A 72089-nucleotide genomic window follows, 5' to 3' on the forward strand; every position below is an offset into this window, starting at 1 on the left:
AAAAAAAATATCCAAACAAAGATTTTGTCAATCATTGTTAAAGTACTAATAATGATTAACAGAAGACATTGCAAGGAAAATACACGTTATGCTCAATATATTAATCATAGGGAAGGCGCATTCCAATCTTGGTTTCGAAGGTTTTATGTGGGCGCATTCAAGTGATCTGAAAAAAAATAGTGAAAATTATTAAGAAACATATTATGGCGTATAAACATTTAGATATTATTTTGGCTGCAAAAGTGATGACCAGGATATTATGGATCACTATAAGTCAACGTTTATTTGCCTTGCATATAGTACGGCGTATGCTTTAACTTAACAGTAGATTATATATTTCGAATCTAGAATCTACCGGAACGATTCCCTACGAATGACAAAGATAAAGATGTTATCCCTTGCCTCTTTGATGACAGCAGGGGTTTCAAAACGATTTTAGTGTGTGCATGTTTGTGTGTGTTCGGGTTTTTTTTTTTGTGTGTGTGTGTGTACCCCATGGTGCCAGATCGTTGCTAAATCAAAACATCGTTGTTGGTAAGTAATCGTTTTAATGGTAGTATAGCTAGTACAGTCATAGTAGTCAACTGGTAGTATATAGGCTATATGCTTATTGAAATTGTCTTGCCTACCTGTTAAAGCTACTGTAATTATTATGAAAGTATGGATAGGGGATAGGAGTTAAGAATGATCGTTGATAAAGGAAGTTGTGTTACCGTGAACATCTTATTTACAATCAAAAGAATTTTTTCATGATCACATGATCCTTCGCGTTTTTGCTGACTTTTTTTTTCATGTATGCATAACTTCATCACAGCATCATTCCTTTTTCATTCAATGACTGCTCGTCAATACTTAAACGGAATAATATAAGTTGTGAAAATACTGATATTTTGATTGCGTGTTATCACATTTTACTTCGGAGACACGTGTAGGCCTACTATATAGTGTGATTGAACGTCTGATTATTACGCTTTTAGATATATCTTATCATTAAATTCATTTGTTTGTTTTCTCTTTAATTATTATCCTGCATGGGTGACTTATTACTCAGTTGAATGGTATAATTTCCAAAGACTCTCTGCAGATTTACATGGATTCGCATCATGAAAATATACATGGAACATTGTTATGTACATGAACTATACATATATCACGTTATTATGCCTCACTATAAACTAGAGAGTTAATCAAACAATACACGTATCATGCAGATAAAAAGTCAGAATAGCGAATCAAGTCAAATTTTAAAGATTTGCATTGTTTGTTGAAAGTATAATGGGACACGAAATTCTGAGCATTCATACAAGTGAGTGCAGTGTACAAGATAACAGCAACGTCGTCGATGATTTTCTTTTATACTCCGTCCTCGATGTGGAGGACACTTTGTTGAATATTGCGCGTTCTGTAGGTTATAGGACCCCCTGATAGATTTGTTTATCAGTCGTTCTAAATAGGTTGGTAATAAGTTCTGTTGAATTTTACCGTTCATCGTTGATTATCTAACACGCTCTTCCATTGCACTGATTGCCATTTTAGTGTGCGTAACAAGTTATAGTCTTCCTGGGACGCTCGAGTATCCTTATTCAGATTCATTCGTATCTTTCTAAAGCTTTTGTATCTGAAAAATCCTTGCTTTGTTTGTGTAATATTGTTCGTTTGTTTTGCACAGCTTCCCCAAGATGACCTGTATGCCTATAAACACTGCATTAATCAATGTAAAATAAAATCATGGCAAGCTATGAATTCTTCATTGTTTATATAACATAAATATCGTTTGATTCTCCCAGTGTAACCTAATTGTTCGAGATAATTATTTAGTAATGATACTTGATACATGTTCTCCCCATGTCATACCAGATTATATAGTCGAGCATAAATATTTTACTTTCTTTACATTTTCTACTAAATAAGTTTTGGTATTTTATCATCAAAATATTGTTTCCCCATATTTTTTTCTCATGAAGAAAGCCTGCGACCTTTGTCTTTTGTTGGTGTAAGTGCAAACTATTAGGTCTATTAAGGTCATCTTGCAAGTTCTTCTGTACCTCCTTGATTATTCACCGTGACTGAACACCGTCAGGATAGAACGACATTGAACTGGAATGTTTTAAAATCAATTAAAAGTTAAGTTAAATATTAGGCTATGTCATTAGTTATTTATCGAAAAAAAAATGCCATAGGGCTTAATGTTTATCCTTGTGGGACTCTTGATCTAATTTTCACGTTATGGCACTTTCGCAGACACAATAATTTTTCTACAATACCTGTTATTCATTCTGATAGCAAGAGTAGAGTACTCGAATTATAGGCAATCTGCGGGAAATGCGAAAAGGATTTGCGCCCTCTAAAGGGGGATCGCTTGAATGTTCCAAAATCTAACTGTATCGACTACATAATATCAGCTGTGTAGGGGATAGATTATTCTTTTTACCATTCATTATACACCTAACCAAGGAGCTACAGCAGGGAGGCTATTATACAGCTCCATGATATAATCAACAGTCACTCACACTCACTTTGTGTCTGCTAAAAAAAAAAAAATGTATTGTGTTATACAAAAGAACTCTTCGAGGTTTTACTTTTCTATTGTAATGATTAAAGTTTGCGTGTTGATTCTACAAGAGTCTGAATGCAGAAATAGATAAATGCCATTTCCGAGTGATAGTAAGCTCCTCTTCAAATAGAGAGAGAGAGAGAGAGAGAGAGAGAGAGAGAGAAAAAAAAAATCCTTTCAATGATACTGCACTCATTACATGACAAGAAATATTTTGAAGATATCACTAAAATTATCACAATATCAAATTTTGTCAGTAGCTTCAATCTCAATTTGTCTTAAGTTGATTTTATTGACAAAGTGTTTTTTTACATTTCATATAATTGTTCCTATTTGGTTGTTACTGTGTTGTGAGTAGTGTGACAAGACCCTTCTCCCTGGTGTGAGTGAGTGTGTGTGTGTGTGTGTGTGTGTGTGTGTGTGCGTTTGTGTGTGTGTGTATTGAATCCTGAAATATCTCTTTCCTATTTCCAGTTTACTTTCAGTGCAACTGAACAGAGGAATAGTTCGCTGATAAAAAAAAAATGCGATCAATGACGCAAATACAATGATTTTGCCCTTTCTTGACCCTATTATTTATTCTCTTATATACCACATACAGGCCTACAAAATACAGTAAAGATCTATGAATCGTAAAGTGGAACTACTTCCTTCTCCTTTGTCAATGTAATCTTCATCAACTTTGAGCTGAAATGTAGACATTGGCCAGTGTTTCATATTCATTTACATCATTACGATTTATCATTCATTTTTCTTTCTTCTTGGTACGTACTCTAGACCCATAACTTTTTGCATGAAACTTTCACAAATTTCACGAGGAGCCAAGATTAGCGAAAGTTAAATGCACGTGAAAGTTTGTTTGTTTGTTTGTTGTTGTTGTTTTTAGGGTTTTTTTTTTTTTTGGTCTCCACGATGCATACAATAATACTGGTGACTATTCGCAAAAGTTTCACGGGGTCATGTTTCTAGTTTTACAGTACAGTCAAATCGTCTCTAGGCTATAACAGCCATCCAAGGGAGATGCAGTGGCCGCTATACCCTGGAGCCGTTACAGAAAGGTTGCAGTTCAGTAGACAGGTTCTCCGACATTTCGTGTGCGTCATAATTTGTAATGATAATAATAATAATTATGTGCATATCAGTATGCGTGTGTTTCATGGCGTTATTGCCTACGAGTGTGTATTTTATAATAGCAAGCAAGCTAGCTTTTTACGAGTGCATTATACCTCGGCCTGAATTTCGTTTAGTTTGTTTTATGTTAAATATGTCATTTCTATTTTCATTTTGAATGTAATTTGAAAATATACCTTCGTGTTAAAGAGGAAATCCAGTCCAAATATAAGGTGGTCTGATATAAAAGAGTAAAATTTTATGAGTTCAGTGGTAGAAATTTGACTGAATTCAAATGAAAAATAAGAAAGTTATGAAATTTTGTAGTTTTGATAATTTCTCCTGAACAGTTCTTGTACAGTGCAAATGCATTAATGAGAGAGCTGTCCATGTCATATCCTCACAATTTTGCATTGATCGTGTACATACACACAAAAAAAATGACGAAAATTCAATGTTTCTGTCATTGAAGTCTGAAACATGACGTTTATAAATTCCTGGTTGAATAACTTCAGAATAGCGATCAGTAAGATATATGAGGATTTGAGCCTTGGGCATATTGCGTTTTCAATGAAAACAGGAAATTTCAAAATTTTATGTACAAACTATATAGTAAGTTGTGAGGGACTGACATGCTCACTTTTCTATTTGCATATTCATATCGACTATTCAAGAACTGTTTCCCACCAAAATAGCGAAACTTCAAAATGTCATAATTTCCTTGTTTCTCGATCATCAGATTTCGATCAAAATCATAGCGTTGAACTCGTAATATTTCACTCTTTCTTATCAGACTAACTTTTATTTGGACTGGATTTTCCCCTTTAATAATGTGTGCGTAAAATGTATAAGAGTTATTGTAAAGCCCACTGGGAATATTGATTTGTTGTATGTGCCACAGAAACTCGATTATGATAATTATTGATTTATTTGATTATCACTACTTACCGACGCGGCTGCAAAGAAAACTGCTGAATTATCGACTCAGCTGCGTATGGTTATGTGACCGCTATATAGGCCTACAGGTTAAAATCTTTCACGGTATATTGGCGTCTGCTGGCCGTGTTAGACAGGTGGCCGCTGTGGACAAAGGGCACTGGCGTAGCCAGGGGGGGGGGGGCGATGGGGGCGGTCGCCCCCCCCCTAAGATTTGGACCGGGGATTTGGGAGGCGGAAAAAAAAAATGCGTGTATACTGTATGCACATGAAGCGGGTCTCCTTTGCAACCCTTCATCAAATAAGATATTTTTTTTTAAATATTTCACTCAAAGTGTGCACCAGATCGTTGAATTTCAATTCAAAATATGCAAAATCTCTCGTGCTTGGGAGGGGTGTCCCCCTCCCAAACCCTCCCCCTCTGTACCTCTTTCCCTAGCTAAGTACACTTTTTAGATTTACAAAATATTATGAATAATTCTGAGTGCACAAGACTTATCACTTATATTCCGAAAACTCAAGGTTCCCTCATGTATAAGGGTAATTTCCCCTTTTAATCGACCCTTTCCTCCCTCAGCCCCCCCCCATTCTTTTTTTTTTTTTTTTTGGTGATTTCCCAAAGGTTGATTCCATCAAATATGCGTATACGATAGATATCTCAATTTCAACCTTACAAAGGCAAAAGCTCCATCGGAAGGGAAGGGTGGAGATAACACTCGCCAACGCCTTCTCCCTGCTTGCCCGTCCCCCCCCCCCCCCCCCCCCGCCATGCATAGAAGTAGACTGTGGCTATATACCGATCGCTTTATTTCAATTCTAAAAACGCAAAAGCTCCGCGTGCGGGAGGGGAATCCCCCTTCCCCTAAGCTCTACCTCACTAGACTTTATACATACACACAGATGGTGCACTTTCGGAATAAGAGCTAAATTCCGTGATTTTAACACTTCGATGAAAAAGTATTCCACCAAAACTTTGCACCAGATCGCTGAATTTCAGGTCTGAAAACGCAAAATCACCTTCGTGTGGCAGGGTATATGCCCCTATCTACACCCTCGTGTGTATGCTTTTTCTGCTTGATTGCTGAACAGACAGCGTTCATGATATTCAGTGTAAGAATTAATACAAGAAGACTAGTGTATTTAAATTATACCATTTTATAGGCAAATTGTTCAATAATAATCTACACTAAAATATACTGCAACCATAAACAAGTGGGACTGTTTCAACTCGTTAAAACACGCAAAAACATGCATCAAATTGCACCATTTACAACATCAAAATGCAAAAAGTTCTTACCGTGGGAGGGGGGACACCCCCCTCCCACACCCTCCCCCCCTCGCTCGCTCCGCTCGCTCGGGCTCAGTCGCTTCGCTCCACCGCAGACTAACCGCCCCCCCCCCCCCCCCCCTAAGATGAAATCCTGGCTACGCCGTTGACAAAGGGTCCTTAGCATTGCTAAGGACCCTAACAATAGTAACATGGATCCTAACATGAACCTCGAAACTCTCGGGGGACTTTTCAGTGGCCGTTTACGACAGGTGCCCGCTACAGAGAGGTGGTCGCTAAGGCAGGTTGAAAGGGTTTGTTTTGTGTCTATCAGTCAAACAGTGTAGGCCCTAAAAGCAAACAGATCCTTATCTGAGCTACTTAGTATACTATGGCTTTTGCTCATTACATTACAATACGCACGCACGTACACGTTGTGCTCGTTCCTGGGATAATACAATAAGTGATCCTTGCACTACTTGTATCTTGGTCGGGATGATGGGCACGTGGTAGAGCTGCTGTCCACCATCTTCTTCTTACGGCCCGTGATCTGCCGCCTCGCCTGCCGCCGCTGCCGCCAGGCTAGCCGCAGTAGCTGCGGCCGCCGCATATCGCAACGTCGGATTCCGCAATAACGCCGCTGTCCACGTACACTAGCATGCTACACTACACCAGTTTTAATAGTGTGTACTCTTGAGTAGGGTCGGTACATTGTACTGTAAGCTGTGGTGAGTGGTTGCGGTACACGTGGTGTTTTGATCCGACCCATCCCCCGTAGGCCGTATCGACGAAGGTGACAATCTACTGTACTATCTTGGGGTTGATTGGCTTTGATCTGATGAACTGGCTGAGCCCTGTACCTGAGTCGTCATTGAGTGAACTAACGACAGTCGTGAGCGTCAGATCACAAGGGAAAACCACCGCTGTATCACATTTCCCATGTAGACTCTAATGTCACCACTCACCAGTCAGTAATCATTGCGGGGATGTTTCAGTTTTCATTCCAACACGTCTCGACGTAGCATATGGACACTGGAGTGGAGCATTTCGAGCATTTATTTACGCGTACGTGGACGAAGCTTGACCTGAAGCTCCGGGGATCGGAGACGTGTCTCCCCTCTGCTTCATACAAGGCCGTGAACTTTTCAACCCCAAAGCGAGTAGGAGCCGACAGCTACAGGGAGATGGGTGAAAACGTCGACACCGGTGACCCTGAACTTGACAAGACCATCAAGCAATGGCTGGAATGGGATAGGGTATGTGTAGGTAGTAGAAACCAGTGGCGGATCCAGGGAAGACCGCAACCAGCGCACGCCCCCCCTTTATTTTTTGTTGAAACAAAATAAATAAAAAGAAAAAAAAAATGGGGGAGGGGTGCGTGCGCCCCCCTTTAATTTTGTAAACGCGCCCCCTCTTTACGGAATTCCTGGATCCGCCCCTGGAAACCCTGGCCCTGGGGCACTCCTTCACACGAATGCTTTGCGTTCGGCTGGTTGCAGTTTGATAGTAAAATAAACCAAAAAAGATCCTACCTCTTAATGGGTCCTACGATCTTTAGGTTTCCAATACTATTACTAACTCATGAACTCAACTGCGACCAGCAGTAGCGGTATAGAACTGTGTGATCTGGATCTGGATCTGGTGAGATACTACACAAACTCCACATCAGGGATATAAACGTGCAGGCGTGGTCGAGTGAGCGGAGCGTTTATATTTTGTAATGTGCTTTTTGGATAATTTTCCCCAAGTCAAATGAATATAACTTCCGTTTGAATGAGTTAAGACTGGGAGCTTCTCTAATATCCGGTGGAAGGAGATTCCATTCAGCACAGGTTCTCGGGAATAAAGAATACTTATAACAATCTTTTGATGTTTTTAACTTTCTGAAGAAAATAGACTGTTGTTGCCTTGTCGTCCTGCTGTTTTCCAGTGGACTTGATTGTAGACGAGACGTATCCAGAGCATTTAAATTGTAGATCGATTTATAGAGTAATGTCAGTCTAAGGGCAGCCCTACGATGTTCAAGTGGTTTCCATTCAAGGCGTTCAAGCATGTCAGTGACACTGGAGGTTTTTTGGTGGATGTTGAGGACAAATCTGGCAGATCGTCGTTGAATGGCTTCCAGTTGAGTTATATATTCTTTCTGGTATGGGTCCCAAACTGATGCGCAGTACTCTAGTCTGGGTCGTACGAGGGTTTTGTAGGCGATGGATTTGACTTTTGACGAGCAACTGAAGAGATTTCTTCTCAGGAGGCCAAGGATTTGGTTTCCTTTTGAAGATACACCTCGAATGTGATTTGCCCAGTTCAATTTATTGTTTAATTGGATCCCTAAGTAAGTGTGATCTGTAACAGCCTCCAAGATGGTTTCTCCAATATAATAAGTTGCCTTCATTAGGTTCTTTTTATGTGAAATGTGCATAGCGAAGCATTTTGTTTTGTTGAATCTCATCTGCCATTGTTGTTCCCACGTTCTCGGACCGTGGGAAGGAGCGCCCTGGCACGCCCGGGGTTGAGGTTAACAATTTATTTAACGTTATGTACAAGAAATTGAAGAATCGGAATCTAGTACGTAGTAGAACCTATATGATGTTCTAGATTCTGCCCACCTGAACTCCTAATGCCTGAGTTACTATTAACTAAATTTATACAAACATAGCCTTGACCGACAAGTATGTCTATTAAATTCTGCGAAAAACTTCTCATTTACAGTAAATTTAATATTAAATGACATTTGCTGGGTCAGTTTTTCGCTTCTTAGACACTATTGATACATACGCTATTGTGACGGTTTCAACCGTTCTGGTTAAAGGCAACTTCGACCCAGTTCCCCCTGCATAAAAATGGTTATTATTTTTTCCAGCTTGGTTTTCAAACCAATCTGGAAAAAATATATACAGGATTGATCAGTAAACATTTTGACTCACCTCTTCCACTGTTTCCTCCTGTTTTCTGGTTGTTTCCTCCACTTCTATGCAGCGCTCACCAATTCATCGCCGCCTTCATTTGAAAAATGACCGCATTAAAGGACAAGTTCACCTTCATAAACATAAGGATTGAGAGAATGCAACAATATTAGTAGACCACATCAGTGAAAGTTTGAGGAAAATTGGACAATCGATGCAAAAGTTATGAATTTTTAAAATTTTTGTTTTGGAACCGCTGGATAAGGAGACTACTACAGCTTGTGAGTCATATGCGTACAACAGTATAAAGAAAATAAAAAGAAAATTCAACATATTTTCATTTTTTTCGCATAATAAAAGAGCACATGACTTGCCTCTTTCTAAAGGCAGGGGGAATAATATTACCCATAACATTTGTCGGTAACGAGTCGGGGGAATGTGTGCTTCTTTCATAAGATTAAAATTTGTGAAATTCTCTTTATATTTTCCTTATATTGTTGTACGCATGTTTTTCACACACTGCAGTAGTCTTCTCATCCAGCGGTTACTGCACAAAAACTTCAAAAATTCATAGCTTTTGAACGGATTGTCCGATTTTCCTCAAACTTTCAATGATGTGTTCTACTAATATTGCTACATTCTCTCAATCCTTATGTTTATGAAGGTGAACTTGTCCTTTAACGTCTATGGCAAGCCAAATGCTCATTCACAATATTACAAAGTTAAATTTAGCGCTCGAACGACTTACTAGTACAGTACTTTAGTCAATAAACGGAAGTGTACCGATATAGTGATTGTATGTATGGAGCATTTGGCTGTTGTCATTATAAATGAGAAGTTTTTCACGGAATTAGACATGTATACTTGTCAGTCAATACACAGCCCTGTCGCTGCAACACACAAATGTTGTGACATGCTTTGCACAGCGTGTGGTCAGGCTACTACTATTTCTAGTTCTGAGGATGTACATGTAGCAGGCGGTTGAATTTTGGACGGTGTTGTGGTCGAATTATGAGCAGCTTGTGTTACATTTAGACCTACACGTAGACGGGGTCTACCTGGCGTAGAATGAGATGCAACATTCAGGATTTAGCTGCAGAGTGAGGCGTACCCTTGACCGAAAGATTGGTCTGTATCTGGTCGTCGGGGATATGTTCTGCGAAGACTGCGTCTGGCTTCAGAGCGATAACGTAAAAAAAAAATAAAAGACTCCTCCGGACAGACAGATCTTTCTGTCTAATGTTAGGCGTACTTGTACCTTTGTTTATGTAGGTCTATTTTTACTATTGTACTAAATAAAACTAGAAGAGCACTCTGAGAGCGCAGACCTCCTCCAAGCATGCAGCTCATTTACATAACCTCCTCCCTTGGCAGAGGTAACAAGACCGTTAACTGTACTAACTCGCTAGACATCTAGATCATGATGTCAATCTCAGTCTGGGAAACCCGCTTGATTGTTGGGGAGAAAAAAAAAAAAACATACAGAATTTTTTCTTCTTTTCATCACGGATAGTGGACGTGTGTGTAACAAAAAATCATCATGCAAAGTTGCGACAATGTATATGTCAGATGTGAGATGAATAAAAAGTGAACAAGGAGCTTCATGATTCTCTCTCTACGGGGGGCGTCATGAGGCTCTCCGGAGGCTTCGTGAGGCGGAGGAGTGCTCGTACGGTGTAGCAGGCCTCATGAGCGGGTTTCCCGGACTGATCTGTAATGGATGTCTGACCACCTCCCCCCCCCCCCCCCCCCCCCCCCCCCCCCGATGGGCATTTGATACCTACAATGTAAATCAAGTAAATGCCTAGCACAAGATGTATAGTCAGGTATCCTATTACCGAACGGTATCCTATTACCGAACACATACTTTTTCAATGGAGCGCGTACAACAACTCGAATACGCATTTATTGCACTACGCGCTGTTATCTCACAGGGGAAGTCAGTGCCGAAAATTGCTAAACTGCAGCAAAAAACAAAACAAAACGTAATTTACCTCAAATTTACGTAATAATTGCTAAAATTTCGATGTTCGTTGTCCTGCGTTAATAAACATTGACCGAAAATACAATGTACAAATTTCCCCATACAGAGGGCGCACGTTCGATAATACAATACGATTTGCGTCGGTAAAAAGAGACAACTTTTGTGGAAGGGTTATTTGAAATACGGATTTTTTCTAGAAGTTGGCTTATTTATCAAGTAATTTCGTTACAGCTAAAGTCATCAGCATTTCAATTATCTGTAAAGACATTTTTGGCGGAATTATTGCATAATGTTGCCCGTTTGGAGCAATAAAACAAAAATCGTTCGGTAATAGGATACACCTCCATACAGTGTACTCACAACCTTACCCTCTTTGTGGAAGTGAACGCATAATTTTGACATTTTGAAAGGTCAAGGCCTCTTTGGATGAGCCGTGGCCTCTTGTGTAGAAATTCCATGTTAGACATGCAACAATTACTTACAGTACTGTACATGTTGTACATCCACACATGTGACTGAGCTGTGCACAGTGTGGCAGTTGTGTGATTGTTTATGCCCCTGAGTAATCAAGCTGCAGGTAGTGTGTTTCTTACCCCACACTCTATGACAAGACTACCAAAGCATCAGGCCATGTATGACATTTCAAGCATGTGAGGATAATGTGCCATCCAGACATGAATCCTCATCAGACACAGCCTCTGACTCTGACTCTGAGTGTGCCATCCTGAATGTATGTCACACTCCCTTTATTTACAGCATGGAGGAGACAATGTTGCAATGTGACCTGAAATGACCTTTCTGCACTGCACCAACCCAGCAGTATGCCCCAGGGGGCTTGTCCCATATATTTGCAGACACGATTTCAGGGCTGCCAACACTGGAAACTAGTTGAGAGTGAAACTCCCATAAGGCCAATGCTATAATTCAGGAGTCAAAATGAGTGAGATCCATAGAAATGCATGCAAATGAAATAAAGTTTTAGAGTGAGAAAGGACCAAAATGCATGAGTCTCACGCTCAATGCGTGAGAGTTGGCAGCCCTGCGATTTCAAATTTGGGCCTTCAGTGCTTACTGTGCATTGTCAATACAGGTTGCATACCCTGGTACTGTGGATCTACAAACTACAAATTGTACAATGTACGTACTTCTGACTACTATGTATAATCTACTGTAAGTGTAATTGCAACAAACTGACAATATAGCAGGAAATGGGTTTATGATTTTCTCTATGAAGCTTCATGTGTAACAACTTTTTGGTTCTTTTAGGGCATACACAACACTACAGTGTTGATGATGTACAGATACATACTTCCAAGTGTGAATTTCAATACTGTCAATTTTTACTGTTTGACTAAATTTTGCATTTGTTTCAGTATACTTTTTTCAAAGTAATGTTTACAACAAAGCTAGTTTCCCCCTTCAATTTGATACAGCTTAAATATTTATTTTCATTTTACGGTTACAACAATTTTGACATAAAACTGCAGCATTGACCTTTTCCTCAAACTTTCACTGATCGGATGTGTTCTACTAGTGTTGCTGCTTTCACTCAATCCACATTTCTCTTTGGGTTTGGGTTTCCTGTAAAAAGTGGGTCACAGTCAGTGAATTATAGGCTTTTGCTGCACGACAAGTCTTAAGGGGACTGTATAGTACTGGTTGAGGTGAGGATGAACGTTTTGCGAAATATTGAGAAACCACTCTATGAGATGTCAAAGAGCGTACACTTCTAAGGGATATTGAAAGCTTAGTTGATGAAAATCGGTTTTGAAGTGACTGAGATATCCAAAAACAACGTGAAACAAAGAGATCCTAATAAAAGTTGTGGCCTGTCGCATTTTATTATTATGGCTTTTTTGGAGATAATCTCAACCATTTGAAAACCAATTTTCATCAAATAAACATTGAATCCTTCTTGAAATTATATGCTCTTTCATTTCAAGAGGTTTCTCTTCATCTCACCGAAAAATGTTATAAAACTGAATCCTCACCTCAACCAGTACTGTATATTCCTTTAACTAGAAGGCATTGTACAGCTGTAAACAGCATGTGTGTGTGCACTTTAGAAACTCAGCCAGTTCATTTTTATAATACATAGATCCTTTCTTTGCAGCTCCCAGAAAGCCCTTGGGAGTTGTCGTGAGTCTGCATGAGCAATCATGTACAGTGCATGTATGGCATTGTATACAGGTACTGGCAGAATACATGTATAATGCTAGTATTTGGAGAGGGGACTGTAGAACTCTCAGTCTACACATCATACTGTACACCTTGCAAAGCATACTTCTGCAAGTGGGTGTACATGTACATTGTAGGCCCTATGCCTTAAAGTTGAGATTTCGCAGAGTTCTGAACCTAATATCAGTCCTCCATACCCATACTACATAAAAAATGTTTGAGTCATTATCCTGCTTTTATTCTTGAGTCAGGTGAACAGCCTTGTACATCATAAGAAAAAGGAGCATATTTAGTTAGTTAATCAGTCTTTGATCATCCTTTCGCCACCAAATTTTTATTTGATTATTTCTATTTCAATTCAGGCTGTAAAACATTAATAATTTACATGTACTGGTACTGTCACAGTGTACATAAAGGGTATTACACTGTACAGTAAGGGTACCGGTTTTCGACACTTTAGCACATTTCCTTGTTTACCATCAATACTGCACCATTTTACCTCGGAATTTCAATATGAAGTTGAGCTACAAAGGCCAATGATAATATGACTTGAACGAATTCCAATTTGAATGCACTCGTGTTCAATTTTAGCGATTTCCGTCACGCCGTCGCTGGCATCAGATTTCGACACCCAGCATCATTTTTCGACACAATCACAGCGCGCATCACGCATAAATCACATGGCGCGTACAGTATGCGTACACTGCATTGTGGACGCAAACCAGCAAAGTACCGGCGCAAGAACTTGTTGTTTCCTCTATAACGTGTCTTATAATGGGAATGTCGAAATCTGGTGCCACATTCTCAAAGCCAACTCTTTCTACAAGTTTGCTCATTTATCACGAATTCAGCCATGAAATTACTATAAAGTCGATTATGAAATCAAACATCAGGATTTGGCAAACAAACTGATACTAAAGTAAGATAACCGGCATGGGTGAATTTCATTTTACGGCGATGTTTACAAAATGCATCATATTGTTTGAACACCTAAAAATGGCCGACATCAAAATTTCTGCTGACACTGTGTTGCTTTTCTTTTAAATATTCTACCGTCGGATTATAATGACAAGTAACAAACGGTGTTTATATAAGACTAGAAATGTGATTGATAACTTGGTTGATTGTTGAAGTCAGACGTTTGTATTGAGTATAAGATTTAATAAGAATTATCTGCTGGGTGTCGAAATCTGGGTCCTGTCGAAAACTAGTGCACTAACGGTACTTTTTGTCTCGCCCACGGGAGGTGAAAGCGAGACTAAGGGATCCAAATGGCGTCCGTCCGTCGTCCGTCACAAATGTTAAAGTTTACCTGCAAGACTCTCTTATGATGCATAACTTGGCAACTGTTACAGCAATGGCAGCCACACTTGGGTGATAGAAGCACTAGGGGTATCTTCATGTTATGGTGTTGTCAGAGGTCATGTGATGATGTCAAAGGTCATTTGAGGTCATATATTAAAGAGTATGTGCAAGACTCTCTTTTCTATGTTAAAGTTGGTCTGCAAGACTCTCTTTTGACAAATAACTTCACATAAGTTGCTTCGATTACAACCTAACTTGGGTCATAGATGCACTGGGGGTACCTTCATGTTATGGTGCCGTTGGAGCTCACAGGATAAGGTCAAAGGTCATTTGAGGTCATACGTTAAAGTTTACTTGCAAGACTCTCTTATCACACGTAACTCGACACATGTTGCTACAATGGCAATCAAACTTGGATGATGGATGCACTGGGGGTACCTTCATGTTATGGTGCCGTAAGAGGTCACATGATAAGGTCAAAGGTCATTTGAGGTCATACGTTAAAGTTTACTTGCAAGACTCTTATCACACGTAACTCAGCACATGTTGCTACAATGGCAATCAAACTTGGGTGATGGTAGATGTCACTTGGGAAGTTGAAAGTAACCACAAGGTCAAAGGTTACAGATGGGGGTCAACAAACTTTTAGGGCCCGATGTTACGTTTTTCGGGCGCATTTCGTTTATGGCTCGTAACTTTTGATCCCTTTGTCCGTTTGTGACCAAACTTGGATGGAAGATGTCCCTTGGGGAGGTGAAGGTCGTCACAAGGTCAAAGGTCACAGACAGGGGTCAACAAACTTTTAGGGCCCAATGTTATGTTTTTAGGGCGCGTTTTGATTGTGGCTCATAACTTTTGATCCCTATGTCCGTTTGTGACAAAACTTGGACGGTAGATGTCCCTTGGGAAGTTAAAGGTCATCACTAGGTCAAAGGTCTCAGAAAGGGGTCAACAAATTTTTAGGGCCCAATGTTAAGTTTTTATGGCGCGTTTCGATTATGGCTCATTACTTTTGATCCCTTTGTCCGTTTGTGTCCAAACTTGGATGGTAAATGTCCCTTACGGTGTTGAAGGTCACCACAAGGTCAAAGGTCATAAGCAGGTCAATTAACTTCTGGGAGTTGTAAAAAATATTAATTCCTTGTACGCGAATGGGCGAGACACAATTTGGCGATTGCATTGTTTGTTCAGGGGCTAAAATGTCATCATTTCAGAAAAATTTGAGGAATTAAATGCAAGTGATTAGAATTTTCTGCTCATAACATTGCAAGTATCTTGTCTAGTGCATCCCATCTAGTGCGTACACTCTCCATTTACGATATTCATTACCTCCAAAGTGCTGTCTTTATGTATAGATTCAATTCCCAAGAACTCCCCGCCAACCTACATGTATTTCAATCTATTTCAATATTAATATTAGCATATACACTAGCATACAATGCGTGCGTGGACAAAAACTTTCACATGCATTTTACTTTCGCAAATCTTGATGTACTGTACACATGTAACTTACAGAATTGCCTGTAATATCTCTTTTTCATTTTACTTGTACACTGAATGTTGACAATTTATGTGTATGTACAGATATTATGTATAAGTGTCAGTTGTTGGTCTTTGCTTTATTGGATGTGTTCTATAAAAGTTGCAGAAGAGCCCCATAACTTACTGCCAGTACGGTACAATTTAATGTTCAAACATACAGTGTACCATACAATGTAGGTAGACCTACTTTTGTACATGTACCCTGTACACTGCACAATAGAAGAGATGAAGGGTTCAACAAGAGGCAATTTCATCTCACTCGATAATTATACATGTAAAACTAGAGAGGGGCCGTCAAAGGCGGCAGACCCACGCCTAAGTACAAAGTCGGGGTAAACATAATGTGCATTCGGTGACATCTACCAGAATTCGGCCACTTAATTGCCAGTGTGCTTTATCACCAGCCAGTGAGTTCTACCAAAGATCGTACACTGAAGTGTACGATCTTTGGTTCTACAGTCACATCACACGCAAATCACATCATTACACATACGGTATTAACACTCATTCACGTACAGGAAAGTCCTCAAGTCTCCTCCAAAAATCCATCGAAAATCCCAAATTCCACAGTCAAAAGTGCAGAATCGGAACTTTTCCAAGCGCGCGCGAATTAAGTCCAGTTTTAAGAGTATTGTCTACGCGACGGGTCGCGGAAAAAGCGCTAAAAATCGAGAAATACGCCGTTTTCTTGCGGGATATTTTGATTATAGCAAGCCGAGAGTGTGATGATATCAAAGGTCGTATGAGTGTACGATCTTTGATGGTACGATTGTATCCACAAAAGCGCAAAAGAAAAACAAAATTTACGTACCCCCTAGGCAATTACCCCTATGATTAGTGTCTACGGGAATTATTCAATGCAAGGGTTGAATGCAAATGTCTACTGCACCAGTATTCGGCCACCAACGAGCGCCGCAACGTCCCCGATGCAATTTTGCACCAACAGTGTAGAGCGCGATGCATTTTCAGCGGCCTTGCACACGCATTGACATTGAGCACGCATATCGTGCAGTGTGACTGCGACCGAGCAAATGCTCCTCCAACGAAAAAAACAATCAATGTTAATTTGAAAAATCATCAAAATACGGGCCAGTTTGTGATGACGGAGAATGAACTTTCATAAATCTAGAAGGACATAGTCCCTCAAATAGGCCTAAACGTAAATTTCGGAATTCTTACGAACATTTGAGCAGCGAAGTCGGATCGTTTGGGAGTTTATGTTTTCGTATGGTAGCGGAAAATCGCAAAGTGAGAAACGGGAAATTTTCGGAGTGGTCACTATACCATGGGGTCAAAACTTCAAGGTCACACAGAATTTGCAAGGGTCAACCGATTATCACCAAAATCTAATCGATTCTTTCCTGCCATTATCCAAACATCCCCATAACATTTCGTGCAAATCCGTTTACCCGTTCTCTTGTTATCTTGTACACAAACAAACAAACAAACAAACAAAAAAACAAAAAACAAACCAAAAAACAAACAAACAAACATACGGAACCCTTTACATAACCTCCTGCCGATTTTCATCGGCGTGGGTAAAAAGAAAAACAAAATTTACATACCCCCTGGGCAATTACCCCCCTACGGCAATTATTCAATGTAAGGGTTGAATGCAAATATCTACTGCACCAGTATTCGGTCACCAACGAGCGCCGCAACGTCCGCGATGCAATTTTGCGCCAACAGGGTAGAGCGCGATGCATTTTCACCGGCCTTGAACACGCATTGACAATGAGTGCGCATATCGTGCAGTGTGACTGGGACCGAGCAAAATTATTTCATGATTGAGGAATGCTCCTCCAACAAACAAACAAAAAAAGAATCAATGTTAATTTGAAAAATCACCAAATACGGGACAGTTTGTGACGACGGAGAGCGAACCCCGAACTTTCATAAATCAAGAAGGACATAGTTCCTCAAATAAACGTAAATTTCGAAATTCTTACGAATGGTGTTGAGCAGCGAAGTTGGATCGTCTTACGAACAGAGTTGCATGCAGCGAAGTCGGATCGTTTGGGAGATACGCTTTTGTATATGGCGCGCCGATCGACCAACAACACTGTTTATCGGCGATAAACACTTTATCGAGCGATAAACTCTGTTTATCGAGCGATAAACTCTGTTTATCAAGATGAAGCTCTGTTTATCACACCTTTATCAACTGATAAACTGAATTTTTCTCGATAAACACCGTTTATCGGCGGTCGATAAACAGTGTTTATCACAAAAAACTCTGTTTATCGGTCGATCGATAAACATAGTTTTTCCTCGATAAACACTGTTTATCACTTGGTCGATAAACATAGTTTTTCTCGATAAACACTGTTTATCACTTGATAAACAGTGTTTTTCGTTCGATAAACACTGTTTATCGCCGATAAACAGTGTTTTTTCAGTGTTTATCGCCGATAAACAGTGTTTTTCGGCGATGAACAGTTAATCGGCATTATTGATCAAATGGCGCGCCATATTTGTATGGTAGCGGAAAATCGCAAAGAAACGGAAAATGTTCGGAGTGGTCACTATACCATGGGGTCAAAACTTCAAGGTCACACAGAATTTGCAAGGGTCAACTGATTATCACCAAAATCTAATCGATTCATTCCTGTCGTTATCCAAACATTCCCTGAACATTTCGTGCAAATCCGTTTACCCGTTCTCTTGTTATCTTGTACACAAACAAACAAACAAACAAACAAACATACAAACAAACAAACAAAAAAACAAACAAACAAACAAACAAACAAACATACGGAACCCTTTACATAACCCCCTGCCGATTACATCGGCGTGGGTAATTATTCAGCTGGAGTTAACCCACAATATTGTAAAGTGTATACAAATGTATAGGGGTGCATTGCTGCATTCTGTGGTTTCCAATGTACGTGTACAGTGTAATAGCTTTCATCAATGGTGCAAATATTCAGTGCATAGTTTGCTGACACCTGTTCACACTCAGTATGCAAAGTGTCATCTCTTTTTCATTTTTTTTTTTATAGGAAAGTTACAAATGTACAAAGACATGAGGAGATTATAATTAGAAATTAGCAAGTGCAGTGTACAATGTACAAGTATGAGTTTTGAGCATTACATTGTATGCCTAATTGTGCATTCTCTTCATGCATCTGTAGGGGATGTGACATCAGGGCAAAAGAGTGCAAACTGTACCCTCTTGCTTGAGTGAGCAATCGAGTATGATATATTTGTTCGATGTAAACCATATTGTACAGTCCAGATACATTCTGAGAATACAGTGTACATACGTGTCATACATTTATGCATTGTCGAAGGCAAAAGGCTACCTCATTAGACGCTCTCAGTAGTCCAAAATGATGCAAGAACAGAGACCTGCAATGTGATTGGCTCATTGCATCAGATTATCCCCCATGATAGAAGCTATCACCCTTGATACTGTAGTTGATGTCCTCATTGCCGCTATATATTTTAATAAATTACACATGTAAGATACAAAGTACGTAGGTGCCCTTTGGGCATGCTGCTCTCAGCTATACCATGGCATAACAGTAATTTGATTTAATGAATTATTGCAACATGCTATTATGAAGTTATTTGGTCATCTACCCCCAGGGTTCCTGATGACTTGTATAAAAAGCAAGCTCAGCTGATACTCTTTTTGTCACAAATTAAATCTTAATATTTTTGTCATGCAGAATATGGCTACCAGACAAGAAGTGACTGATCTGCTGAATGACCACAATGTTGATGAGTTGCGAAAGAGGTTTGGGACCAGGATCCAGTTTGGAACAGCGGGTAATGATGTAATCTCCTCTTGATGTTGCTTTGGTGTTAAGGTTGTTTATTGTCCATGTGATAGTGTGAAAAAAAAAATGTTTCCATGCTCTAAAAATATGATTAAGATAAGACACTCTATGGACACATGCAAGTTACTGTACAAGTTTAATATACATGTTGTATGTTCATTTCAAGGGAAGGTGCATTCCAATCATACTAGTGATGTAGCAGTCATTGACATATCATTTCATCGGAAGAATCTTGTTTTGGAAGATTTTGTTCGGATTGATCTAAGTAATCTAAAGATAAATAGCACAGTGAATACTATGAAATAATGGGGCATATTTATAGATTCTCTTTTTTTCCACATACAATGTGCAGTTTAATGCGATGACCAGGGTTGTATTATAAATCAACATAAGTCAAGAGGCCTGAAGTTGCATTGCACATGTCCTTTAATGAAAGTGTGCAGTAACATGATTGTGAAAAGTTTTACAGCTTTGCCTTTTGAAAGCAAATTACCATTATTAAGATCTGTTTATCTTAGAGTATACAGTTTCCATAAGTTTTAGCATGTTTCCTTCACTTACAAAAGAAAATATTAAGTGTTTGTGTTTCTCTCACTAGAATGTGATTAATACAATCACTCTACAGCAAATACAACTTATCAGGTAATCTAAGATTTTCTTTGCTTTCCCTCTTGTACAGTAGTTTGTGTCCAGTTTACTTCACTGCCATGATCATGTAAATTATCTTTGTCGATAATTCAAATGTTCTAGGTACCTGTGTCTTTCATTTCACACCTGTCCAGGTCTACGGGCAGCAATGGAGGCTGGCACTGCCAGAATTAATGATCTGATCATCATTCAAACAGCTCAGGTGAGGCTCAAAGGTATTTCTCTGTGTATGTCACCAGAGATAGACCTTCACAATTGGCCATGTGCACAGGATACTTTGTACATGAGGTGCAGTCAGACTGGCAAAAAATTGAGAAGTTTGGTGGGGGGGAAGGGAAGTATCACTAGTTGGAGTGGGGAGTCTCGCGAGAAGTTTGCGTTCACACTGGCAAAACTTGGAGATCTTAAAGATCGTGATCTTAAACTTCTCAATGTTTTGCCAGTGTGACCGTGGCTATTGTACCTCTGATGGCTAGGCTTTGTGAAACTTGTACACATACAGCTGTAGTCCGTCAATCTTTGTGGAAATGAATCAGCCATTCAAGGCATGTACTGATCGAAATGAAACTGTCAATAATTGCTTGTCACGTTGCCATTGGTATAGAACCCAAGCGAGAATAAAATGTCTTGGAATTAATTGAGAATGTACCTACATGTACATTGTACATTGTAGGAAAGGAAGGTTGAGAATACATACATTATTGTACAGGTAATTACAGTATAATTGGTATCTTCAACGTACGTGTATCACCACATTGTAATTATTACCCACGCCGATGAAAATCGGCAGGGGGTTATGTAAAGGGTTCCGTATGTTTGTTTGTTTGTTTGTTTGTTTGTTTTTTTGTTTGTTTGTTTGTTTGTGTACAAGATAACAAGAGAACGGGTAAACGGATTTGCACGAAATGTTCAGGGGATGTTTGGATAATGGCAGGAAAGAATCGATTAGATTTTGGTGATAATCGGTTGACCCTTGCAAATTCTGTGTGACCTTGAAGTTTTGACCCTATGGTATAGTGACCACTCCGAAAATTTCCCGTTTCTCACTTAGCGATTTTCCGCTACCATACGAAAACATAAACTCCCAAACGATCCGACTTCGCTGCTCAAATGTTTGTAAGAATTCTGAAATTTACGTTTAGGCCTGTTTGAGGGACTATGTCCTTTTAGATTTATGAAAGTTCTTTCTCCGTCGTCACAAACTGGCCCGTATTTTGATGATTTTTCAAATTAACATTGATTTTTTTTTTCGTTGGAGGAGCATTTGCTCGGTCGCAGTCACACTGCACGATATGCGCGCTCAATGTCAATGCGTGTGCAAGGCCGCTGAAAATGCATCGCGCTCTACACTGTTGGTGCAAAATTGCATCGGGGACGTTGCGGCGCTCGTTGGTGACCGAATACTGGTGCAGTAGACATTTGCATTCAACCCTTGCATTGAATAATTTCCGTAGACACTAATCATAGGGGTAATTGCCTAGGGGGTACGTAAATTTTGTTTTTCTTTTGCGCTTTTGTGGATACCATCAAAGATCGTACACTCATACGACCTTTGATATCATCACACTCTCGGCTTGCTATAATCAAAATATCCCGCAAGAAAACGGCGTATTTCTCGATTTTTAGCGTTTATCGGCGACCCGTCGCGTAGACAATACTCTTAAAACTGGACTTAATTCGCGCCCGCTTGGAAAAGTTCCGATTCTGCACTTGACGGTGGAATTTGGGATTTTCGATGGATTTTGGGAGGAGACTAAAGGACTTTCCTGTTGTGAATGAGTGTTACCGTATGTGAAATGATGTGATTTGCGTGTGATGTGACTGTAGAACCAAAGATCGTACACTGAAGTGTACGATCTTTGGTAGAACTCACTGGCTGGTGATAAAGCACACTTGTCACTAGCAATTAAGTGACCGAATGCACATTATGTTTACCCCGACTTTGTACTTAAGGCGTGGGTCTGCCGCCTTTGACGGCCCCTCTCTAGTTATCATTGGTATTATTATTATTATTATTATTATTATTATTATTATTATTATTATTATTGTTATTATTATTATTGTTATTAGCATTTTGATTATCATTATCATTACTATCTTTGCTTACATGTACTGTACTTTGTATATTATTACTGGATTTACTATTACTTTTCCTACTTCTATCAGAATCATTTCCTTTAATCATTATGACAAGTATTCTTTGCTCCTATTAGGGGCTTCTCAGGTACCTGGAATCCAGCAACCCAGAGTGCAAATCTCAAGGGATTGTCATTGGCTATGATGCCAGGCACTGCAGTCAGAGGTAATCCATAACCATCACCATGTGTTTAATGTTAATACATGTAACACAATCATCTCATGGGCATATATTACAGTACTGTGTGAGGGCAAATGAGTGATTGTGATGCCAGTGTGTACACATTTCTTTACCATCTGCACTTGTTCACGTGCTGACACACCAGGTCTCTTCATAATTAGTCATTTAGAATGAATCACATCATTATTTGCTGGTTGCAAATCTCTCCATTTTTACATTCAGTTCAGTCTTCTCCTGGTTTACTGCATTTACTGTAGTCACTCGTTTTGGTCAGTGCTAATATTGCACTGTACTGTATGGCTATTCCTTGAGTTGGTTTAATTTTTGTACCGGGCCAGATAAATGTATTTATTAAAATGAAATTGATATTGTCGATACAGTCTTAACCCATTGAGGAGGGACTGATTTTGCTACAACATGCATTTTCCATAGACACTTGCCAGAGTATATTCGGGACTCGTCCTCAACAGATTAAAGTGTCTAATAATAGCAATGCCAACTATGTAGTATCAGTTCGACCCCTTGATCTTTTGCACCTTTCGTGTGTGTTAGATATGAGCAGCAGAGAATATTCACTTTGTTTATTTTTGGTTTTGACTCAACTGGTAGAATGATTATCAATCTTGTTAAGCTATCAGGCTGCTACACAAAACTGAATGAATAAGCATGTGACATTACTGCTGGACCATGAAAAGGACTGTTGTGATAATCACAACTTTCCTTTTTGTGGTCCAGTAGTAAAGCCACATGCTTATTCATTCAATTTCATATACTGTATACGCCGTTATTTTCGCGTACAGATATTTTCGCGAATGACGAGGTCATAGACATTTTCGCGAGGTGTTGTTTTCGTGAATTGACGCCGACGCTTACGTTAATGCTCTATCAACAAAGCGCATGGAGACAATTTCGCTTGTTGTTAAATTCGCGATCCAACTGCAATTCGCGAAATTCGCGAAAATTAAACCCTTGCGAAAATAACGGCGTATACAGTAGCAGTCCGACTCTACTGTAAATATCAAGATTATATGGTGTGGTTATTATACCCCCACCCACACATAGTGTGTAGGGGGGGTATATAGGAATCATCCTGAGGTCGGGTGGCCGGTCGGTCGGTTGGTCGGTCGGTCGGTCGGTCGGTCGGGCGGGCGGGCGGTCGGGCGGTCGGGCGGTCGGTCCGTTGCAAAATCTTGTGGGTCGAACTCCTCTCTCATTTTTTGAGCAATTGACCCCAAATTTGGCATGTGTGACCGCTATCAAAGGTAGATGTGCAAGACACCTTTTTCGTTAGTATCGCATAATGCGTTGCCATGGAAACGGCATATTTTCCTAAAAACTTGTGGATCGAACTACTCTCTCATTTTTTTAGCAATTATCCCCAAATTTAGCATGTGTGACTGCTATCAAAGGGAGATGTGCAAGACACCTTTTTCGTTAGTATTGCATAATGAGTTGCCATGGCAACGGCAAATTTTAAAAAAATCTAGCAAAATGTTGTGGATCGAACTCCTCTCTCATTTTTTGAGCAATTGACCCCAAATTTGGCATGTGTGACTGCTATCAAAGGTAGATGTGCAAGACACCTTTTTTGTTAGTATCGCATAATGCGTTGCCATGGCAACGGCATATTTTCATAAAAACTTGTGGATCGAACAGCTTTCTCATTTTTTGAGCAATCAACTTCAAATTTGGCATGTGTGACCGCTATCACAGGCAGATGTGCAAGAGACCTTTTTCGTGATTATTTCATTATGCGTTGCCATGGCAACGGAAGATTGTCATATAAATCTTACAAAATGTTGTGGATTGCTCTAATCTCTTAGTTTTGTAGCAATTTTGGATATGCGATCAATGTAATGTATATTTGTGCAAAACACATTTGATGTGTGTGGTGATGAATCTGTTGCCATGGCAACAGAATTTTTTTTACCAATCATACAAAAATGTGTGGATTAGCCTAACTCCTTCAGTTTTCAAGCATTTGGCTTAAAAATTGGCACATGTGACCACTATTGTATGTAGATGTGCATACTTACTACTTCGTCATTTTTTATCAATGTGTTGCCATGGTAACAGCATAGTTTGAATGAAAGTAATACGAAAATATTGTGGATGAAGTTAACTCCCTCAGTCTTAGAGCATTTGACTTGAAATTTTGTACACATGACCACTATAGTATATAGATGTGCAAACTTAATCTTTCGTCAGTGATGAACAATGCGTTGCCATGGTAACAGCTTTTTTTAACCAAAAAAATACAAAAATATTGTGGATTCAGCTAACTTTCTTTAGTCTTCAAGCGTTTAGCTAGAAATTTGGCACACATTACCACTGTGGTACGTAGATGTGCAAAGGTAATCTTTCGTCAGTGGTGATCAATGCGTTGCCATGGTAACAGCTTTTTTTAACCAAAAAAATACAAAAATATTGTGGATTCAGCTAACTTTCTTTAGTCTTCAAGCGTTTAGCTAGAAATTTGGCACACATTACCACTGTGGTACGTAGATGTGCAAAGGTAATCTTTCGTCAGTGGTGATCAATGCGTTGCCATGGTAACGGCATATTTTGAATGAAAATCATACAAAAATATCGTGAATTCAGTTAAATCCATCACTCTTTGAGCATTTGGCTTGAAATTTGGCACATGCAACCACTAGAGCATATAGATGTGCAAACTTAATCTTTCGTCAGTGGTGAACAATGGGTTGCCATGGTAACAGCAGCTTTTCACTAAAATGCATACAAAAATATTGTGAATTCTGGTAACTACCTCAGTCTTTGAGCATTGAGCATGAAATTTGGCACATGTGACCACTATAGTACGTAGATGAGCTTACCTAGTCTTTGGTCATTGTTGATCAATGTGTTGCCATGGTAACAATATATTTTGAATGAAAATCATGCAAAAATATTTTGGATTCAGTTAACTCCCTCAGTCTTTGAGCATTTGGCTTGAAATTTGGCACAGGTGACCACTATAGCATATAGATGTTCAAACTTAATCTGTTATTATTGTTGAACAATGCGTTGCCATGGTAACAACATTTTTTCACCAAAAAGCATGTGGATTCCGCCAACTCCCTCAGTCTTTGAGCATTTAGCTTGAAATTTGGCACACCTGACCACTATGGTATGTAGATGTGCAAACTTAACCTTTCGTCATTGTTGATCATTGTGTTGCCATGGTAACAGCATAGTTTGAATGAAAATCAATATAAAAATATTGTGGATTCAGGTAACTCCCTCAGTTTGAGCATTTGGCTTGAAATTTGGCACATGCAACCATTGTAGTACAGAGATATGCAAACTTTGTATTTCATCATTGTTAAACAATGTGTTGCCATGGTAACAGTGCATTTTGAATGAAAATCATACAAACATTTCAATTAGATCCTAACTCTATGTTTAGAGCGTTTTGGCTTCATATTTGGCACATGTTACCTCTACATTACCTAGCTGTGCAAAAACTCTTTTGTCAGTGTTGAAAATGTGTTGCCATGGTAACAGTATACTAATATTATGAATTCAACTAAGCCCCTCATCCTGTTAGCATTTGGCTTGAAATTTTGCACATGTGATGGCTATGATATATAGTTGTGCAAAACTTCATTTTTTTCTCTTGATATCCAACATTGTGTTGCACCACGGTTATACAATTTTTGATAAAAACCATAGAAATCGTCAGTTTAATTATCTTGCTCGCTCAGTTTTTGAGCACTTGACTTGAGATGTGGGACATTTGACTATTAAACAGTGAGCAATACATTTATTTACTGTTGGACAGTGCATTGCCTTGGTATTTTTTTTTTCATTAAAAAGTTTAAAAAATCCTGGGTTGAGCTAATTTCCTCAGTTGTGGGTGGGGGTATATTAATCACAATGAGTGATAGTTCTAGTTAATACAATCATTACTATTACGTAGTAGTAGTAGTAGTAGTAGTAGTGGTAGATGGCCTGGTAATAATGGTTGTAGGAGAAAAAGTAGTTTGTTTATGTTATTATTATACCCCCGCCAAACAAAGTTTGAAGGGGGTATATAGGAATCAGCGGACGGTCGGGCGGTCGGGCGGTCGGTCGGGCGGTCGGGCGGGCGGTCGGGCGGGCGGTCGGGCGGTCGGTCCGTTGCAAATCTTGCGTCGCGAACTACTTCCTCAGTTTTCAACCGATTCCCATAAAACTTGGCACAGATGTGTGCCTTGGGTTGTAGATGTGCAAGACGTATTTTTTGACAGTACCCAAAAGTACGTTGCCATGGTAACGGCATATTATGGGCAAAAATGGGTACAAATCTTGCGTCGTCCCACAGTTTTTGATCAATTTTTATGAAATTAGGTACAGATGTTCATCTGAATATGTTAATGTGCAAGACACATATTTCCGCAGTGGCAAAAAGTGCGTTGCCATGGTAACGGCATGTTATTGGTAAAATATAGGGCAAAATGCTTCATGGCAAAACTGCTTCATCAGTGTTCTTCCAATTCTCATGGAATTCATATTGAATGTTTGTCTTAGGATATAGGTCAGCATGACACATTTCTTGACAGTGACAAAAAGTATGTTGCCATGGTAACAGCTCACATATTATGAGCCAAAATGATGGAAAATTTTGTGTTGCAAACTACTTCCTCAGTTTTTGCCCAATTTCCATGAAACTTGGTACAGATGTGTGCCTTTGGTTGTAGATGTGCAAGACGCATTTTTTGACAGTACCCGAAAGTACGTTGCCATGGTAACGGCATATTAATGGCAGAAGATCAAGGAAAGATCTTGCGGATTTAACTACTTCCTCAGTTTTTTGACCAAAGCTTATGAAATGTGGCACACACCTTGATCTTGGTGGGAAGATGTGGAAGACATATTTTTCGGACGTGTCGGAAGCTGCGTTGCCATGGTAACAGCATATAAATGGCAGAAGATCAAGGAAAGATCTTGCGGATTGAACTACTTCCTCTGTATTCGACTGAAGCTCATGAAATGAGGCACACACATTGGTCTTGGTGGGAAGATGTGCAAGACATTTTTTGGACGTGTCGGAAACTGCGTTGCCATGGTAACGGCATATTAATGGCGGAAGATCAAGGAAAGATCTTGTGGATTGAACTACTTCCTCAGTTTTTGACAAAAGCTTATGAAATGTGGCACACACAATAGTCTTGGTGGGAAGATGTGCAAGACATATTTTTTGGACGTGTCGGAAGCTGCGTTGCCATGGTAACGGCATTTAAATGGCAGAAGATCAAGGAAAGATCATTCCTTGGGTAAGACTGTCGTCACGGGGCGGGGGTATTAATCACCTTCAGTGATATTTCTAGTTATTATTGCCATCATCATTACCACTTTCTTTGTATTACTACTGTCAATATATCTATATAAGTAATACTGCTATTGTTTTCATCATCAGTGATGTCATCTGTTTCAACCATTTAACTATCTTGATTTGAATTTGATTTTTTTTGTTTTGTTTTATTTTGTTTTGTTTTGTTTTGTCAGATATGCTCACCTGACAGCAGCCATCATGTTGCACGCTGGGATACCAGTCTACCTGTATTCAGACATAGTTCCAACTCCATTTGTGGTAAGCTTACAGAAGTATTTTACTTGTTAGGACAAGATGTATTTATAGAATACAGCAGCAGTTGTGTCTCAAGGCAGGGCACTTTGTCCTCATTTCATAATCCTATGGAGAAGACTTAAAGCTGCTAGTCCCAAAGTTGCTTGACTGCAAGCATTGATCGCTTCCTTAGTGACACACGTGAAACAAATAATTCTGTTAGAATCAAATTCAATCATTAAAGTAGAGTATTAAGGAAACGTTCACCACACTTCAGTTACCACTGATTAGATCAGATTAAAGGAATGGTAGGGTTTTGGTTGAAATACATTCAGATTTTATCTTCTTTTTTGCAAGATGATTAGAAACCACTTATGAAATATTTGTAAGAGCATATTAATCTATTATAAGAATAATTCAAATTTATTTGATAAAAATTGGTTTTGAAATGGCTGAGATATCCAAAAACAAAGAGGTCCTGATAAGAGGTGGGACCCACTCTTTATTAGGACCCATTTGTTTGTTTGTTTTTTAAGTTGTTTTCCGGATATCTCAAACATTTCAAAACCGTTTTTTATCAAATAACTTTTAGAATTGTATGCTCTTTGAGATTTCATAAAGTAGTTTCTAATTATCTCCCAAAAAAGTTAAAATCTGAATTCCCCATCTCAGCCAAAACTATACCATCCTTTTAAAGTAGTTTCACTGGCTAGTGGTCAATGGTCAAGGGTCATCATGGTTTTATGGTCATTGACCATGTTTTAAGTGGTAGGTGGCAAGGGATTTGTAACCATTTGTCCAATCAGCCACGCAGAGAAAACTGAATGTGATTTTCTTTAAAAAAAACACCCAAAATATTATTGTTCTATTAAACTCATCAAAATGTATCAGTAAGACAGATTAGAAGCACATCATTTAAATTTGTGATATTTTGATTATTGTGGGGAGATTCCTTTGTAATCTATTTCACTTGTCTGCTGGTGTTTTATATACATCAATTTGGCTTAAATAGCCAAGATGAGTTCCTTTGCTCACCAAATTCATGGAGGTTTTCAAATCCACGTAATCTGTGGGGATTACCTTTCACATTCTTTGAATAATTGTACAACATTTATGTGTGCTCCTCCACATTGCTACAGATAAGGAAGTTTTTATTGTAATTCTGCAAACACTGAAATGTGGACAGAAGTACTTGTATTGTACAAAATGAGATTTCTCAAATTTCAATGCAGGAATTGATTTCAAAAATAAATTTTAATTTGAGTTTCTTGCTGTAATATACTACCTCTGTAGCTAATTTGTGTGTGTGTGTGTGTGTGTGTCTTTGTAATCGATGTCAGGTTCTGCTCTGTACTGGCTTTTCATTGGTTGTTGGAACTGTCACCATTTATGTTACTGTTGATTTTTGTTTTAGCCATATGCCATAAGGAAATACAGCTGTGTTGCAGGTGTCATGGTAACCCCATCCCACAATCCTAAGGGAGACAATGGCTACAAAGTCTACTGGAGTAATTCTGCACAGGTAACGTCTAAATGAGAAGGTCAATAAACAGAATTTCTGTACATGACTACATGTCTCATGTTTTGTTGATTTGAGATTTCATTACTTTTTTTGTGCAAACCTTCATTATTTATGCCCCTGTCACACTTTGCTGGACAAGGCAAATGCATTAGAAATGAATGTCGAATTTTGGCATCCTTTGATATCCATTCAAAAATGCGTTTCATGTCCTTTTTTCCCCCCTTGGATGGATGTTTATCTTCCAGTGATTTCTGTCAGAGCTTTGAGAAAACTGTGTGCATGCACAAAGTTTTTTCTTGCCAAAAACGGATAGCGCAATCTGACCCATGTCCAATAGTTGTGCATTTTCTCCTGTATCTGTACTGTACTTTGTCATTATCCACATGTTTCCATCTGCTAGGCCTCCTGTAGAGTCCGTTGCTGCAAGAGATAAACAAATTAAACGGCTATGTACAGGACATCAAATGCATACGCACAGTTCTCTGATGTTAGATGTACGCCTCATGTGTCACCCATTTATTCCCTGTGCATTTTGTCTGGGGGCATGTGGTTCGTATTCACTTCTCATGCGTTTGCGCACGTTCCACTGTCCTGTACACAATCGCCCCTGGTGCGTTTGTTCGGCCCTAGACCGTGCATGTATGCTTCTCTATTAAAAACAGAAACTTTGTACTTTGTGCACTGGATTGACGATTGTACAACGAATGAGCAAAATATCACCCGTTTCTTGTACGGTGGGCTCATCCGGCAAAGTGTGACAGGGGCTTTAATATATAGCACCATTTATTGATCACGGTCCTTGCAAACTTCACTTGTGCATGCTGTCAGCTGCTGAATGATTCCATGCATATGGTATGATTAATTTGTGAAACTGGTATTATAATTATGGGCAAAGTATGACAATGACCCCATTCACAGTGCAGGGCTGGGTCGAGACCGAGCCGAGCCCAGGCCGAGCACAGCCTCATTTGCGGTACTTGGCCCCGCAATTCTGTTCGTTTACAGTGGAGGGCTTGGCCCGGGCTTTTAGTATTTTGTCGTAGTGGCGCTCTGCTTGTAAACAAAACAAAACAAAAACAAACAAACAATTATTTGGGAGCGTGCCGGTCTCAGTTTGATACCGCATTTGGCGAAGTTTGCGTTTACAGTGAGAAAAGGCCAGGCCGAGCCCGGGCTGAGCCCGGACCGAGACTACCTCCAGAGCTTGACCAAATGCATGGCCGTTTTTGGTACTGTATTTGGCCTTTTGAGTGTTCAGAGTGAAAGGGAGGCCAGGCTGAGCCCGGCCTTTTCACTCACTGTAAACGGGGTCAATGAGAACTTTAAATGAATCCTTGTGGGTATGTTGTTGTAATGTCAGACTCTTCAAAAAGTTTCAAGATTGGTCATTACTTGTTATATAACAAGCCAAATTTAAGTTGCTGGAAAAAAAATCTCTATATTTGATAGATTGCTTCAGAATCACCATGCGTGCCTGTTTAGAGATTTCTGATATTATCTGGAGTTGTTATGATACAACACAATAAGGAAATTTCATTTCATTTCATTCATTTCATGTTTCAAATGAAAGATGTTTCTGTTTTTGTTCCAGATCATAAGCCCAATCGACAAGGGGATAGCCAAAAGCATACTGGAAAATCTAGAGCCATGGTCAAACTCATGGGACTTATCAGTTCTGGAGACTAGCAAACAGCTTCAAGATCCATATGAAGAAATCCTGCACTCCTACACACAGGAATTAAAACAGCATTGTCTTTACAGGTGAGCTTATGAATACAGTCATCCCTCTAGCAATACATCTGAAAAAAAAAAAAAAATACAAGAACAAACATACAATTTGTACATGTATGTGACCTTGTGACCTTGCATCAGAAAAACCCACGAAAATGTCACAGGTCAGTTTCTTGGTGGGAATGAAAATATATGCTTCGCTTGCATGTAGCCAGCTATGTTGATTTTACATCTTGGGTACTTTCTGGTTGAGTAATCCTTACATGTTATCTAAAGTTGGGAAGCACAGAATTTTGTAGGTGCATTTTGTATTTTTTAAAGAGCCGTATTTCTTTTGTTTGACACTATTTTCTGAATTTTCTACTCCGTAGGAGGCACACAAATGTGTACTAAAACCCCACAAGAACATGTTTTAACAACACAATCAGCAGTTACAACATAACTTGGCATAGTCATGGAAAGAATGTACGTACATGTAATTGAGTCCGCCAACTTTAAGATGATTCAGTAATCCCCAAACAATATTTCCTATAGAACTTCAATCCCATTGTGTGCACAGTACCCAAGAAAGAGACAATGGACTTCGATTGACCCTAAACATCAAAGCCTCTTTTCTCAAGTAAACATTCATGGAGGGTGGATTTTTCTATCACTGTCTTGATGCTTGGACTCCTTTACATATCTATACACATATTTTTTTCTTTTTCCAGATCAATAAACGAAAGGACACCATTACAATTTACCTATTCAGCCATGCATGGAGTTGGCACCAAGTTCATCAATGCATCCGTCAAAGAGTTTGGCTTCAAGCCATTTGTCATGGTGAAAGAGCAGGTGAGCTGGTACTCCAGGTCACAAGGAGATCAAACCTTTATGTGCCTTGTGCCTAGGAACTTTTAACTTAACTTCCAAGCTTCCATCACCATCAATAGTCCCATCAAAATGTGATCTAGTTGTGAAGTCAGTAAGTCATTGCATGCATGGTATTTTTGCATCTGTCCAATAGGAAGGCCATGGCAACACAATGGGGGGGGGGGGGGACTAGGTAATCTCTATTCATTGAGGATTTCTAGTTTTCTAGACGTCTGTGCCAGTGCGCAAAGAAAGCACGCCAGAATGTGTGCCATTTGTCGAGCAAAGCACAGTTAGGGTTGATATAATTCATATGCAAGTGCTGAATTAAGACATGAGAATGATGACATGTACGAAGGAAATTGCAAAGCATTTCATAAGCAGGTACGATGCATGATTTTTTTTTTCCTTTGGGTTTTTGCTGTATACCAGTAAATTTTGCAGATTATTTACACATGGGCAAATGAATGGAAATTGAGTTTGAAGTAAATTGCGCTATTTGACTTCCCCATTACTGCATTGAGTGGCTGCCTTGCATCAGTCCTGGTGTATTTGTTGACTCTGAACCATATTTGTTGTACAGTGTATAGTGAAGATAAGAATCATCAGAATTTGACCTGAGCAGAGCTTGGGTTGAACTAAAGCAATTAAGATGATATTGAAGGTCATAAATACAGTTGTGCCCAACTGATACCAGTAGACCTTTGTGATACATATTTTGTTTTAATATTTCATCTATCCATATTTCAAATCTAAGATGATCCACTGGTTGTTTACAGTGGAAGGATGATATGTCTATAAATAGTTGGCCCAGATGGTAAAACAATTCCGTCGTTTGAACGTGCAGTACAATTAGAAGGAAACAATGTTTTTGAACAGCCACACTCACTGATTGTCTCAAAGTTATAAGTGGTTATGAATCTGTATAGCACAACTTTGACGACTCATTGTGGAGAAGAACGCCCACAACTAGCCGGTATGTGAGACACGGCTGTTCATTTTGGTTTTAAATTTTTAGTTTTGATGTACTACATTACAGTTCGCAGTGCATTTACTATTCACTCAAGCAAATACTTATGGACCTTATACCGTCTACATTGTATATTGCTCTTGGTTTTTCCTGTTTCTGCTACTGATTTTTGGAAATGTAGTAGGACATGTTGCGTCATCATCCAAACACTTTAAATCTGGAGATTTTGCAAAAGCCTGCAATCAGAAAATCAATGTCCTGCAATTCAATCAGGCTTCCAGGGTTGTTGGTCACATGTCTTTGTTACCCTGCTAATGTCTTACCATGACAGAAAGTTCAATGAAGAGGTAAAGATCAGTCACCTATACAAGTGATAAATTTGCTGTCAAATGTGTACCATACCTAACCATACCCATGCCAGAGGAGTGCTCACATGCTCCTAAAGTGTAAAATACCATACTATACTGAGTGCAAAGAGGACCACCTCTCAATGTGCTCCAAAAGCGTGACATAACCATACCAGAAGTTGGCATGAGAGGAATGCATGCAACACGCACATACTTCTTAATACAAAGAGTTGATTCTCTTTGTTTGGGACACCTGTAAGTAGCATAAGCATGCCAGGTGTATGACCCTGTTGCTACTAAATGTGATTGCCTCTCAAACTAACTCATATTAGGTGTTTTCACATCAGCCCGATGTTTCGAAATAGCGCGCTATTTTCTGACTTGGGATATTAACCCGATCACAAAATAGCGCACTATTTGATAATGTGAATACAACTTAGTGCGCTAATTTCATCGCTCTGATCCAAAAAATTTCTCCCGAGTCCAACTCAGGAAATTTCTGAAATAGCGGGATAATTTGCAAACCAGCGCGCTATTTGATAATGTGAAATCGCCTCAAGAAATTAGCGCGATGCATCCCATCATACCTAGCATGTGTGATGGCGATCACGCGGGTAATTTTTTTGAAAGCGCGCGCTCTACTGGTATACCCGACACTGTTTGCAAATGCTCAGCTGTCGAATTAGCTCGAAAAAATTTCGGGCTAATTCTCTTCGGGCTGATGTGAATAGGAAATGAAATAGCGCGCTAATTTGCAATCGCGAGAAATAGTGCGCTAATATGCAATCACGAAAAATATCTCGAGCTTGGATTTTTATCGGGCTGATGTTAAAACGCCTAAAGTATGCTTTCTCTACAAATTGCTCAACACTCCAAATCTGGTATGATATGCTACGGTATGCATAGGATTTAGTTCACTATGGTTCGCTATTGAGCATTCAAACATGGCCTTGAACCCTTTTGTTTTGCTCTTTTGCTCCATTGTGACTTTGCAACACAAGTTCTGTTTTTGCTCCCTTCTCAAAGGTCGAACCAGATCCCGAGTTTCCCACCGTGAAATATCCCAACCCCGAGGAGGGAAAGAGCGCCCTCGACCTCTCCATGAGCACAGCCGAGGCCAACGACAGCACCATCATCATTGCCAACGATCCCGATGCAGACCGGCTGGCCGTGGCGGAGAGGCAGAAGAACGGGTCGTGGAAGATCTATACAGGAAACGAGTTGGGCGCCCTCTTGGGCTGGTGGTGCTTCCATCGGGCAAAGAAGGAGAACGGAGACTCCGCTATCAGTAGGTGGAGTACCAGCTAACATGTCCAACGATAAAAGTTTGTAGGACTGTAAAAGCTGTTATTCTTTGCAAGGTTTTAATATTCACAAAACTTGCTAATCACTGCTTGGCAGCAAATTCAACTCTTTATGTGCTACGTTGGCATGCCCGACTCAGTAGATAGCACATTTTGCTCAAATGCACAATTCCATCCAAACCGATTGATAAATGGTCAAATGCCTAAGTACAATGAAAGTTCCACTTACTATTCCATTCCACAGACATTTAGCTTGAATTGCCCGATGTTTGAATATGTAGTGATGTTCCTAGGATTTTTTGTTTTGTTTTGTTTTGTTTGTTTGTTTGTTTGTTTGTTTGTTTTTATAAATTCTAATTTTCTGTAGCGGTTGTGTCTGCTACAAAAGTCATGCCTTTCAGGACTTGAAAAGGAAAGAGCATATGTGACCCGCTACAACAAAATGGTCCTAAAGTCGCGCACGGTCGAAGCCGTGAAAATCGAGTTTGAAGTCAGAGCATCAAAATTGGTCAAAACTTACGATTTTCTGAATTTGACATATTATTAGAGTCTGACATGTCTTCTATCATCTGTCGAAATTATGAAGCAAAATGATGAAAGGAAAGACCAAAAAAAAACGTTTTTTGGGCCATGTTTTTTTGGCATTTCAATGAAGCAGAAACTGGTTGGAACATTTGGAGTGAGCGCCACACATAGGCTCCGCCCCTAACAACGACCAGAGTGATCTCATTGGTCAGTTTGCTGCTTGCCGCTAACCGAAGCGTGAAGCTTGCACACTGCCCAGTCCACTGGTGCATGCTGGCGGGGTGCGCTATGCCCAGCCGCTTCTCCTGCCATCCTGGTCACTGATTGGTCGGTGAGGAGACTGCCGATGCTGTGTTTGAATGAGCATTTCGGGGGTTGTTAGGGCTGATGTTCTATTGTTCGGAGGTGAAAACTGACTTGCGTGTCCTTTGATCGTGATTGCGTCGCAAGGAGAACTTTTAGGGCGCTTTTCTCGAAACAGTGATTTTCCACACGTATCGACATGCTCTCTTTTAAACATCGATATCTCCGCAGCCGATTATTTTTATATGATGTGTTATATATCAATTTAAAGCAGAAAGATTAGGAATTTGTGTCATGCAATTTTCAAATAATCGACCTCGCCCGACTTAAGGATCATTTTGTTGTAGCGGGTCACATATATACACTGTAGCTTCTACTGTACTGGCCATTTGCAAGAGAAATAATCACAACTTTGTCACAAACTTTACATTGCAGCAAAGCTTGGGATTTTCTCTCCAATTTTGCTCAATGAATGTCCTGCATGAGTATATGTCCAAAACATTTCATGGCTTCGAAAAAAAAAAATGTTTCCCAAAAGTGCTCCTGCGGTAAATCAGAATAATGTGGCACACAGGGAGTTTACAACATAGCACACAAAAAGTTAAAGAGTGAAAACAGCAGGCATCAGTGCACTTCAGATAATCTTGGGGTCAAATCTGGAAGACAACATCTTGCAAAAATGTCTGTGACCTCATTCACACAAAATAATAGTAATGATAATAATAATCTCAACATGAAAATAGCAGCTTTTACCATAAGAGATCATTTTTGGGGTTTTATATTTCTTTATATCTGAATTGGGTGGTTAACCCTATTCTAACTGGGGGGGTCAATTTGACCCCCTCCTTGACATTTCGCGCCACGATTCCTGAACGCGCAAAGATTTTGCCGCGTCGTTTCATGACTTTTTTCTTTGAAGTCTCCCACATATTTTGAGACCAAATTTGCGATGTCGGGGTACACCGTTCTGAAGTTACGTAATGTTTTGCGTATGCATGTCAACCCGAAAATGGTTCAAATTCATGATATCGTGTGCAAATCCAATGCAAATTGTGTTTTTTGGTTAAATTGATATAAATTAGATTATTTCAACTTTTAACCATTGAAATTAATCCATTTTAATGTAGATAAGCTTGAAAAAGTGCCTGCAACAAATTTTGGCCAAAAAACAATAGAAAACAAAAGGTTAAAAAACAATGAAATACATAAGAGATTAACAAAACAATAAAGAACAATAGAAACTGATTTTGATTGTGCTGTTTTTTTACAAGAAAATTGTTCAATGTGTCTTGAGGAACTCTTACACAAAAATTTAGCAATCATTCAGTCTTTTTAATGGAGTTATAGGTGAAAATATGATTTCATGAGTAAATTTGCATGATTAATTTACTAAAAATAGAAAATCAAAATTTTTCTTTTGTATGACCATGTAATCTTGTAGTTGACATCCAGCTCTGTTCAGGCAAAATTTTGCGGCGATCGTGTGATCGGCGGCCGAGATCTAAGAGGGGGTCAAATTGACCCCCCTCAAATAGCCCAGTTAGAATAGGGTCAAAGCAAATAATTATGTAATAGAATGATGAAATAGAATGCAAGAAGCAAATGAAAGATGAATTCAGGTGTTATGAGCGATGTACAGTAGTTATGATTCATCCAGGCTGCTAACCTGTTTCAGACAGTCCTGAGTATACTCGGGCAGGTGTCTGTGGGAAAGTGTGTTATACCAAAATCAGCTCATTCTCAACAGGTTAATGCAACACCTTGTTCAATCTAGTCAACTGATCTTTTGTGTGAGAACCACATGGAGAACGATTTCATAGCATGTCTGAGTTGCTTCCTCAGCCCACATTGGCAGGCAAAGAAAAGGATCAGAGGAGCTTCGTCTTGACTGGCAGTATGAGGACTTGATACACATTTCATCCGAGTGTCATTATGGTCTTTGTTTTTCTGCAGGCAATGATGTGTACATGCTAGCCAGTACTGTTTCCTCAAAGTTTCTCCAGAAAATGGCAGAAAAAGAAGGTTTTCTGTTTCTGGTAAGTCATGCTCCTTCGTGCATCGTCAAATCTTAATGTGATTTTTGTGGTTCAAACATTTATTTTTGTTGCACACTATTTTGAATTACAGTCAGAATATGAAAGAAAGCAGTCTCAGCTTTTAACAAAATGGTATAACTGATGAAAAGTACATTATTATCTTAACCAATTGAAATGAGTGATGTAAAAGTTCAGACCCCAGGAATGGTACTTTTGCAAAAAAATGCTTCGAAGCAAGGTGTTTGTGGAAGAACACACAGGGAGGGATTTCAAACCATAGTAACCATCATTAAGGGATTATGAAGCTTGTTGACACACCAAGTAAAGTAAAATTTATTTATGGGTATTTCAAAATACAGTCAACCTTCCTTAAGTCAACCTTGCATAAGTGGAATAATGGCCTATTAAAAGTTGAAGGTCTTTTTTCAAGTCCTCTTTACATTCTATTGATTTTAATCCCTCATACACTGTAAGTAGAATTTTCTCAAAGTCGAAACTATTTCTTCAGTCAAAATAGATTCGACTTTACAGGCAAGTTCGACTGTATCAGTGCTGTAGCTATCTGTCTAGATGCATGTGCAGGTGGAGTTTTGACATATGCTATTTTATACTTCTGATTAAAAGTGGAGTTAAACGAATTCAGAGGGAAGTAGCAAGTGTGTAAAAACAACTACAATATCATGTTACATTCACTGAATTACATGGATCCAAGTTTCAAATTTTGATGAAAGGTTTTTCCCTTCAGAAAATACTAAAAACCATAATTTAACATTGTTAAACCTTAACCCTAAAAAGACTGGGCTATTTTGGTAGCTCGAAAGACTGGGGGGGGGGGGGGGGGGGGAGGGGGGGGGCCTAAAGGGCCCCCCCTTAAGATCTTGGCCGTGGATCGCACGATCACCGCGAAAATTTGCACAATGGTAGTGTGCGATGTAATCTACAAGATTGTATATTTAAGTTTTCCAAAATAGTCTTCTTTTATTTTATTTTGATTAATTATGCTAATTTATGCGAGAAATCAGAGTCTTTGATATAAATCAGTAAATAAAGTTCCAAAAGTGCTCATTTTTGGTCTAATTATTCTTTGTGGCATTCTTAGCAAATGCACTTGAAAAAAAATTCGGCATGAAAATTAATTTCTTATTTATTTTATTGTTTCATGAATTTCTTATGTATTTCCTTGTTTTTTCGACCTTTTGTTTTTGTTGTTTTTTTAACAAAATTTGTGGCAGACACTTTTTGAAGCATAATACTCCTAAAACAAATTAATTTTAGCCATTGAGAGTAAAAATAAGCATATTTATATGAACCATGTGAAAAAACTCAATTTGCATTGACTTTGTGCACAAAATCACATTTTTGAGCCATTTTCAGCCTCACATGCATGTACAAAATGTTATGTAACTTCAGAACCGTACCCCCGGGCATCACGAATTTGGTGTCAAAATGTGCGGGAAACTTGAAAGAAAAAAGTCGTAGAGCATCGCTGCGAGAGCATTGCGTGTTGCAGAGTAATCGCGCGAAATGCCCCCCCCCCCCCCCCCCCCCAGTCTTTTTTAGGGTTAAATTGTTATTTTCAGACCTTCTGCAAACTTTACACTTGAATTTTTTTTTTCAAAGGAGTTTGTTGTGCAGAGTCACATGACTTTATTTGTTCATCAAATGCCACATCAGACATTAGTGTGTGGGTGTTTTTATGCCTCTGCCATGCAAAACAAAATGTTGCTGGAGGTATCATATTTTTGGGTTGTCCATTAATTCATTTCTCGTCCGTCTGGAAATCGCTTTTGTGGACAGTGTAACTTGAAAACCATTTGAGGTATCTTGATTCTTTATGTGCCATACCTTCTGTGTGCCATATTATTCTTAGACAGCAATGTAGTCATGCTTTTGGAAAATGTTGTGCGTATATTATGTAACTTTCATTGATTTTTATATCCCTGGACAAGTAATAAGTAATGTTTTGAGAAAATGCTAAGCTTTGCTTTGATGTAAATTGCTTGTCAACTATATGGTTGTTTTGTCATTCAAATAACCAGTTGGCACTTTATTGTAGAGGCATTACTTTTGCACACAAAACAGTGACAAACACTTAGAATTTACTGGCAAATCCAGTAGGGAACACCATTTGATAGTCAATCACCACATAAAATGCAAGGTACATGTGGCAGGAATGGAATTGCAAGAAACGCTTTAATTGTACAGTGGCATTTGGCAATTTATCAGTTGGTTTTGGCGGATTTGTGCATTACTGCACACTGATTTTGTAGGGTAAGATTTTTTGCAATGAGGTCAAAGATCAAGTGAAAGTGCTAAAATGTCACGATTTTTCCCATATTTTGAAAATAGCTCAAAGTCTTGTCATGGAATTGGATGTTACCAGTTGGTGATTATTTGAAGAATAGGCCATAGGGTCAAAGGGCAAGGGTCATATGTCATGTGAAAATGCTCAAATTCCTAAATACTTGCTCTCTTAAATAATTTAGCCATCCATCCAATGAAACCTAGTTCAAAGAAAGTAAACACTCTACACATTTGTTACAAACATGTCATTTCAATTTGGTTTTTTTGCCAATTATGTGAAACTGTCATCTCACATTTTCAAGACATTCTCTATAAACATATTGAGAGAACTATGCGATATGGCAGAGGCATACCAGTCGCCAAAGCGACATTCCTAGTTTTTGCTTTTTTAAGTTGTGCTGTATTTGTATCAACAGGAAACATTAACAGGCTTCAAGTGGATGGGAAATAAGGCTGTGGAGTTGATGAAGCAGAAGAAAACTCTCCTCTTTGCCTATGAAGAAGCCATCGGTGAGTGCTAGTACCATTCAGAGCCCTTCGTCTTCATCGTACAAGGCCTGTTTCTCAATGTGACAAATTAAAGGCATGAACTGTTATAAATGCACTACTTGTTGATGGCTTTCTGCAATGACATCCACTGATTTCCTTGTGAATTTTGATGCAGTGAAATAGGAGTTCAGACACTGTCACACTTTCATTATCATAGAATGATGAATTGATGATACTGAGGAAGGATAATTCAAATGTTGGAAATTATGCGAAGGTCCAAGTTCAGTGCAGGAAACCACCTCATGAAATTGCATGACGGTTTGTACTGAAATTACGTAGATGCATGATACATTAATTAATTGTAATCGCATTTTATGACAAGAATTGCAGAAATTCTATGTTAGATTGTACAAGTGCTGTATTTCTTCTTCTTTTTTTTCCTCTTTTTTTTTTTCCTGTCTTGTAAAGAGTATGATTATGATGTGTATTTCTGTCAGGTTTCATGTGTGGTACAATGGTGTTGGACAAAGATGGCATCAGTGCCGGAACGTTTACTGCGGAGATGGCTGCTTACCTGGATTCCCAGGGCATGACGTTAACAGAGAAGCTGGAGGACCTTTATTCCAGGTTTGTCTTTTGCTTGTCACAGCTTTCCTGGAAATAATTCATACTCTTAGTGGAGCATAGCCAAATTACTTGTGACTAATGTTATCTCTCTTGGGTTTGCCCATCTGTTGCTTAGTTATGTTTTGTTTTATAGTTATTTGATGTCTTTTTGTACTAGGTTTAGCTTTCAGTTTCTTGTTGTTTAATATTTTGGGGCTTTTTTTTAGCCTGGCAGTGAAATTACAATTGTTGTTTATACTCCCAATACAGGTATGGCTACCACGTATCAAGGAATTCGTATTACATCTGCCACAACCCAGAGACAATAAATGCTATCTTCGCCAGGATACGGACTTTAGACCAGGAATCTGTAAGTCTACTATGTCCTCTGTTTTACTTGTCAGTGTTCATCAATATGTAGTAATAGCTGAAGTTTGTTTAATAGCAAGTGTAAATGTGCCTACCCATCCCATTACTGTGGAATGATGTTCATGACGTAGTAACCTAACTTCTCAATGACCAGGCGCGGCGATACAGTGCAATTAACTCGCCAAAAGCATATGACCTTGAAGCCTCATTCACATATTAAGGTAGACAGCTTGTTTACACAAAACCGCTGGGGAAGTGTTGCAGGACAATCGCAATACTGTATATGCCGAATATTTTGCGAGGTTTGTATTTTTGCGAATTTTGCGAGTCAGGTGCTATTAGCGAAATTAAAGACACGCGAAAATATTGACTCTGATCCCGATGTGGACGTGACATACACATGTACATTTCTCCGTACAGTACAGAACTCCATGATCACGAATTTAACCACTCGCGAAATCATCAGGAATTCCCGATTTGCGAAAATTTTGACTCGCGAAATATATGGCGTATACAGTATCTCACCTCAGAAGCCATCAAATGATTAAATCTATTCTGCAAATTGAAAGAAGATACTATTCTCTAACTCGCAATGTTAGTTATTTTTGGTTTTATTGAGGATAAACATGTGAAAATAACATCAAAACTTTCATAGCTTCCAAAACAGAAAATTTGGTCTCAGAATAAGTGTTATTTCTTAACATTTTCCTTCATTGCCCAAAAATGAAACTTTGGTATATGACTTATGGTAGTATATCCATACTGTGTTCCAAATATCTTCTCTGTATCATTTGGCGCGCGGATATGTCCAGAAAAAAAGATCACTGTCACTTGTGACCCACGTAAAATCCATAGCGTAAGCAGTACGCAGTCCGATGTGTCAGTTTTTGTGCTGCCTGAAACAGTTGAAGCACATTGCAGGGTTCCTCTCTTGCCCACTCACCACCCAGTGGACCGAAAACCGAACCCTGTCCCATTGTGCCGAACCTGACACTGCTGATTGGCTAAGCATGCACTGACCAGTAGAGAACACATGCGCAGGAGGATGATCTAGTTGTGCATGTCCAGTATTTTCTCTTAAATTGGGTTGTCTTTTTGCTCTTATTTTCACCTAACTACTAATTGCGCCAACACGTAACTTCGCAGGTAGTGAGTGTGGTGTATACAGACTGGCAATGTGTTAATCAAATGCATATTCATGCAGGCGCAGACTTATGTCCAGAAAAAATCGTAACCCTTTCCCTCGGTCGATTCAAACAGAAAAACACACATATCTCAAAAGATACATCGGCATTTTCGCCCAAAAATCATATGAAGGATGATATATCCATATTAGATATATGTGTGAAGTTTCAAGGGATTTTGTGCTAAAATAAGGGAGATATGAGGAGGTGAACTTTTGAGATTTTTTTGTCCTTCCCTCCGCACAGTGCTTCGGTGACCGTTACGAATTCAAAAGCTTTGGCCTCTTGTCAGTGAGTTTAATTAATTGCACTGTATCGCCGGGGCTGTGAACGCTTTTGCCTCAGAAAATTAAACATAAAGAAGTGACTTCAGTGCATATCTTGTGATTATGTAAAAAGCACACCCAGTCTAGAAGTACTGTAAATGCCGCAGTCTTACAACAGAATACTGACTTTCCATTTATATTCCACATCGAATATTGTATGAAACTTTCAACAGCAGGTCAAATGCTCCTGAAATGAAACAACAACAACAACAAAATATGTACGTGACTGTATTTGAAGAGCAGAGACTTTCTCCAATTGATTTTGAATGCGCTTTCTCTGTTGATTGATGTTTTGTCGACAAGATGGTGTTGGCAGTAAAGTTGTGTACTGGCCAATTCTAAGTGGTGAGCTAATGATTTCAATGCGATATCAGCAGATTTGTTTACGAGAACAAGTGCTTGAAAGTTAAAGATATTCTTGCAGAGACAATTTTGTTGAGGTGCTTGTAGAATCATGTTCACAATGTATCGCAGCAAAAGAATGCATTGAATTTATCATAGATGATCAGATTAGACCGAGAAAGAATAAACAAGAATTAACTCTCATTTAAAAAAACAAAGAAAACTGAATTGAATGTGATATTATGTGTTGCTATGGTATGTAAAATTTACAAACCTTTACTGACAGCAATTGCTAATATTCTTCTTGTTTTCAGTATCCATCGTCTGTCGGGGGAAGTAATGTAACGTCTGTCCGAGACCTCACCACGGGGTATGACAGCAGGCAGCCAGACAAAAAGGCTGTAAGTACACATTTTCGAATGGTTCAAGAAAATTCTCCGAACTCAATGGCCAAGAGCTGTGTGTTGATTTTTACTGGCAGCACGTTACCTCACTGACGATAGCCACTGCAAGCATGTTATCGCACACTTGTAGCAAGAGTTGGTGCACTATCACAAGTGTAAGAGTGTAAGAGATGCCTAGAGGCTAGCTAATAATGCATCCAGTCATTACTGGATGCATGGTTGGAAGTACTTGATGCATGGTTGAAAATACGAGATGCATGCGACTGGTATGCTTCTAAGGTAAGCCAGAAAGAAATGCATCCCGTAAAGTTACCATCAGGTTCAGTGATAAAAAAATAAATTTTTCGGGAAAAAGAATTATCCCCCGTTCCATAAAACAGATGGTGCACATGTTTTTTGTGTGTGTCAGTAGGAGTAGTGTGCATGCATTAACTATGGAATGTAGTCTATTAAAACCCACTCAGCTTCGCCTCATTGTGTAGTTATTTTACACACACAATTCCTAATGACACACTCAGACGTGTGCATCATTTGTATACGGCTCCAGGCATTCCACACCTCTGATCTGGTATTTGGTGCTTTGAAGTTGGTAGAATCCGTAACTTGCCATGCATTATGAGATATCTTACAGTATGCTACAAGCATGATCGCAAATCTACTCTCAAACTGGGATGACTTGTTTTCATCTTTTGTAATCAAATTTGTGTTATGGGTGTTGAAAGTGGTCCATTGCTATAATGTGGAACTTATCTATGAGTCCACTTTATCATGGGAATCGTCAAAAAGGTGTCCTAATACTGCACGATAGTATTACATCAAATCAACTGCATGATTCTATTGTGCCGCTTAGACAAATATACTACTTCTTTACTTTTTGACAATGTATTCTTGTTATATATTCTCTAAAATAGTGAACTTGGAAGTGAGAGAAAGAAATTTAGTGCCATGAATCATGAATGATAACTGAATGAAATGATAATTCTTCATTGCAGTTAATCCTATCATATGTGGCTGTACATTTTGTTTTCCATCCAGATACTTCCAGTGAGCAAGTCCAGTCACATGATCACTTTCACATTTGACAATGGCGTGGTAGCCACCCTCCGCACCAGCGGTACAGAGCCAAAGATCAAGTATTACACGGAGATATGCGCCGACAGTGCTTGCAGGTCAGTACCTGATCCCACATGCACCTGCCTTTAATCTTTTGAGACATTCGAATCCATTACCAATGTGTATGCCAGGGCCTTCTTTATACCCTTGTTAAAGTTTAAAGAACAGCTCATGAAAGCAGTCAAATACCAGTGATGATTTTATGCTCAAAGACGTGGTATGGATGATGGCAAGATTTTAGAATGGGTATCAGATTCTGACCCTACATTTATGTAAGATGAACTAGCATTGATTTTAAGTATGTGTGCAGCATTATGGGTGACTTCCTGAATTAATATCAACTTTCCAAGCCTCTATGAGAGATCAGATGCCCTTAAAAAGATTCCCCTTTCATGGAAAGCAACAGCCTCGGGCTGCTTTTATGCCTCCGCCAACGAAGTGGCCGGAGGCTTTATGTTTTCGGGTCGTCCGTCCGTCCGTACGTCCGTCCCGTTTTGTTTTTGTCGATATCTCAAGAACCGTGTGGTGGTTTTACATCAAATTTGGTATGAGGGTATATTGTGAAAAAAAAAGGTTGAAAATTCATGTTTTTCTCCATATCTCGCAAATGGTTCAAGGTATCTTCATGGAACTTAGTATATATGCTTGTTCCAATGGGCAGTGATTATCTAGGGAAGTTGGGGGTCATGTTTCAAAGGTCAGGGGGTCAAAGGTCAAGGTCAACTCCTCAAAATATCACTACTTTCCTTATATTTATGCAATAATTGAAGGTTTGGGTTTTTTTTTTTACTTGATGTATACATGTTTTACCCAATATATATTCTGTGGGAAGTTTCTTGCCAAAAGGTCAAAGGTCAAGTGAAAGTGCTGAATTGCAGTTTTTCCTCCATATCTCAAAAGTAACTCAAGGTATCATCATGAAACTTACATATTTATGCATGTTCAACCTAACAGTGATTCTCTTTGGAACTGTGAGGTCAAAGGTCAAAGGCCAGGTTTAGATAATGCTATTTTCCCATTTGATACTGAAATTATACTTTTTCTCAATACCTTGAAAATTACTCAATGCATAAACTTATAAAAGGGTCAAAAGTCAAGTAAAAATCATCAGTTCCCCAAATACCTGCACTCTGACATTTTAATCATTCATCCAATTGAACCTAGTTCTAGGAAAGTGAACATTCAGCACATTTGTGTCAAACCTAATATTTTGCCAATTGTGTGAAACTGTCATCACACATTGTCAAGACATTGTACTATAGACCTATTAGGAGAACCATGCATTATGGCGGAGGCATATCAGTCGCCGTAGCGATATATCTAGTTCCTTATGCCAGATTTATTGTGCATACTCAAAGCCTTGAACTTAGAACCAACACAATCTGAATAAAATGAATTATTTTTGCTGAGAGTGTGTGCAGTCATAGAATTGGAAGTTCTATGATGTTACTGTCTGTTATTAAAGTTGCAAGTTCAATGTTGATATGATAGGTCATAGTCAAAAAAAAAGAAGGAACCTGTGTGGGATTTGAACCTGTCGCCGACTGCTCAAGGATCAGCATCACTACAAACCGAGCTGTAGCCAGTTCCAATGCTGTACATACAGTATGACAGTTTGACGTTTCTAATTATGTACGTTTTAATCCACTTGGAGTAATGTATGTCCCTTGTTTCCCTTGACAGAACTAAAGAAGACATAGTCTCAGAACTGAGCAGGTTCGTGGAGAACTTGGTTGAGGAACTCCTGCAGCCAGAAATGAACAAACTCATCCCCAAAGAAGACTGAGGAAATCTTCCAATGCAGTTTGTTAGGGGAGCAGGCGAATGAGCCACCGGACGGGAATGATACCTCGTGGGAATAAGGCAAAACCACCTGCTTGTAGAGTTGTTGGTTTTTTTCTCTCTCACATATTGCTGGTGATTTATGGGAATGAAATGATGATAATACAGCTGATCCAGCTCCCATATTTAAATTCTGAAATGTGATGCAGTGTATGCACCATTTGTATCTGAAATGTGCTATTCGATGACTTATCATAATTTGTCCAATATCTGAGAGGGTTGAAGAGATTATATTTTGTATCGGCTAGTGACAGGAAACATGTAGCAGCCTACTTTGACGGGTATATTATTGTATCGATGTTGGCAAAAAACAAGTTCCTATAGCACTGATTGGACAGTGACAGTTTTTGCTGTCAGAATGGAGCTGGTCAGACTTGTTATGAAAAGATTATAGACATCGTTCATGTAGCTGAAGGAGACATAGTGTGGAGTCACATTACAGCAAGAAAGACATCCACATATTGTAAGGTCTAGGATTTACATCCTTTTTTTGTTGATTCATGTGATTAAAGACAATATTTAGTTGCCATGGTCACAAAAATATCAAGACTGAAGGGCAGAGACATGGGTGGGTTCATTTTCCATAGTATATGATGCTGCTTGAAGATCCGCCCACAAGTTTGTGTTCTTACAATGTATGCTGCACAGGGAACAACACATGGTGGGTTGGGGGCGCACTTACATGCTTGAGCATGCCAGAAGTGACGAAATATTACAGCAATTGAAGCAGTGCTGGTATGTAATTAATGTGATATTCCAAAGGTTGCCCTGAGAATCGTCAGTCAACAGATTACAATTTTTTTTGTGCCACTAATTTGGAAGGAAATGTAAAGATGCACAGTAGCCTGAAAGCATAGAATGATTGAATTATATGTAAGTGGAGGATATCGCATTTATATCTTCCTCCATTGTACATGAATATGGATTTCCTTTTTACTTTTACCTGTTTATAAACATTTTCTTGTACTTATATCTTTCCATTTTTAATTTCCATTGCTGAGGTATCGGTATGTTTGTTTTTTCCACTCATTTGCATCATTGCTGGTTGATAAACTACAACGGAATGTTTCTTTTTGTTTTCTGTACTAACAGAATAAGTTTGAGAGTCTCCGTGTGAAATTTTGTACAACCACATGTTTTAAAACTCTAGTCAATGGCATCTGGAATATGTTCATGTTGACATTTGTCATGAGTTGGTTATTGTTTGTGAATGTCATAATTCAAATTTGTATTTCTAGCAAATTTGTATGTCTCAGTTCTTTCTTAATCTACTTGTATGTAGAGACACTGGTGCTGAAAATCCCAGCTATTGTACCATTGTATACTGCTTTGTCTGATTGTCAGAAGTGGTGTCCGTGGAGCAGTTCACGCCCATCATGTTCATCTGGAAATCCAGATTTAGTATTGCAGTTAACTCCCCACCCATGACAGTCTTTAAGAAAGATGAACATCAGGTGAAAACACTGCCCACTACTCCTCCCCCCCCCCTCCAAAAAAAAAAATAAAAAAAAATAATAATAGTAAATAAATAAATGAATAAATACATGTAAGTAAAATTCTCCACAATCTCAAATTCATGTTTTTCTGTTGTTGTTGATTTGTTTGTTTGTTTTGTTTTTGTTTTTGTTTTTGTTTTGTTTTGTTTTGGTTTGGTTTGTTGTTGTTTTTTTTTTTTTTGGGGGGGGGGGAGGGATTCTATCCAGTGGGGAAAAACTACAACAGGGACAGTAACAAAATGCAATTTTACTTCACTGCGAGTGAGACTTAGGTTTGCCATACATTTGATGTATGATAGTTTGTTGTACATGTTAACTGTGAAAAGTGGATTAGCTATACTATAGTCTATCATACCCACATACTATGGGCATAGCAGACATGATATTGTGCTCTATGTCAGAATATTGTGCAGCTTTTTATTGGATGAGAATCCAGGTTGACTGGTAAGAGTGTAGACAGCCAGCCAGTAAAAGAACAAATATCAGAATTTTCTACAATGCTTCCTATAATTTGCTTCACATTCCTGTGTCATACCGAACTGATGGCTACGATCATCTTTTGAGATTTAGAGATGAATTATGTTTCTCTTTGCTTGTTTCGTCACAGGGTGAATATGAGACAGACTGTAGGATATCTGACATAGTGTACACAACATATATCTTTCTACTGTTTATTTGATAGTAAGACTTTGTTGGCACAGGAGCCTTATATACACCTGTAGCTTGCCACTGTCAGAAATTGTCTCTAAAATCGAAAGTCAAATATTTGCTAGTACAGAATGCCCCCTTCCGTATTATTAATAAATGGAATTCCATGTATGTTCTTGACTACAATAATGGTTACAGCTCGTTATTCCGAAGGCTCTTTATTCCTAAGATTCGTTATTCTGAAGGTTCATTGTTCCGAATTTCATTTTCGGATTAACCAATCTTCGGAGTAACGAACCTTCGGAATAACGCCACAAATTTTCGGATTAACGAACCCTTTTTCATTTTCGGATTAACGAACCTGTAGGTATAGGGAAGTTACGTGTTTCGGATTAACGACCCTTCGGAATAATGAACCTTCGGAATAGCGAACCTTCGGAATAACGAACAGCACCCACAATAATCCTGATGTTACTCTGGTGTGCTGCATGTAAGAAGGCTGTGTGTGCTCACTATGACAACTGTAAAGTTAGCTCTTATTAAACTGTAGACAACTCCCTGTAGCAAATTCTTTGTGCCAGATATGATGACTACAACACCCATTGTTTAATCACAGACTGCTGTCTATTCTATAGCTCTGGCTATACACATAATTATAAAGATACAGTAATACATAGTGTATTTACTATTAAAGGTGCATGGTCCCCGTGTTTTAGTTAAATGCATACGCGGGCGCACGGCGCAAGTTTTCTATAGAGACCTACGCTATCGACTTCTCTTTGGTGCTTACGCTTTGGCCCACTTTCCCGAGTCCGAAGAAGTCCGATTCACTGTAGTCAGTGGTCGGATCACAGTTCGGCTCATGATTCCGGTGAGGGGGAAGACAGCTTTAGCAAAGTTCTTATGTGATGTCATAATAACAAGCACATATGCACGCACCATGGCATTACTACAGACTGCGCAATGCGCAGAGAAGACAACGCAGGCAACGTTACTTAGCAACAACTACGCACTTTACTCTTGATGACAGCTCAACTTCGGTAATCTTCGTATCAATGCTAACGGTGATCGGCGGTATCATCAACAGCGCCCTCTACACCACCGGGACTATGCCCCTTTAAAACAATCACAGAATGCAGGCTTTTACAATGTTGTGTACTTTCATTTGGTAATATTGATAGCAGTGCACTCAATTCTGTGAGTAAGTGTACAATAAATTTCCTGTAAAATATCAGGCTTCTTAAAAAAAAAAAAAAAAGCAGCCACTATTATTTCCTGTGATGTTCCATTAATCCTCTCAATGCTGTCTACTCAAAATGTTGTTTACAATGTGCTCAAAGTAGTTTTCTCTAGGTTGAATGACAGAATTAATGCAAGATTCAGTCAGGCATCGTAGTTGAACTACTGACAGATTATTAAAATTCCATCTCCTCTTCTGAATGCTTGATTCAAAGGCACGCGCTGACAAATACCAAATGATTAACAGTTTGCATTTGCACCATCCCCACACTGCAATGGCAAGGGAATAGATTTCATTGACTTCTAGAGTGTGTATGCGTGTGAGTTTGGTTAATTCCAGCTGAAGAGAGACATTCACTACACACGGGAGATAACATAATGGCGTACGTGTAAAACAGACGGCCCTATTTATTTCCTATAATGACAGAGTGCACAATAAATGGTATAGTAACTGCTACAAAGTTTGTTTTGAAACAGTGCATGATGAATGTGGGACTATACACTTGGTCCAGTGTAACGATGTGCTTACAGGTACTGAATACATGTTGGTAATTTATAGCACAATGCCATTAGCCATTGTGCATTTAAACCACCGTTGTATTTCTACGTGTATCTGTACTGTGCTCATGGCAAACAAAAATGTATTAACCTTTACCACCAAGATTATATTTTTGTAGCACTTCTTGTTTCAGTACTCTGCTTCTCCTTACTATCCATGCTTGCACTTCTGATAAGTTAAGACCTCATGTTTTATAAACATAAATATACACATGTATTATCAAAAACACCACCTACCTTCACCAAGCAATGTAACATATAGATATTAAGTACTTGTAGCAGAGGGATACTCAGTACAAAGTACTTGGGGTATCAAATCCTTTTCAATTCCTGCCAAACAGGAATACTCCTCAGATTTATATTGCCACCAGGGATTTGCCACTTCTCTCTTGCTCTTTATTCATTTGTGAATACATGTACGCTTTAAGAAATGCAGCATTTTGGATGTATTTTTCCTCTAAACATGTATTTATATTCATGAGTGGTAACGTCTTGTTTCTCGGTAGACAGCATTAGACATGTAGAATAGTTGCATCAATAGTATGTAATGTCTGGTCTCCTGATTCATCAAGAATAAATCAGTTGAATAAGCCGTACTCCTGCACATAAGATTAATGAGCATAGAGGGGGGAGTTTACATTTCTGTGAGACCAAGAGTTTGAAGGAGTATGAGATTAGCATGCCGTTAAAAAACAGAAAGGAAATAAAACACAGAAATAGTTAGCTCTCAGCGTGAGTAATGTTATATGTATTCTTAAATACAAACTGTAATACAGGCATCAAATTGCCACAGTTCTGTACCAGACTCACGATTGGATGACTACAACAGTGTTGTAGGGAATGCAATACTTCTTAAACACCTTTTTTTTTTTTCCCCAGTAAGGCTTACCTGTCGGTGCTGCTTGTTTGCGCTGCGGATAACCAAAGAGCACACCACGCAGACTTTAATTCAAAGGTAAACAGAATGCTTGGACATGTTGGAGTTTGTGTGAATTATGAATATGAACTTCTCATAGCTTTGAATGTATGTACATAATTCTCTGTCCCCAAGATATTGTGGAACATTTATCAGCCTCACTACAGGCTTCATAGACACAAACAGTACGCTCCCGTTATAACGAAATTCTCGTTACATGTACAACGACATCAAAATTCAAGCCTCAAAATTATCATCTATACACTATACTGTTCGGCTGTAACGAAATTTCGAACGAAAGAAACAGCATGTCCCGATCGAGGACTTTGTTATATTAAACGGGAATGCGCTGTGTTATCCCATAATGTATTTTGTTACATGGCCTTAAAAAAAAAAAATTGATAAATAGATAAGTAGAACACTTTGTTGTCTCACTCTGGATGTGAATCCACGTATTCTTCATTTACCATTCTGGAGAGTTTATTTACGTACAGTTGTACTTCACACAACGCCAAAACATTGTCCCGAGGCTATCTGTATACCTCACACGATAAGACGAAGAGGCAGATTTCATTGACATGTCTGATGTTATCCAAATTTCACAAGTTAATTCTGCAAGAATATGAACTAATCGGGTGGTTTTTCATCAGTATCGTCTTGTGCCTGTTGTTTTGTTTTTTATGTTTATCGAGCCTTTGGATTGACAGTGTATTGTGAATGTGTACATCAAGATGACACGTTTAACCAAAGACAGAATCTGCATGCAGCTTTATCGATATTGCTTTGGGGAACTCGAATATGAATGAAAAAGATTGTTACACTATCAACCGTTTATGTTGAAATGAATAAAAAGATGGTTACTTTATCAACTGTTCCTGTTGAATCCGGCCTGGTTGATTATTTCTTATGGCTATAGAAAAATCTTATGATTGATTCAGTTCACTGAAAACAAATCGAAAAGTGATATTCCTAGTAATGGTCTTCTTTTGTCTTTCCCCTTCTCGTTGCAGCTGTTGTTGTTGTTTGTGGGCTTTTTTTTTTTTGGTTTGTTGTTGTTTTTTATTCGTGACGGGGAAGATTATTGTATTCATTCCCCCCCCCCCCCCCGCGTCTTTGCACGTTTGTCTAGGACTCGAGTGTGTATCTTACAGGAACGAAATCGGAGCAGGTGAAAAATATGAGCAAGATGAATGAAGTGGGTTTCAAAAGGGATCGACAAACAGACCTTTGACAAACAATTTAAATCAATCACAAAACTGACCGTCAAAGGCAAAAACATTTTTGAAGGCGATTGCAGTGTCCGCCATGTTCGAGGGCGATTACGAATTGCGTATCCACCCCTATAATCCGAATCGTCTGAGCAACGCAAGCAGGGAAATATGCTTTGACGTACATGTACAACGTATCGCCCTTTTCGATCAACATCAACTACTTGTAAATGATTACTCTCATGTACTAAAGACATGGTTAGCATACTTATTAGATTTACATCACAGCATACTATCACGATTATTTGCATCATCAGTAGGAAGAGGGCATATCAGTTGCAGAGGGTCAGCAAACTTGCGCAGTCCGTCCCTTTTCACCAGGCATCAAGATAATACCGCGCGTAATTGAAATCTTCCAAGATGTGCATCAACTAAAATACTCGTTCTCCTTGGCCCCGCGTTACATAAAACTATCCTAAATGTACAGTTAAATGATAGCTCTGCATTCAATTATAACCATCGGTGATTTCTAGGCTTTGATTGGCTGTGGAATAATGTTGCTATAGTTATGTAGTCACCCAGTGATTGCAGAGTTACCATTGATTGTTCTAAGTTAACATAGTTTTATGCAACGGGACCCCTTAGTCTTGTATTATTGAAGGAGTGAACTGAGACGTGAGGTGACTGCTGCAGCAGGCCGACACTGAGCTGCTTATTGGTAGCATCATCAGTTTCAATAAAGACAACCTCGGTGTCAAATGAGATGCACATGTTACCATAATAATTATTAAGGACCTTGTGGTAAATTGGGAAGAAAGAAGAAACCACCCATATATCTCCCTTTCTTTTTTGTTTCATACCGTCTCGAATCGATTGGTATAGCCATTACTGTCGATCAGCGGAGCAGGAATTGGGTTTACCAAGGGGATGGTGTAATGACACTAATACTTTCTCACCACTTAACGTTTATTGTTTGGGTGACGTGCAGTCAACATAGCGCAGTAAATGACGTCCGTTTATGCGTCGCATTTACTTTTAAAGGGATCGTATAGTTTTGGTTGACCCTTTACTACAGGTTTTTATCTTTTTTTTTGTGGAGATAGTGAGAAACCTCTTACGAAATATGAAAGAGCATGTAATTCCAAGAGGGATTCATTGTTTATTAACTGTTGATGAAAATTGGTTTTGAAATGGCCGAGATATCCAAAACAGAGCGATCCTAATAAAATGTGCATGGACCCATCTTTTATTACGATTGTTTTGTTTTACTTTGTTTTTGGATGTTTCAGCTATTCCAAACCCGATTTTTATCAAATAAACTTGGAATTCCTCTTAAAATGGTATGCTCTGTACTATTTCATAAGTGCTTTCTTTGTATCTCGCAAAAAAAAGTTAAAGTCCAATTTTCATCTCCACCAATACTGTACCATCCATTGATCCGGGATTGATCAAGCGGTCGCTGTTAGGTGGCATGATGATCGACGTTTTGCCATGTTCCCAAAAGTCCGAATTAACACCAAATTGTACAATAAGTATGTCGAAAATGGTCGAAATACTAAGTAATCTCAGTTTGTGTCATGATTCGGTAGTTGTACCATCATGTACACTGTAGGCCTACTATACTCTATACGTCCTGTGAATCGTGAATAATGAGTGTACCAGTATTAAAGCGTAAATTTAAAAACAAACAAACAAATAAACAAACAAACAAACAAACAAACAAACAAACAAACAAACAAAGCGCTCGTAATATGCGCCAGCGACCTACTTTACGTAGCTTTACATTTTTTTTTTCCCACCAGTGCATCTCATATCCAACTTCTTCTAACTTTCTTCTCACATCCCTCTTCGGTCATGGGTCCGTATGCCTTTAAAGGGAAGGTAAACCCAAAGAGCAATGTGGATTGAGTGAAAGCAGCAACATTAGTAAAACACATCAGTGAAAGTTTGAAGAAAATCGGACAATCGATGCAAAAGTTATGAATTTTTAAAGTTTTGGTGTTGGAACCGCTGGATGAGGAGACTACTAGAGGTTATGACGTATGAGTGGACAACAATACCAAGAAAATATAAAGAAAATTCTACAAAAATCAATTTTTCATGAAAATTACAAATTCCATCAACTTGATATTGACATATGTCAAGGGTAGCAATTATTCCCCCTGCTTTCTGAAAGAGGTTGGTCCATTGCTCTTTCATAATTCTAGAAAAGTGAATTTTTGTCGAATTTCCTTTATATTTTCTTTGTATTGTTGTCCACTCATACGTCATATCCTCTAGTAGTCTCCTCATCCAGCGGTTCCAAAACCAAAACTTTAAAAATTCATAACTTTTGCATCGTTCGTCCGATTTTCCTCAAACTTTCACTGATGTGTTCTACTAATGTTGCTGCTTTCACTCAATCCACATTGCTCTTTGGGTTTACCTTCCCTTTCAATTTTACGAGTTAGAAAGTAGGACCTCCTGCCATTCGGCGTCATTGGGAATCAAGTTGTTAACAGGAGAATGTAATGAACATGTTATTATGTCACCGATGAATTACTATCTCGTAAACCTCATTTGACGAGCACAGGACACGGAATTTACGTTACAGATCAAAATATGATTATGGACTTGCATGTGAAATCGTGTTTATTAATCTTTGTTGTTTCTTTTTCAAGTCAACTTTGAGAATAGGCTGCAGAAGGCTCTGTTTCAGATCTGATGAAGAGGAAGCATATACGAAGATTCAGGTGCTTGACAGTTTTAGGGGAACTTAATCATTTCTGTTTTTTAAACGCACGTTTACACTGCGTGGGAACTGTGTTGTACATAAGTGCGTCTATAACGTGTAAGGCTGTATGTAGGACATTACTATATTGGTCATGTAAATTATAGACGGAGCAATTTTTTTATTAAATCTTGTCTATCACCGTATTTTATTTCCATACCAACAGTGAATTATTGTGAAAGCTAGTATATTTCTACTGCTACTACTCCTATACTACTACTGCTACTTCTACTACTATTAAATAATATACTACTATTATAAACTACTACTACTACTACTACTACTACTACTACTACTACTACTACTACTACTACTACCACTACCACCACCACTACCACTACTACTGCTACGAATGATAATAGTAGTAATGAAAATAACAATGAAAACAAAGATTGTTGTTCACCCCTTGCCTCCCTTTATATACGTATAGATCAGGGTGGGGTGTATAGGGGGTTTAGAGGGGGCGGGCAGGCACTCCCCATTGCATAAGTAGCCTACCACTTCTGACAGTGGCCAATCATGATTGAAACTTAGGAGTATGCCGAATGTTTTCCTGTGTGTGTCAGAGAGTTTCCCTTCCAGCTGATCTATACATAGCTCAATTTCTTGACCACTTTCTTAGCTCCCCACATCCATCATAAAGAACCTGTTGGACGTTCATTTTGTTTAATGAGACTGATGTATATGGATGTACAGGGGCGGATCCAGGAATTCCGTAAAGAGGGGGCGCGTTTGCAAAATTAAAGGGGGGCGCACGCACCCCTCCCCCTTTTTTTCCTTTTTATTTCTTTTGTTTCAACAAAAAAAAAAATAAGGGGGGGGGGGGGCGTGCGCCGGTTGCGGTCCTCCCTGGATCCGCCACTGGTGTAGATTATAGCCATGTAGGCCCTACATGAAAATTAATGGTTTCCTTTCCATTTATTATGGTAGGCTGATAACACCCCCCCCCCCCCCCCGTGTAGTCAGTTGAATGTTGCATCGCGAGGTGATTTCATACGTCACAGCGGAGCGCATGACATGCGGAAATGGGAACAACTATAGGCATCATTATTATGTATAAAATGAATTGGTCGTCTGTTGACGATGATTCTTGGTCAAAAGTTCAGAAAGAAAGAAAAGTAGATGTCTATACTCGGACTCATGAACATTTTGTTGCTGTTGTTCTAATAAACTTCTCTGGCATTTGCACTCATTATACCCGTTTGTAAGGGTCACGTCACGAGATCGACACCCACGAATCACATAGCCCATGAGTCATAATTATACAGCCCATGAGTTCGACACTAAGAAGGCCCGTATGAGTCCTACAATATGCGAACAAGACCCACACAACCGACACACGAAGCCCCGTGACTTAATCACTAAGTGTCGAATTCGTGGGCCTCTTTTGCCTATAGTGTCGGAGTCAATCATGAGCCTTACTTCACAGCAAAAAGTCCGGTGTTAAATAGTGAACACCGAGCTGGTGTTAAATTTTCGGTGCTCATTTATGGTGTTAAATTAACACCTCCGGGTGTCATTTCCAAATTTTAAACTGTTTTTTTGAAGAGTTTCTTAGTAACTGCACTTCTTGTTGATTTTTAATTTAAACAAGACGATCAAGAATTTTACGTTAAAATACTAGGTTTTTGAAAAAAATTAGAAAAATAAATTTACACCATAGTAACCCCAGCTGGTGTGGTCTCTTATTGAAGCTGAACGGGTGTTAAACCAATGATATTAACACCAACAAATATCAAATCAACACCATGTGGTGTCATTTTTGAATTAACACCAGTACAGTGTCAAAATAACACCAGGTACAGTGTCAAATTAACACCACAAAGTGTCAGGTGAACACTTTTCAACACCATCAAAGTGCACTTTCAACACCTGTGGGTGTGGTCCTCTATTGAAGTTTGATCGGTGTTAGATGTAACACCCGTGGTGTTAAATCTAACACCGATGTTTTTACAGTGTTGCCTAGTGTCAAACTCATGAGCTGTATGACTCGTGGGCTGTATGACTCATGGATCTTTTTTCAATGTCGAACTCGTGGGCCGTATGACTCATGGGTGTCGGTCTCGTGGAATGACCCCTTTTGTATTAAATGCGTTTCTATTCAATTCAAATAGATTAACATGTACTCATTGAAAATAATGTTGGTGTGTGTTTGTTTGCCAAGTTTTGGGGTGCATTGCATTAAATTCTCTTTCGATTAGGTTCTTTCAGTAACTTCAGATGCCGGTGTAATCTTATCGAGCTGTATAGGCCTGTATAACATGTATTGGACATCTGGATATGATATCCATCCCAGACCATTTCATTCCCAGACAATCCACGCATGCTCGTACCACAGGAAATCATGAAAAGTCCTTCTGTATACAACATTTTTTCTTTCTTTTACTTTTTCAGTGTCGTCTAGGTTGCGGCATCTAGCAGCCATTAGATTACATGTAGTTGTTGGTACAAAGGGAACAAAGTTCAGTCAAACACACGGAAGGAGGAAGGGGTGACTTGGTTTATTGACGGAAGGAGTGCGTCTGCAGAAGAAATCGTTTTGTATTTCTATCGCACTATCAAGTGTTTTGGTAAAAATGGCTTTCTTGGAGGTGTTCTTGCTGTTCAAACCACTGATTCGCTGAAAGATGAGTTTACTTTAATATCATTTTGTTTTCTTAGCATTGTCTTCTGCTTCCAGACTGCAGTGACAAAAAATATATTATTTCTTTGATGAGAGTCACATTGTTGTCTGGAACCGTCACTTCCTCCGGCTCGTTGCACGGAAGGTCTACGAAACGGCTTCCTTGCATCATGACGAAATATCGTCACGAACATAATCTCAATGCTGTGCCCACCTGCTGGGAGTCGTCCATCTTTCTAGGAAATCCTGATGATATTATGATCTGTGATTGACGTGCTGCAAGCTGGTCACGATGAGTTCTGTATGTACGTGACATCCTTCCGCATTACTTTCCGCTTCAAAAGATGGCATTACAGATGCCATCGACTGGGGGTCGCAGTTTACGTACGAATGACATAATATCATTTATCGTGGGAATTAGACGACTTTTCTCCTACCCAAATGTGGCTCGAAAGTTCGATTAGAATGTCATGATAATTGTTTTCGTGTTTTGTTTTGTTTTTTTAATTCTTGACAAGTGTAAATGTTGCTGGCTAATGCTATTTGTGGCAGATCCATTATTTGCCAGCGGTTTCCCCTTCTTCATTTCTGTCTGATGTTTCGTAATGTCGTTAGACTCACTCATTTACGTGAGGAAAGTGAAGGAATAGTCATTCTCTCATCACCCCCCCCCCTCCCTCCCCCCTCCCTCCCCCCCCACACACACACACACAGTTTTCTCTCAAAGTGTAGGGTATCTCTCAACAAAGATAATTCTTGTCAAAAGTATTGACAAATTGCCTTACATCGACGTAGACACCTGTCCTGTGATCAGGAGGTCATTGGTTCGAATCCAACCAGAGTATGTATACCCATGTTTTGTTTTGTTTTGTTTTGTTTTGCTTTGTTTTTGTTTTGTCATGGCTACTACTACAAAAAACGTGGATTAATTCGGCCGGTGCTTATTCATGTCGATGTAGGCAATTTGTCAATCAGTTGCTATATAGGGCCTATAAGCATTTCATTAATTAGAACATCTGCATTTTTGCCCTCCATTCCCCCACCCCCCCCCCCCCTCTCTGTGATCCACCCCACCTTGTCCTGTGCCCCATGGATATCATGGACTTGATGCCTATAGCCTATTGTAAACAGGGTTTATGTGTTTTGTCTCAAACATAACTATTCTCTAAAGCAGCAGAGATTATAATAATCAACATATTTCTGCATGCACGATGGAACTTATCTATGATAATGATTATTGGTACGAATAATGATGATGATAGTTATTGTTATTATTGCTTCTGCTAGTATAATCATTAATATCTACTACTACTACTACTACTACTACTACTACTACTACTACTACTACTACTACCACAATCACTGCTTCTATACTACTTTTAATCTTCCATTATGGGACATCCTATTTTTGGAATTACTGGAGAATTTGTTCATGCGCCAATCTACTTGATAAAGGAGGAAGGTGCTTAACAACTTCCCGGAAAGTTTCTCTTGACTTGTTTACGATTACACATATACCAAACTTGAAACTGCAATGTAACCTCGAGAGAAAATTAACAAGACATAAATTACGACGTGTAGTTTCAAGTGTAACATCGGTCAATCACCTGCGCGAAATCTCGAATGATCGCGAAGGGGAGCCGTTGATGGGTCGAGGGCTGTAAACCATATGGAAAGAAGATATTCTCAAGAGGAAGGTCCGTTTTGATATCTACAGTCCTTGAATCACATGTTTGACCAGTCTAACCATGGAGCTATATAAGAAAATCTTATCACATTGAATACAATAACAGTAACACTCTGCTCGTAGGAGATCCCAGCACGAAATCCGGAAGGACGTATCAAAACAATGTCCTCGGGCCATGGAGCTTATTTATATAGCGCGTATACTATGTCCTCAGCGAGGTCATGAAATTTTGTCGGAACTTTAGGAATTAAAAGAAAAGAAAGCAAGGCAGAAAAAAAAATTGTCAACCATCACCAGAGCCACGCGAATGGTGGGTAGCATTTGCTGAGCATTAATTACAACAGAGAGAGAGAGAGTGAAAGAGAGGGGGAGGAAGAGCGATATATCTGTGTGCTTTACGATTATTTTTACAATAATTCTGTGAATACAGAGTTCAATTATCAGTAGAACGTCAGCGACGTTTTCAGTTATCAGTAACCACGTATTCTACTGATTAATTGAACGGAAAAAGTCATGTTTAAAGATAAGCGACAACCGGAAGAAAATGAACATTTTTAATCCTGGGTATGTAGTGCTTTGTGACGTAAAATATTCATCATCTTCCTGTCATAATTGAAAAACTCGACACTTCGAGGACATTTTTATAAAAGAGATACTGTACATACATCCTTGTTACAATAAATACGATCCTGTAATGATAACCAGCAAGAGAAATGGAAAATGTTACATCTTGGTATAAAGGGCTTTGTGACGTTAGAATTTCATCATGTGTGTCCATTCTATAAACTTGGAAATATCAACACGTCGAAAACATTTTTATGAATAAATTCAGCTAAAAGATGAATACGACGTTTACTTTTAACTGTTAAAGGTAATGACCAACATAATCATCATATAATTTTTATTAATGAAGAATAAAAACAATAATAGACGACTTTATAGTTTTACTTCTTGAAAAGTCAGACAGTTAAGCGAAACAAACTATGAACTATATATATAAAAGATGTGAATAATTCTATTGTTATTCGGAGTTCAGTCTAATCTTTTGACTTTTAAAGCGATACACACCCCTCTGACAGTTTTGGAGAAAAGTAATGGATCAACCTACAAGTAATAGGAAAAAGAATGGAAAATAGGATGGTGAATAATAACTTTAGGATGCGTGAATATATTCAAGTTCCTTCTCAAGGACCGAACAATCAGGATAAAGCGATTTGCTTTGCGTATAGGGACACAACCGTTGCTGCCAAAGGATTCGAACCATTGATTTCACCATTGAGAGTCTGTGGGCCTATAACAACTGCACCGTTGTGCCTCAGGAGACGAAAGTAATAACGTCCGAACTTTAACATGTTTCCTACTCAGCCAGACTTTGGGTAACTTTGAAAATTCCCAGGCGTGCACTCCAGCCTGGGTCACTCTTTCTGGCGCACGTTTGCTAAATCCAAACAGGAAAAACACACACACACACACACACACACACACACACACACACACACACACGAACAAACCAGAAGTCAACTTTTCAATGGTAACCAGTTAAAGCGTCAAGATAGTCAAGGCTCGGTGTGTCAGATTCAAAGGTCAGGCTCTGTGACACAAACGCCTTGGCAGGGTTCGAACCATACACCTTCATAGTGAAAGTCCAATGCTCAATCCGCAGATCAACTCTAATTAGTGAGTCAAAATTACAAATTTATAACATCTTTTTTGATATTATCGGAAAACAGACTAATACTCGCCTTGTGTCGCAATAATTGCCTGACACGAAAGTGTACAGATTATAATGATACTCACCGTGATTTTATGTTCACTTCGAAAATAAGTTACGAACTGAGATGAAACCGAACCACATTACTACCTGACAACGTACCCGTACGGGAAGCAAACCAAAGGAACTAAAGTTCATTAATGCCATGTATGTGAGGTCACAAACATTTCGAGAAGTGCTTTATATTTGGTTTCACTACGGTTCAAGCGAATGTTAAACCAGTTTATAGAGTTCATTAACAGATTAACTGGAGTGAGCCCTCGGCGGAGTCCTTTTCCAGGAAGAGGTAGGGCCTATACGGTAGAGATGTCAAGATGTAAGATGTCATGACACAAATCCATATCTAAATCCAGATCTAAATACAATAGAGAGATAGACAGGGAGAGGGGGGAGAATGGATATAGAGAGGAATGAATCTGCGCTGCTGTGCTTTTTGCGTTGCTGAATATAAAAGAACAGACAAAAATGGGAGCCAACTCTCACTGCTCACCACATTGTGTTCGCACGCTTCTTGATGGTCATACAATCATATTGGTGCGGTATGAGTTGTGAGACGGCGTCGTGATGCCTCCGGTCTCCAGTAGCATATAAAAATAGCGCGCGAAACTCCGTTCAGGTTCAGTGTGTGGATGCCTCTCATGTCGCGAGCACCGAGTGGTGGCTGCGATCTCTCTTGCTCCAAGCTGGACACTCTTGTACACGTACACTTTGGATAACACTTTATTGGATAATATCGTGCAGGCACGGCGACGGTCGACCAGCAAAAGGTAAATAATATGTTCTTTGATTAACTGTTTGTTGGATGCATGGCACATTATTCCGTGATTATCAAAGACTACATTTTTAGTGGCGCTATTTCATTTAATTATACTATTTAACAAAGGCCATATAGCATGATTTCAAGTTGTTGTATTGACGTATACATGTGCGTTTAGTTGGTTTTATTTCCTTTCATTTTGTGTCCATTTAAGTTTTATGGCACCTGTCATGTGCAATGCCGTTTGTTTCCCGCAAATTCGTTTAGCATGGTGTCATTATGTGACGACAACACGTGGCAATTGTTCTCAAGTGCAGATCCAGGGAATGGAAATTACCGCTTGATGATTGTGGCATTACTATCACGTTTGTAATACTTTGCTTCATATAGCATTATAATTGTCATGTTCACCGATCATTAAATTATCATAATAATAAAATAGGTGTGTCTAAAAGGATCTGAACAAAAACGTCTTTCATAAATCAACCTGTTTGTGTCACAAATGAGGAAAAAACAACAACCAGAAAGCAAACATGTTTTGATTTACACATTTACGTCTTCCTCGGAATAATAAAGCAGGAGCTGCCATCAAGAGTTAGGCAGAAGTCAAGTATAGGCATAAATTACAATTCTCATTCGATATTCTTTCTATAGCGCGTGACCAACGAGATTCCGTCGTGTCTGAAGTCATGCCAAGACACATTCTGAAGAGTAAATAACGCAAACTTTCAAAATCGAATGAACACCAATTGAACACGATTCACTGTAAACAACGACGCTTCCTTTCAGTTTCACAAGCCGATCATATAATTGGCAGCGTAGATGTAAACACTTTATATTGCTCAACTCGGTACTGTTGATAAAAATTGAATCATGGTACGATAGTAACACAGACTGTGTTCTTAAACATGATGAAAATTTTGAACTTTAACGTTGCAGCTTCTGTCTCACTTTTGGTGAGAAAACATATACTATCCTCAGTTGTGTGGATTATGCTTTTGAAAGTTTTGCCGAGTGAAGGGTTGTGTGCAGATAATGGGAAGATAGATCTTTTGTGTAATCTAGCCAGCGGAAACACTCAAAGATAGAATTCGTTACCGATTGCCCCGCTATCAAAACATCTATAGTCAAATTACCTTTCTCTCACTCTCTCCCTCCCTTTCCCTCTCTCTCTCTCTCTCTCTCTCTCTCTCTCTCCGTAGCCTTCGCATGTGTAGAAGGTGTGATTGAGAGCTTGTGAGCAGTCAACAGTCGAAAACACTCTTTCAAGATCATTTTACTTTGCCCTTGTGCGGGAAGATGTTCGGTATTCAAAATGAGAAAACACAGGCAGTCACATTCCAAAGTGTAAACATTTTGATAAGTCTCTTCTTGTGTCATACACCTTCAGGTATATGTGAGCGAAAAATAATCATCTCATCACTTTTGATTAAATCATGCTCTACACGGTACGTTCGGCAGACATTTTTTTTTCATGCCGTGCTTTGGTCATAAATTTCATCTCCCCCTCAGTCTCTCTCTCTCTCTCTCTCTTTGTGGTATGAATACATGGCTTTCTTAAGTTGAACAAAAAAAAAAAAGATGCAGAAAGCATCTATTTCATCTATGTCCATTGTTTTATCTCTCATTAGCGAAGTTATGGCCAGCAAATTACGACATCCGATTGGCGTGCCAAGTGGCGCCAGGAATTCGTTAATTTGTTTTGGCAAGTTAAACCTGCCGGCTGGAGCTGACCCATCACGGTCAGAATCATAACAAAGTAAACCCAATTTAAGAAAGCGATCAAAAAAATCACCAGACCAGGAACATCATAAACTAACCCAAAAGTCATGCCAGGTTGAATTTCCGTGAAATCTTCATAAGTAGGCCATAACTATAACTCAGCAAACATCTCACCGACACTGCGATATATCAGGACATCGTGCTTATTTCTAGGAAATAATTGTTTGATTAAAGCCAAGGATATCAATATTGCTATAATCCTCTATTAGTTGGCATCATTTCAAGGTAGATGGCAGATCTAGTATGCTGAAGGGTCATGTGGGAGTTGGTAGTAATGGTGGTGGCGGCGGGGCGGTTGTCAAAAATCAAACAATCACATGGACAGGTTGAAAACAAGAAAACTCGTCTTGCGTGTATAGATTTTGCAACATGCCGGCATTGTTGTTCAGATTGTCAGATTGCGACAGTGAATCAAGCAAGTGCATCTATAACAATTGCATGCGAAGGCAATCAAAAGATCTTATGATCAATGTAAGAGAATATGAACAACAGCTCTTGCTGATCTAGATGTTTAGAATATTGAAAATAGGAAATCATTTTTTTTTTCGGAATCCATAGTATAAGTATGTATGCATAAATTGCCCAAAGAAGTATAGTGACAATATTCATTATAGTTGTTGTTGTTGACTTGTCAGCAGCAGGCTGTCAACATCAACATCACAAACAACAGCATCTGACACAGGGATTACAAGGGACAGCTTATAACATTCGTCATCTTTCATATTTTCCTTTCCTATCCTTGATATCAATCTCGTCTGTAAATATATACCTTGTAGGCCTACCTGTATCCAGAGAGGTGGAAGAAACTCACCTCCCTGCTGTATCGTCGGAGCAAGAACAAAACCACGAAATCCGACATGACAACAAGTGCCAACTCTGTTGACAATCTATTGCGGTAAATCTCGTTTTGAGCGGGGTGATCGAGACAGATGGTACAATATTGAGAGACAGAACGGAAGCAACCAAGGCCAAACAATGGCAGGAGAGACAGAAAGTAGTCCAGCGCACGCGACTAGAAAGTTTTCTGTACCTCACGACGAATAGAAAGTTTTCTGTACCTCACGACGAATAGAAAGTTTTCTGTACCTCACAACGACAAGGAAACATGAAACATACACAAAATTCTGCAAAGGGTACGGTATAAAGTGTCGGGCATTAGACAATTAAATGGAATACTGTACGATGAACTTCGGATCTTTTCGAGGTGGGAATGTCCACATTTCGCCATATCAGGCTGATTTTTTTTTTAACCCATTCGTGACTTCAAAGTCTTAAATTCATGTTGTGAGCGCAAGATTTTTTTAGTCTTGAAGATGGCTTAACTTGTGGGTGAAAATATAGGTGTTGAATTTTCGAGTACCTTGCCGATTAAATCGACAAATTCACCGCATTGTGTGGTTAAAAACAGTGAAGGCTACAAGGCAAAATCAATAATTTCAAGGATTTGGTGTAACATTAGCTTTCACAGAGCGATAAATATGAGTCTTAAATTTAGGCAATTTCGTACCTGTATTATAACGATGTTGACGATATACAATTATTGCAAAGTGTGGCATTGTGACCAAAATCAGCGTGTTATAGTTTGATAACGCTTAGCTGATAAACAACAGAAAATTATGTGATTTGTAAGCAGGTAGATGTCTGTAGCTATAGCACTATGTCATGCATACTTATAGTATACATTTTGACAGTATAATTCTAATAACGTGCTTTTAAAAGCTGATACTCTGACAGAGTAGATCATGAGAAGATATCGATGACTTCGACAGCCTCATAAGGATTAGGTGTCCTTACGGTTTTTTGTTTTTGTTTGTTTGTTTGTTTGCTTGTTTGTTTGTTTGTGGTTTTTTTTTTTTGGGGGGGGGGGGGGGGGGCAGCAACGTTAATGACGTTGCATATTATGCGTCAAGGCAATTAAGGGCGACATGTTGTTAATCCAAATCAGAACACCCCCCATCACCACCATCACCACCACCACTGTCGTTTGAGGAGGAGGGATGTACATGATAGGGGTGACATTCTGAGGTTTTCCTTTTTGTTCTGCGTTGTTTCCTTCTTTTTCCTGGTTCCGACATCCTTGTGAGTAGGCGAATGACACTATATAGACCGAAAGGAAGTCAATGCCATAATACCGAACGATGTGTTGTTTTTATGCGAATCCACTAACCGCAACGCTCGAGGGAAAATCATGGCCGGGAAAAAAACAGAGAAAGATAAAGATATTGGCCGGGAATTTTACTCACACTTAATTCGGGTGTTTCTGCTTGATTGTGCGAGGATCTACCCCCAGTATAATGCTTTGAACCAATCACAGATCATTCATCGTTGACTCAAATACAACGAATAATGAGAAGGAAGGCCCTAAAACTACAGTGCGCAAACGGTTAATATCTTGAAGATAATCTTGTTAGACGACATCGGCAACATCTGTACCAAGCGTATCCAGTCACGGCTGTTTCGTACTGTGAAAAAAAAAAATCCATCTATTATGATTATATTGTACTGATGTCAAACTCCGTCGAAATTCACTTGTGTCGCATTAACTATGTGTATGCACAAGGATTTAACACAACAGCAGCAGCAACAACAACGACAAACACAAAAGTAGGATGTTTCCGGAATTTTGCGGATAAATTGAACTTCCTCTTTCGTTCAGGACATTATGTGAAACATGATAGATCCTTGATGTCATCTTTGTAAACGTCATGGGGGAAATGTTTATTCCTGGACAAAGTTAATTAATCTCAGTATTGATCTCGTGGCCTTGACTTGTGTAGTTTCAGGTGACATTATCAATTTCCATCATGGCTGCGGTGTTGTTAGTGTCAAACATGTCGGAATATGTGCCTGACTCCGAATATCTCACCTCCCCCCCCCCCAGTCTTTTACTTCTTTTTGCTTTTCAAAATATTTCAAAGGGGTCTTGTAAAAAACACATTATAAAGTTGAAGCTGCTTTAGCCACAACCTGTATGTAAAGATAACCTGTCCGTAAGAACTAACAGAATTTCGTTTCCTCTCAGGGCGTTTTACAAGTTAATAAACCTGCCTTATAGAGAGACAGTGCCTGTCCTTGTAGGTCGCTGTATGTGTTTGCCGTTTGTAGTCTTTATAGAGAAGTTTTACCATACTTATTATGCTGTTATGTAAGTATCAGTTATGCTTTATCTCCTCAAATATTCGATTTTGTGCTAAAGATAATGATAGTTATGTAATTGATGGAAAAAGGAATCTTTGCTTTGTTCTTTTTCGTTTTCGGTCTATATTGTAAACTAGTGGAATAGCCAGCAGGGTGTCCTTGTTGATAATAATTACATGTTGAATAATTGGTAGTATTTGGAACGGCTCCCACGCGATACTTATGAGGGAAAACATTAGTTGCACTATACATTAGATTTATCTGTATTGATCGAGGGCTATCTTTGGAAAGAAAATTTGCCAGCATGGTCCGTTGATGGCTGACTACTATCCACCACCACCACCATCACCTTCGCCCCCCGTCCTAGATGAGAATCCGCCACGTACTATCAAAAGTAGGGAGGTGGAAGATCTCTTCTAAGGTGTCGCAACACGGATTCCACGTAGGTTACCTACAAGAGACATCATGATGCAAAATCATCTAAAAACCAAGGACGCAAGCTGTTAGACCCGGGCCGCAACTTCCATCCTTGCTCTGTGATGTCACCACAGTGCATCGCATCGACAACCGTGGACAACCCCAGTCGAGCATGGCTGTGCTATATGAAAGGACAGTGCGTTGCGAAACTCTGATCAAGGAAACATTATATTACCCTTGTTTTCTGGAATGAATGCTGAAAGCACTGGAAGTAACGAGAAACTAGGATTCGGGAATCATACAAAGGAATACCGCAATGGAAAGGGGAAATCGCGGAGAAAAACAAAGACACCCAAATTGGAACTGCCGGAAGAATGGTATACAAGCAAGAATGGAGTGTTCTGTGAACATATCAACAGGATTGATATTAATACCGCAGTCGTGCGGTGGGTTTCTATTCCTCTTTTTGAGGTTATCTTTTTTAGAAAGATCCGATTCAGGAAATACCACATGATATACAATTTTCCTTCAAATCCGTCCGTCAAGTTCACTAATGCAAAATAGCATAACACATACAGTTTCAGGAAAAGACCTTGAACAGCTTGTACAAGACTGCATCAAACAGAACATCAATAAAGCGTAATGTATATGTAATGTGAAAATGTACTCAGAAACGACAAAAACAAACTGAGTTTTTTTTTCTTCTTCTTCTTTTTAGAGAGAGAGGGGGAAAATGATATTCTTCCCCCAACATTTTATCGATCAAGGAATGGTTATCGATCCATGATTGCCATATGGTTATTCACAAATCTCACCAGTCAGGGAGCTAGAATTGGTAATATGGTGTTTCCTGAACTGGATCTCTCTCGAAAAGATAACCTTAAATAGAGAAAAAGAAACCCACCGCACGACTGCGGTATTATCAATCCTGTTGGTATGCATATACGTACATCCAGTGATATAAAGTCATGAGTGTGTGTGTGTGTGTGTGTGTGTGTGTGTGTGTAATAAAATTTGAAATATATATAACTGATTTGATGATTATGTTTTCTAAAACGGATGCAAAAAATGGTTTGAGGGTGGGACTCTCTCACGAAGATACATCGAATTGTCAATCCTTATAGTTTGCCGACAAGAGGTTGAATGTACACATTCATGATGTTGGAAAAGAAAAACAACTACAACAACGTGCTGGTATATCATCAACGCTATTGATGATAAAACTCAAGTGGGAGATTTCCGACTTTGACGTGGAAGACATGCTTCTGTATCGATTTCTCGCATGGATCGGGCCTTGGATTATCTTGACAGGTGGTTGTACGAGCTTTCCTTGGTTTTCACACAGAGACAAACAGCGTGTTGGCTGGCGTCTTCCCTCTGTGTTAATTACAATTTTGTACAAACAAGAGAGCCGCATGCTGCGTGAGGCGAAGGATGCTTTTACGCCGGAAAGCTGTCCATTTTCAGACGATGGAGACGTCTGCCAGGCGACTTGACAACAGTAAAGTTGTTTCCTTCACTCGGTTTGACTTCACTGGTATCTCTCATCTGTTTTCGACAACAATAAACACAGGCACACCCACACACACACACAAACGCCTATCTCTATCTCCTTCTCTCTCTCTCTCTTTCTCTCATAATATTATATATGACTATATACATAATAATATCCTCTCTCTTTCTCTCATTATATGACTACATTATATATATATATATATATATATATATATATATATTGTATGAATTTGATCACATATCGAGTTAACGACATTTTCCTGCTAAAAGAAAACAAAGAAATAATGAGAAAATATGGGATATCTGTAATCATAACATCCTTTGCTAAGTTACAAGTTAGGTATCACTGGAAAGAATTCGTTTTATTCAATCTATTGATGGACTACCTCTAGAATATTTAAAAGTGGTGCTATTAAACTGTTCATATATATATATATATATATATATATAATGTAGCGCAGGTTAATGATTCCTAGGTGACTTAAAGGGTTTAGGCAAACCTCGACATTGACAAAGTAGTGGGCAGGTGTTCGGAAAACACTTATCTTATATAGAGGTTCACCCGAATCATGTGTCGTAGGTTTCAGATAGTTGTGTGTGTGTGTGTGTGTGTGTGTGTGTGTGTGTGTGTGTGTGTGTGTGTGTGTGTGTATGTGTGTACCTCTTCGATTTAGCCAGAACTAAATCATACCAATTCTATGCCCATCACTGCTGGATCTTTGTCATACAGGTTCATTGATATGTTTCCTTTTTTTTTTTTTTTTTACAATTACTGCGCTTATGATTTTTCGTCACTGATTATTATCACTGTAAAGTTTGGTAAATATCGTTACGAACAGCCGGGTTACCTTTTTTTTAAACCAAAGCCATGGAACTCGTAGGTTTTCAAAATAATTCCCTTACGAAGTGAATATGCTTGAACAGAAAGCAATCCCATATAGAGTGTTCTGACCCCCAGCTTTGAGAGAAAACCAGCTCAATTAGTTTCCACTCTGAGTCGAATTTCGCAGCGAAAATCTCCGATATCCGTCTGCATCTATCATCGAATTTCCGCTAGTGAAAGTTTCTGTAGATCAAAACGAAAAAAAAATTCAATACCAACAAATTACCAGGGGCGTTTCGATATGACAGAAGATGAAAAAAAAAAGGAAGAAGATTTTTTTCAATAAGACCATCTTTTTTAGGTAGTTCTACTTTTTTGTTTGTTTTTTTCTTTGTTTGCGAAATATGAAGCTTACAAGTCACGTTTACGTGCAGTGACCCAATGTGATTTTTTTTTTCACGGATACGAGACCTAGAAAAAATAGGTCTTGAATAAGAGAACATGACAGGGAGGTTATGAGGAGAGGTGCGCGTGATGAAACGACCATTTTGAGAGCATAGACAGAAAAGTGAGAAGTCAGCTTTTGTCGTATCATGTATTGTTGGGTAAAGTTGCTATAAAGGATCTTTTTTTAAAATAAACCGATTTGATCTTATCACTGTGATAAAACGACAAAGTTGAAAAAAAGGGCTAAATGAATTAAGAGCAGAGAAAACGGGACATGTAGGTAAAATTTTAATGTACTGTTATATAAAGGCAGAGGGACAAGCAAAATAGAGAGCAAATGTTACGGCTATTTAAAGACAAATCATTGACATCGAATTTGATACAAAATGGTCACTTTTTTAAATGTCACAAGAGTCGGCTTCTATCCTTTTTTTTTTGGGGGGGGGATCTATAAAGCGAGTAAGACAGTGTTAAAATCGACAAAGTGTTAGTAAATAAAGCATATATTATGCATTTATGCAATACTTACTATAACATTTTAATATTTCTTGCTTCACCTTTAAAGTGTGTTCAGTCAAATACGACACAACGACTACCTCACATTTTTTTTTCACTCATGTTTCATGTTGGTATATCAATATCTGATGTCAGTTCTTTCAATCAGCTAGACGGATTTCGCAATTTAGCAGGGTTGAAACCCCTAAAGATTTTGCTCACTCAACCGTAACCCAAAACCGTGAAAAAGTCAGAATACGTTTGAGGGAGTCGAATAATGACTAATAAAACAACAACAGCACTAAAACATACACCAGAAACAAACAATTGTCAAAATCTCGTTTCACAGACAACTCCCACCCCCCCAAAAAAAAAAAAAATTAAAAAATGACTCGTGACTTTTGAATCGACCATTCTTTTTTTTTAACGTGTGCTCACTCAAGCCTGACTAAACAGATCATTCTCATTTTCACACAGAAGTTACACAATAAGTGTAGAAATTTAATATATACATCTCTCTCACATATTATTGCTCATTTCTTTTTTTTTTTGGGGGGGGGGGGTGACGATTTTTGTTGTTGTAGATGCAACACATGCAATACATGATTATATACGTGTATATATATTTTTTTCTTTTTTTTAAATTACAAAAGTTGCAATTCATGTTGCGCCAAATCCATTAAATGAAATGCTTTCGGAGCACGGGAAGACGAAAGAATAGAGATAAGATATTGATAATAAGGAAAGATATATGCACACCTGTACATACATACATACACGCCGGGCTCAGATGATATAGGAAACGGGCACATCTTGTGAGTGACGTCGGCAAGTGATGACCACCGTGGTGTGCTTACGGCTGAGCTGCCTTTTTGATATCCCGCGTGATATCATTTATTAATCAGTTTGATCGTGACTCCATACACGTCCTTGACAGAAACGGGTCACGTGTTAGCCCCTGGGTGATCCCTGTAAGATTCTTTTAATGCCTCTATTTTCGGGATGGATGTTTAAGGAAGAGATGGGGTAAACGAGCAGGTTACTCTTTTTCAATAATTGACGGCGCTGTGGGTGCCAGTTGTTCTATTGGTTCTTTCGTTTCTGCAGCCGCATCTCTCTTGGTGTTGATTGCTCTTCCTCTGAGAAT

General features: G+C 39.0%; 1 protein-coding gene across 1 annotated transcript; it reads left to right on the forward strand.

Annotated features, from left to right (window-relative positions):
• Nucleotides 1-7015: 7015 nt before the first annotated feature.
• Nucleotides 7016-46950, forward strand: LOC139717760 (phosphopentomutase-like). The gene is made up of 16 exons (XM_071629262.1): nt 7016-7123; nt 19457-19556; nt 20350-20417; nt 22429-22517; nt 28023-28107; nt 29498-29605; nt 31197-31366; nt 32047-32170; nt 34532-34793; nt 37591-37673; nt 40394-40487; nt 40964-41093; nt 41343-41442; nt 43608-43694; nt 44733-44866; nt 46494-46950. The coding sequence occupies exons 1-16, from the start codon at nt 7052-7054 to the stop codon at nt 46594-46596; spliced, it is 1809 nt and encodes a 602-aa protein (XP_071485363.1). The 5' UTR covers nt 7016-7051; the 3' UTR covers nt 46597-46950.
• The last annotated feature ends 25139 nt before the right edge of the window (nt 46951-72089 follow it).

Source organism: Diadema antillarum, unplaced genomic scaffold (genome assembly GCF_040938485.1).
Source record: "Diadema antillarum isolate AM-2024a unplaced genomic scaffold, OU_Dant_1.0 scf00000082, whole genome shotgun sequence".
Classification (NCBI taxonomy): domain Eukaryota; kingdom Metazoa; phylum Echinodermata; class Echinoidea; order Diadematoida; family Diadematidae; genus Diadema; species Diadema antillarum.

Coding starts and splice junctions, on each gene's coding strand:
- LOC139717760 (XM_071629262.1), top strand. CDS start 7,052: ATGGGTGAAAACGTCGACACCGGTGACCCTGAACTTGACAAGACCATC. Junction 19,557..20,349: donor GATCCAGTTTGGAACAGCGG/GTAATGATGTAA, acceptor ACACCTGTCCAG/GTCTACGGGCAGCAATGGAG. Junction 31,367..32,046: donor AAACAGCATTGTCTTTACAG/GTGAGCTTATGA, acceptor TTCTTTTTCCAG/ATCAATAAACGAAAGGACAC.